This window comes from Lissotriton vulgaris, chromosome 3_1 (genome assembly GCF_964263255.1).
Source record: "Lissotriton vulgaris chromosome 3_1, aLisVul1.2, whole genome shotgun sequence".
NCBI classification, from domain to species: Eukaryota; Metazoa; Chordata; class Amphibia; order Caudata; family Salamandridae; genus Lissotriton; species Lissotriton vulgaris.
The window spans coordinates 193,521,851-193,593,939 of NC_141689.1; positions in this window are offsets into that span (position 1 = coordinate 193,521,851).

Consider the following 72,089-nt stretch of genomic DNA (forward strand, 5'->3'; position numbering starts at 1 on the left):
GGAAGGGGCCTTGACCGCCTTTCCTTTACTTCCGGCGACCCATCCTTAGAAGGGACCGCCTCCCCATTGAGGGGCCAATGGCCACCTCTCCCGAGCGCTCCCATCCGTGTTGGGTGACGCCCACTCATAGGGATCTACTAATTAGTGCTCACCGATCATGACCTTACCGCCTACCAAAATAAATACGACAGTGCAAATTAACCTAAGAATACATTGGCCACTATGACTGAAAGAGCATACATCAAAATTCGACACTAACTGGATATCTTTAATGGCAAACATACTCAAAACGAACATTCTTTATTAACTCAAAATCAACATGGCACTACAACCTGGAAACGAAAACAAAACAAAATTAATCAACTTTATTATACACAACTGGCTGTCTTCAGGGGCTGGTGGGTGGGTCAAAATTGGCTCTTCGTTCTGTCCCGAGCTCACGTGCAGCGAGGAGGTGCAGCTTCAGAGCACAAGAACAAGAGGATGTCTTCTGGTCTTGCGCCCCTTTTTATCCGTCTTCAGGGCGGGCGTATACCCGCCCCTGCCTGCCCCTGAGGGCGTGGCTGGCTGCGTCGGTGTCTAGGCCAGCCCACTCTAGGGCGGGAACGAGCGCGCCCCAGCTACGCCGCTTCGGGCATACCAGCTGAGACGCGCCTCCCGCCCAAAATGGCTTCCCGGGGGGATCGAGGCACTCGGCCATAAGTTCGGGGGGACCGATTCGGTCGCCCCTTTCCATATAGCCGAGATACCCGCCACCCCCTCTCAACACAATCCCCAAAAGGAGTGAAACCGGAAACAGTTCTTGAAGTTTTTGGAAGTGGGATGGAGTGACCATCCCGGCCGTATTTATTAAAACAAAATTAAAACATTAAACGTTTCATGTTATGTACAATTTCATTACCATATTGCGATGTTTGGCTAACCTTAACAGATTCTCTAATACAGAGGTTCTCCTAGCCGAACTAGCAACCTACAAAACATTTCTTGACATATTGAAATTGTACAACCTAACGTTTAAGGGCCAACGGCAAGGTCATAACCGGTGTCAAGATCCCTAACCGGACTTACCCCTCCCACTTGGGATGGGCGACAGCACGGAGGCGTACCTCAAGTGCAACTACTACCAATTTCCCTTGACTTGACGGGGGCACCTAAAACTCGACGCCAGTTAAAGGTCGTTCGAATACTCGTGTGGGGTATCTAGAAGGTATCGTGGCCCTTATCCCAACCCCACACAACTTACCGCATCTGCCGTCGCAGATGTCACTGGCCCCGGGAAATTCCCCAGGAGGGGGCTGTAACCCCTCCTACAAAGGAAGGGGCCTTGACCGCCTTTCTTTCCTTTACTTCCGGCGACCCATCCTTAGAAGGGACCGCCTCCCCATTGAGGGGCCAATGGCCACCTCTCCCGAGCGCTCCCATCCGTGTTGGGTGACGCCCACTCATAGGGATCTACTAATTAGTGCTCACCGATCATGACCTTACCGCCACAGGCCCGGATAGTTGACCGGCTATCCGGGCCCCCCACCAAAACTCCTAGCTAAAGGTCATGTTCCAACGTTTTTAACCATGCTAAGAAGTCTCCTATGAGTAACTCATTTCCCACCCGAGACAAATGCACACCATCCCCCATATACATACTGTCATCATTAATACAACCGTGCGAGATAGAATGCAATGTCCTGGAACGGAACAACCTACTCATTTTGTTATTAAGTTTCCTAACAGAATGGTTCAAAGCAGGGATCGAAATAGCCCCCCGCCACACTTTCCGTGGGATCATATGAGACCACGCAATTATGCACCCCGGAACTTTCCTCGCCAACCAACTTACGGTGGAAAGCATTGCTTTCAGGAGAAGTCGTCTACCGGTGGTGACCAAATCATTGCCCCCTAAATGTACTATGACTATAGACGGCGGTGACCTCATCCGCCCTAACAAACCCTCAAAGTAAGCTTGAAACTGGTCAATACAGAGACCGCCCCTTCCGTAGAAGGACATCCTGTACCCGTATTCCCCAGCTACGTGAATCATGTCACCTGCTTTGAATACGTCTGCGGCACGCCTCACGTATGAGTGGCCCACGACCCACACCTCCTTTCTCACAGCCGGTGATGTCTGACCGCTGGCCCGGTGTTGGGTCGACTGCATAGTCCGCCCCGCCTCGAAGGCTTGCGTAACTGAAAACCAAACAAAAGACAAGAAGCGTGAGTACATTGTTACAGCTTCACAACATGTGCAACCGCACATACCTCTTATAACAATTGGAGGACCAACGCCCCACTCGTTTTACTTGTTCCACATTAAGACCCCTGGCTGCAGCTTCAGTGGCAGCCCCTATCCGAAAGGAATGGGTCCCAAACTCACCCGGGTCCAAGCCTGCTGCGGTAATTGACATCGCGAGCACCCGCTGAAACTGAAACTTTGTCAGTGGGGTGGCGTCCGCGTGTCTCAACATTGTCCCCCCCCATGATGCCACCCTTTGTGCTAGGTAATCCTCTAAACACCTCACCGGACACATGGAGGACCCTGGAATCCTGCGAATGACTATGCAGTCTCCCACCCCACTTTGATCGGTTTTTGACTTGACAAAGGATACCGTCATAGTCTCACCCCTGATCTGAACGTGGTCCCGGCACAAACCCCCCGCCACATCCCGCTTGCTCCTTGCCACCAGCTCACTTATCCTCATAGCCCCGTGAAATGCAAGCGTAAAAGCGGCTCGGAACAAACAGGCCTCGAACTGAGACGAGCATATGTCGGGGAGTGTGGCCAGCAACTGGGACAACCTATCCAGACCTATCGGGCGCCTCTCGTCTACTCTGCGACCCTCAAGGCGTTGCCACCCACGCAGCGCTTTCTGTACAGCAAAAGACGCTGTCGGGTCCTGGATATTATGAGCCCTGGCAACAAAGGAGATAGCAGCACGATGCCTCTGGGCTGTAGCCACCGACTTCCCAGCCTTACGCAAGGACATCAGAAAATGTACTACCCAATCCTCATGCCCCCAAAGTCCCCCTCTCTCAGTCCCCAAAAAGGCCAAATAAGCCCGAAACGCCCCTTCGTATGCCTTCCTCGTCCTTGGTGCTAGACTCTCTCCCACGAGGTAACGAAGTTCGGGGCACCGAGAGACCAGAGAGCTTCGGGAAAGGGTGCTGGCTCGGGGTCCGCTGATGGAAGGAAACCCGAGAAAGCCTGCATTTGAAAACGAGACAGTGCATCAGCAGCCTGATTCATCACCCCCGGGACATGTTTTGCTCTGAATACCACGTTCAGTTGCATACACAGTAAGACAATTTCTTTAAGCAGCCTCAAAATCATTTTACAACGTGCTGCCTGACTATTAATGCATTCTACAACGGTCATATTGTCAGACCAAAATATGACAGAATGATTTTTGAATCCATCGGGCCAGGATTTGAGGGCCACCAAAATAGGAAACAGCTCAAGGAAAGCAATATTACTCGTCAGCCCCTCATCGTGCCACCATGTTGGCCACTTTTGTGCCGACCATTTTGTGCCGAAGATGGCGCCGAAACCCATGCTTCCCGCTGAATCCGTCCATAGACCAAGCTCTTCAGAGGACAAGGCCGGTTTGTTCCAGACGACTCGACCATTGAAATCCGCCAAAAATGCTAACCAAATACGCATGTCTTGGCGGACCTCGGCCGATAACCTCGTGCGATGGTGACCCTCCTTTAGGCCGACCATCGCCTGTGCAATCGAACGGGAGAAGGGGCGGGCCATCGGGATCACCCTTAAGGCAAAATTCAACTTCCCCACCAATTGCTGCAATTGATGCAGCGTAACTTTAGATGCAGTGATACACATTTGCAGGGCTGTCTTGAATTTCGATACTTTGGAAGCTGGTAAACGAAAACAACCCTCACTAGAGTCCAACTCGATCCCGAGGAACTCGAGGCAAGTCGTGGGACCCACAGTTTTACCTGGTGCCAACGGCACGCCAAACACAAAATTCAGTCAAGGCCCGGGCACATTCATCATCCCCAGCGGCCCCAAGGAACAGAAAGTCGTCGAGGTAATGCATCACATTCCGAAAACCTGTTTTCTTCGTGTAAACCCATTGCAGAAAACTACTGAATTTCTCGAAATAAGCACAAGATATCGAGCACCCCATTGGCATACACCTGTCCATGTAAAACAAACCTTGAAACATGAATCCCAACAAACGTTGGTCATCCGGGTATACCGGGAGCAAACGGAACGCTGACTCGATATCTGATTTCGCCATCAGCGTCCCGGGCCCCAGGCGATTCAAAATGGCTACGGCCTCATCGAATGATGCGTACCGCACCAAACACATTTCTGGATTAATTGCATCGTTTACAGAAAGGCCATGAGGGGCTGATAAATTGTGAATCAATCGAAACTCACCCGGGTCCTTCTTGGGGACCACCCCTAAAGGAGAACAAACAAAGTTCCGTACCGGGGGGACAGGAAACGGGCCGGCAACCCGACCTCGGGTAACCTCTTTCCGGATCTTATCCTGTACTACAGTAGTATGCTGCAAGACGGAAAGTTGATTTTTGCACGTCCCGACACCCTGAAAGTTACCCACCGGGATGCGGAAACCATATGAAAAACCGTTTCGTAGCACCCCAGCAGAAGTACGATCTGGGTATTCGCTGAGCCAGGGAATCATCGCCAGGGTATCAATCGGGGTTGGTAAAGGCGCCCCTCGGACTATATTAGACCTGTTTAGCGCCTCCTCTGCCCCCATTTTCACCCGATTTGGCTCTGCACGAGGACTCAGGATGGGGTGCCCCACAACCACTGCATTCGTGTTTGAACTTACAAGATCCCGGGGGCCTAGTACATTTGCTTCTGTTGAAATTGAAACAGAACCCCCTCTTCCCTGTATTGCCGGCGGGTCTCGGGTAATCGTCTGTACCCGTACCCGACCGAAAGGGTGTCCCCCCATTTTGGCGGGAGGACTCACTAACAGCACTCCCCACCAATGGCACTTTCAACATTCCCGACTCTTTCATCTTATTCCATGTTAAAGAATCGTAACAGTCCCAGGTTAAACTTTTGTTATGCTCCATCGCTTTCCTGAAAAGGTTATCATAACAGAACCATTGGTTACCTTGGTGTGATGTCGAGTACCCCATAATTCGTGACTGATATACTGGAAATTCCGGGAGCAAATCAGGCCTACGTTCCCCCAAAATTGCCGTGAAAATTCCCCAAGCATTCCCCCAGTTACCAATATTTTCATTCACTTTAAAGGCGGCCATTTTTGCGCGCCAAACACTCGGATGCATCAGATCCTTTTGACCCTTAACAGTTTCGACCTCATAGTGATCGACGAGCAGGGAGAAAATGTTAACGTATTCCCCCGCCCAAATCTTTTCCTTTATTGGCAAAGGAACATGTTGCCCCAATCTTTCTCTACGAGAGGGTGTTGACTCATCCCTTGCAAACGGCAATGGCCGCTTACCTGCACCGGACGCTGCTTCCGTCCCTCGTGGCTTGTCTATCGCCGCATCCGGCGCGGGCACCTTGGCTGCATCACGTTTCTCGCGCAACTGCTTTATGAGTGCTTGCGCTTCGGTAGCCATGGCGCCCCCATTACTGTCCCCCAACCATGCTGCTAACTGTGCCGCCAATTCGGGAGGCATATCTTCGGCAGACGTCGGGGTGACTATCACGGGAATCGGATTCCCCTCAACCGGTACCGGGGTCGGTACCGGGGCTGGCGCCTCGAGCGGAGAACAGGGAACCGGGACGTCTCCCCCGACCGGCCCCCTTCTCGGCCTCTTTGGCTTCCCACCGGCCGGTGGACGCCCCGATCCCTCCTCGCCGTCTTGCTCCGCCAACCGCTTCTTAATTTCGGACATGTCCTTCATGAGTGCCCGAACCAACTGGTCAGTCGACATTCCCTTTGCTCCTTTCTTGGGCATCCTTTCGACGAAGTATCTAAAAGACAAAGAGAGAGATTAAAACGCTCAAAATTGGCTCTTCGTTCTGTCCCGAGCTCACGTGCAGCGAGGAGGTGCAGCTTCAGAGCACAAGAACAAGAGGATGTCTTCTGGTCTTGCGCCCCTTTTTATCCGTCTTCAGGGCGGGCGTATACCCGCCCCTGCCTGCCCCTGAGGGCGTGGCTGGCTGCGTCGGTGTCTAGGCCAGCCCACTCTAGGGCGGGAACGAGCGCGCCCCAGCTACGCCGCTTCGGGCATACCAGCTGAGACGCGCCTCCCGCCCAAAATGGCTTCCCGGGGGGATCGAGGCACTCGGCCATAAGTTCGGGGGGACCGATTCGGTCGCCCCTTTCCATATCTTAAGGAATCCGTTTTTGGAAGGAACGCCCTACACACCACTTGCAAATATTGCTTCTTAGTGCTTTCGTAAACCCATTTAAGGATTCCGTAAGCCTTTTCTAAATCCTTAAATGGGCGTTGTACATTTTATAAAGGGTGTTAGCATTTGCAAATCTTCTGTTTGACCAAATCTTAGGGTCTACAAAAGCTGAAACTAATAGCACAGGAGGCCTAGGATTATAATAACTTCGGAATTTGAAGATCTAGGTCAGTATCTTGGTTTTCGTCATGACATTCTGAGTAAATCACGTCATCTCCCTGTGCTTCAAATAATATATATATGTTATGTGACAAAATACTGCTCCAGGATGGGGAACCGGGTTAAAGTCTCGGCAGAGGATCAACATCCTGTGATTCTGGGCAAATCACAATCTCCCTGCGCCTAACAAATTATTGCGTCCGACTACAATGCAACTGGTGCTCATGTAAAGCTCTCTGATACCTTCGGGCTGAGTTTGCGCTATATATAATTTAAAAAAATAAAGAAGTCCATAGACTAATCAACCCAAAGGGTCAAGACAAGACCAGACAAGCACAAAAAGAGTTCACTGTTTAGTCGGTCTGTGTGTAATTTTTTTTAAATGCTAGTGTCATTGAACTCAGATGCAACCCTCCTTCTCCTGCTTCAAAAGGGACTTGAAACTCCATCTCCTCGACAAATACTTCACCGACAAAGCCAACTGAGCCAGGCTGTGATAACCCAGTCGACTCTCCTTACTATCTGGATCATCAAGGATTGGTGGTCTTTTGACTGTTTCAACTACCCAAGCTATGATTTGACTCACCCCTCTAATACATTCTGTCTTAAAATGTTTCTTGTTATTCATATCTCCTCATGTATCCATATACCATGTTTTTCACCACTATTTAATTCATGTAGTAAAGCGCTCTGATACCCTCGGGTATAGCTAGTGCTAAATAAAACGTATCAATAATAAATAATAATAGTCTCATGTAGAAACTGACTATTTGGCTTTTCATAGTATGCTTAATTTCATGTTTTCCTGCTGTGCCAACTGTAACTTTCTCTTATGTAACGTTCTCTTGTGTAACTTTCTCTTGTGCAAGACTTGGTTCAAACAGAAAACGCCTTGTGAAAAGTGTGAAACCTGATGTGCGATGCGGCCCTCTGCACTGCACTGCACTAGCAACCGTGTGAATTACATAAAGGGGGTGGACATACCATCACCCCACAAGCCTCATGCATATGGGCGCATACCTGGCACATGTTTGTCACACAACTGACTGGGCAGTCGTCAGAAGTGAGAGAAAGCTTCCTGAGGAAATTTACTTGTGAGCAGATGATGAAAGTGTGGATCTTGTAATAAAAAACAGTTTGAAAGAGATTCAGACACCTTTCAATAATATACCTAAATCCCACACATACAATGGGATTTCACCAACCCCTGTGGTCGGAAAATGATTGATTGGAGTGCTCCCTAAATGGACGAGTTGTTATCCTTTTTAAAAATGGCACAGATCCAGTACTTCTCTAGGGTATCCAAGTAGTGTTATAATTCTGCCTCATAATCTTTCTTGAACTTAGTCACTTAGGATATATGAGAGGCAACTGAACGTAAACAACAAACTTTGTAAGTCATTTAGGCACATAAGATCAGAAGAGTCGCTGGCCTCCGCTAAAGAGACTGTGGTCATTCAGTACATTTACCATAATGCAGCTGGGAGAATTGTGCGATGGTATGCCAAGTAGTGTGCTCCCCTGGACCCGTTTCGTATGATTGGCTGTTCCTTGGAGTTAATGAGCTGCCGAGCCTTGTGGGTGCATCTGCACTCTGGCATTGGTACTTAACATCGGAAGACTTTGAGCAGCATTTCTGAGCACCCCCAAAACTACATGTTAATTTCTGCTGATGAAAGACAATGTATTCACCCCAGGAGGCACTCAAATTAACACCACTACTTTTTACAAAATTCTACCATACAGGGATCTGACATTTTTACTTCCAAGATGGCGTCCAGGGAGCAGTGGTTCCACAGGATCCACTATGCCCCACTTTCTGCTGAGAGTGGAGCTCTTTGGTATTTAATGTGCAGTCTGCTGTTATGCCAATCACATAATTTGGGTGGATTATGGAATGGGCTCCTGCAGAATCTTGTTGAGGTCCAAGATATTTCCTCACTTCTTTATGTGATCAGTGAGATGGACTTTTGAATGGACAGAAACAATTTTGACAATGGAAATGGAATATTTGTATTTGATTTTCCGTTTAATTTAATTGTTAGCCAATTTATTCTGTTTTTCATTTCTTTTCTATCATCAGTCTATGGGTGGCTCCCTAAAAGACTGGGGTGAGTTTCACTCTCTTTTTGCCACACATTTCACTTCTGTTTTCACAACGAGCAAGTTGGCCTGGTTTGTCTATGACGGATAGCAATTATCTTCCAGAAATGTGTTTACATGGGTTGATTGTTTTGCTAATTCATCCACAGTGGAATTGGAAGACTGTATTTTCCGGTATTAGATATGTGAAATCGCTGTTGGGATTTCAATTAGTAAAGCCCTACATTGGGGTGCTATAATTCTTATTTATTTCAGTTAATTTTTATTCCTCTCACAAGAATTTTAGGTACACCCAACATTAATTGTTCTTTGCTGTTTTGCGGTCACCTCTGTCCCTCTGACATCTGCTATGAGTATATAGAGTCCTTAAGCTGTTGTCCTGATGAATGTATTGGAAGTACCTTTTTTCACCGAAACATGTTGACTAAATCTACTGTTGACACCAACATGTTATGTGGTGTTATTTTTTGTGTCTGCACACTTCCAATAAAGTTATTTGATTGATTGCCAGACACTGTGAGGATAACAGTATAAGGTGGCACATCACAGTCTGTTGAGGAATGGACAGAGCTAGGAGCCATCTTTATGGTAGAATAGGATACACTAATAGATTTGATCATTTTGGACGACTTTCCCATACGGAAAATATCATTGAGAAGTTCGACAGGCTGTATACTCCGTACAATCCTCCAATCGGAGGTGTTTTTTCTCTTTAAGAGGAAAATTCCTCCCTCTTTCCTGAATTTGATGGTGATACGAAGATGACCTACATTGTAGACCACTATTCAAAAAGACAGTAATTCCTGTGTTTGTTTACCTTACTATTTAAAATGATTGCATACATTTTCTTACTTTCAAGATATGTGCAATGCTTGATAGGACTTTTTGGTTTATTCGACGGTTTTGTTCGACAATACAGATGTCCTCTTTAAAGTTCTCTGCTGCTTCCAGGAATTTGGGGCCTAATGTACTAAACTCTGGTCCTAAAATACCACAATTTGCGAGCAGTATTTTTGCAGCTAGACTGCTAATTTGTGAACCAGCTCTTTTACTCATAGGTCGGTTCTCAAATTACCAATTCCTATAGGCTCGCATTTCAATCTACCTGATGAATATTAATGAGGTTGGTTGCAAATTGCGACCTGCTAGAAATTGCAGACATCATAGTAATGGTGACCTGCTGAAGTCAGCAGACCACCATGTCTGTGACTGCTTTGAAATAAATGTTTTTTTTTCTTTAAATGATACCCGTTTCTCTCAAGGGAAAATGGGATGCATTTAAACAAAAAAAATGAAAAGTATAATTTTCCTTTTTTGAGGGTAGGTCCATTTGACCTTTGCCTACTCTTAGAAATGTTTAATTCAAGATTCACAAAGGGGAAGGGGTGCCTTGGTTCTCTTCCTGTTTGCAAATGGCTTACAACCTCCTTTGAGAAGGTGGTGGAAGATTAATGTTTTACCACTGGAATTTGTTCATCAAGACACATCAACACATACCATATAAAATCAGTGTTTAGAATGAATGCCCTAAACATGCCCCTTCCAAATACCAAATCGGTATTTGGAGGCAAACCTAAATTGTGATTTGGTAATGTGTTACTGAATGTCAATTTGAGTTTGATGCATCAGAAAAAGCCTTTGGTGGTGACAAATGGCCTAATGATGCGACCACAAAATGGTTTCTTACATCTGGCTCCAGGTGTGGTCTGCTTATCTATTTGTTCGGTATAGCATGGGCCAGGCAGTCAAGGGTGTCAAAATACTGAACAGGAGATAGATCTGTAGTATTTTATACATAATGTACTGAAAAACAATAAACAAAGCCTAGCAGTAATGATTTTAACCCCTTCCCCGCTTGGCACATTTCGCTGCGGTGCCAGGGGGGGCGGGGCTGGGCATGGCGCTCGGGTACCCAAGACGGCTCCCGGCCGTCATAAATCACGGTGGGGGTGTGCTCATGAAGCACAAGCGGGGAATTAATTGTGCGTGGGCGGTGCAACATCGTTCGGACCACTCTCGGCCGTCATGAGCATGGATGTGGTTAAAGCACGACATACAAAGACCATCATGGATGCAAATAGTGTGACACATTGTTGTAACTGTTCAATAATGTGTTACAGGCATGGACGTCTAAACGTTAGGGATGTGTACCACCTAAAAACACAGGGTCTGAATCACAAAGGTAACTGACACATTTGAGTAATTTACATGTTTTAGCTATTCACAAAATGCAAGTGCAAATTTACTCCAAAAGTAAATGCCTCCACCAAATTGAAGCCACTGAGGGGACTAAACACTTTTGAGTAATTTACACTTTGAGTAAGTTTGCTACTTTTTAGCTATTCACAATATCAGATCAGACTTTGAGCATAATTGAGTCTCTCGGTTTATGAAGAATATGGCCAGTCTTTCTGCTTTTTCAAAGGAACACTTTTTGGCTAATTTGTTTTTGCTTTTAGACAGAAAAATATATGTTCATAGCAGTATCATTAACGTTAGACGAATTGACACTTCAAGACAAAGCACCATGATATTCTGATGGGGTCAACATCAATTTTGTGTCACCCAGGTGAAGTTTCCGGGTAACATTATTTGGAGAATCAGAGGTAGAAATACTGATTTCCCCAGCAGCTCTTCAATTCTAAGGCGACCCTTAGGGCTTGACTTGCAACGTGTGGTCAATGTGCCTGTGCAGTGATACTAGTACCTTCAGTATCAGTAACTTGAGGGACAGAGTCAACGGTCACAAATCCAAGGGCTTTACAATAAGGCCTTTACACTTCTGAAACACTTCACTGACTGTTCTACCTTTTCCACACTTCAGATTCAAGTTGTATTTGGTGTGCTCTGGAGCAGGAAGGCACTTTATGGCATTGATAGTACCAACCCATCATCGATAGAACAATGAAGAACACATTGTGGCCTCAAATGTATAGGTTTCACAGAGAGAACTCTTTCACAAATATACCAATATGTCATGTTCTGCCACAGTATGCAGTCTCCACAAAACTAAATCATGTATATGCCAAGGAGAACATTTTTCTGCTGATAGACAACACTGCATGGTTAACAAAACACCTCAAGAGAAATGGACCAAAGCCAAGGAGCATTGAGCGGGAGTGACAGGAATGTCATCGACAAGCCACACATCATATGATAGTCTTAGCAGTAAAATACAAGACGAATAAGTCACTGGCTTCCATCCAGCTCAGCGAGGCAGCACTGATCAATCAGACGTGCCCGGGATACACCTTTACGCATAACCGGTAAGGCTAGTGCTGTTGATCCAGGGAGTAGTAAAATCCAGATGTCTTTCTGGTAAGAACAACAATGCAAAAGAAAACAGACACTCGGAAAAGCCCATAGAAGTCTGCCATTTTGTTTAATGTAAAAATATAACCAGCAGCAAAAATGTTCTAAGTGAGATTTGAAATGTCAGCAGAGACCTTAGTCTACATATTACCATAAATACATCCTAAAATCAATATTAATACCAGGTACCTAAAAAATCGCATCTCAATGTACTTACGGCATTTAAGAAGTGTCGAGTTAACAGTGAATCTCATACCACTCCCCTGGCCTCCTGCAGCTTTTACGGCAGCCCTTTCAAGGACTTAATATTATGTTTCAAAATGGCCCTATTGCACATACAACGTATTTATCAGCAGGCGTAGTGCTTGATCTCTGTAAGTAATCTTATAGGTAATAAAAACAGGCATTAAAAATATTTTCTGCACCTCTTCATATCTATATAACATGGATTCAACGCAATCCTAAGGTTTAGCACAGCATTCCTAATCTTAGGGCTTGGCAGGGCCTCAATATAAGGCAACCTTTCATCATCAAAAACTGGGTAGGCTGTATGCTCCTTGTGAGAAGGTGGCCTGATATGCAGTGCTCACTATTCTAGTGATCACTATGTATCAGTCCAGCAACCCTTATTGATGATTGGTTGTAAGTCAACCTTATAGACCAGCTATCCTAGTAGCGTGGATACGAGCAGTCTAAGGCTAAAGACTCGAGAGGGCGTGTTAAGCCAGCTGTTTACCACACCTATACCCCTTGAACACCAAGTGAAAGGACACCACACAAGTGTTATGAAAATAAACAGTGTATTTATTTAAATCACAACAGCCCTGTACTCTTTATGAGGACAGGGTACTTAGCACAAACCAAAACTCTTACAAAAATACTTAAGTTAGCACAGTATATACAAATGCCCGAGGGGCACGGAAAACCATATACTCTGAAAGTGGAATGCGAAATTACTAGCAGGTAAGTACAGTACTAATAGGCTTAGGAATCGCTAGGACTTGACTATAGAATCTTCAGATTACTTCTAGGAGGCCTAGGGGACTCGGGTGCAGAGTGTGCACTCTCACGCGTGATGCGGGACAAAGTCTATGGTAGCTAGGAATTGCAAAGTTAGTGTTCTCGGGCGAACCCGACCTGGTAGGATGAAAACGAAAGTGGATTCTTACGCTTGGATAGTGAGGCTATGCTGGGGCACCGAAATGCCGAAGTTACCTAGCCCAGGGGCTGCAGCTGCATAGGACTCAAAGGACGTCGGGAATCCTCGTTGACGGACCAGGAGCCTGGAAGAAAGAAGTTGCTGGCAGGCGACCAGTGAAGAAAGTTCGGTGGATCCAAGCCTGGATCGATGGAAGATGACACCTGAAAGCAGAGGGGACCAAGTTCGAGACTACTAGCCAGTAGTCAGGTGGCACCAGGAGGGCACCGGATGGTAGTCACCTCGACTAGGTGAGTGGGTGACGCTGTGCTCGCAGATCTCACGGACCAGGAGGCGTTGTCGGCGACCAGGATGGAGGAGCGAGCTGTCCCACGAAGATTGAAGCTGTCGGCGCCGCTGGACCCAGGATTGGGCAACAAAGCCTTGGCAAATTCAAGCCCACGCGGTGGACCTAAAATGGCGTCTGGAGTGGACCAGGAGGGTCCGGGGTGCCTCTCTTGAAGAAGGAAGCAAGGGCCAGTCTGGAGCAACCAGACCAGCAGCAGTGATGTCGTCGGGCGTCGTGAAGAAGGCCACCAGCCAGCCGGCTAGTAGCCACACAGCGCGGTGAGCACGCAAAAGCAGAAGGGCCCCACGCAGATCGTGGAGATGCTGGAGGGCTGATCTTCGGTGCTGGAGCTGCTCAGGGTTGGGGCTTCTCGGACCCCAAAGCACTCACCAGTGGAGCACACGGTGGGCTTGTAACAAAGAAGTCGTGCAGTCTTGGCGATCGTCGGTCCCTCGAGGTCTCGTTGCACTCACAGTTCTCAGCTTTGCTGTAGAGGTGAGTAGAGGTCAGAGGTGCCAGGGAAGCCGGGTCTCGTCGAGCTGGGTCGTCGGATTCGTGAAGAAGGACTTGCAGCAGACCGCAGTGTTCTTAGGATGGTGCCCGCTTGATGCAGGGTGACTACTCCTTAGCCACAAGGGAGAATCTTGAAGAAGAAATCTTGATGTCCTTTCGAAGAAAGTTGTGTCTTGATTCCAAAGATGATCTAATTTGAACAGGGGACCCGCTCCCATCTTTATACTAAAAAAGGGGGCTGACCCGGTGACTAGGTCCTGCCTATGGGTGGGACTAGGAGGGGGGTGGTTACACCCCTCTGCCATGCCGGACTTTCCCCAGGCCAGGGGCTGGTGTGCCCCTGGAACTGGTTCTGACCGGCCTATGCGTAGTGAGCACTGGGGTGCCACTCAGCAGTCACCTTCCTGAAAAGCCCTGCCTACCCAGGATACACAAAACCATGTCTGGGACGGTGCTAGCACCGCCCCGGACAGGAAACCCTTTGTCCAGGCCTCCTTCGCTGGAAGGACTCCCAGCAGCAGGAGGTCAGACTTGTGTCTGTGGTGGCAGCATCCAATTTGCGGAGCTGAGGCTTCAGTTAACTTTAACCGGGGTTCACAGTTACATACATGTTGTGTCCCTCTAGAAGGGTGGAATGCTAACCCCGTCACCAGAATTGGCGAGGGGTTAGTATTCCAATTCGTATGACACCTTACTCGACATGTTTTGATAAAGCAATACCAAAGATAGCATTTAACCGCGAGGATTATAATGCACTTAAGAGTATATGGTATGCGATATCATGGAACAGCTATTAGGACTTGATTCCGCAAGCTGCAGACAGGCTCAGCTCATGCCAGAGCACCATCTCACACGATTCCAAGCACTCTGCCTTCAGGATTGTCAAGGCCTGCCATAGGAGTGACTGATAGGAATCTGTGTGTCCATTCTAGGGTTAGGTATAGGTATACTACACCTACAGCAAAGGGTGATTACACGACTTTGCCCCAGCTGTCATGCAGCCAGTTGTGTCAAATTTAGAAGGCCAGCCAGGGGTGGCATAATACATGCTGCAGCCCCTGGCAGCCCTGGGTACACCTATGCCCTGAGTTACAGGGTCTGATAAGGTGGCCCAGTACCAATTGGTAAATGCACCTAGGGTACATGATGTAATTTAGAAAGAGAACAGCCAGGCTGTGGGTCTGATTGGCAGGCCCACAGCCAGAGAAAGTCGTAAACCAGTGAAACAAAAGCAAAAAATCTGGGTGATCATAGGATTGCAGACCCTACTCTCCTACATGACCCCCCCCCCCCCAAACTTTGGGACAATAAGCTAACCTTGACCAGGTGAGTCTTCTTGTTCTAAGTGGAAATATCTGGAGAGCCCATCGGCATTGCCATGATCAGTACCAGGTCTATGTTCCACTGTAAAGTCCATCCCCTGTAGGGAAATGGACCACCTAAGCAGTTTGGGGTTTTCACCCTTCATCTGATTTAGCCACAAGAGGGGCTTATGGTCGGTCTGAATCTTGAAGTGAGTGCCAAACAAGTATGGCCTCAGCTTCTTCAGGGCCCAAACCACAGCAAAGGCCTCCCTCTCAATAGCTGACCAATTCTTCTCTCTGGGGGTCAGCCTTCTGCTTATAAAAGCAATGGGCTGGTCTTGACCATCAAAAGTCAGTTGAGAAAGAACAGCTCCCACACCAAACTCAGAAGCATCTGTTTGGACAATGAATGGTTTGGAGTAGTCTGGACTCTTAAGGGTAGGTGCTGTGCACATGGCCTGCTTTAGGTCATCGAATGCTTTTTGACAGCCTGCTGTCCACTGAACCTTTTTTGGCATTTTCTTACTTGTCAGTTCATTTAATGGTGTCACAATGGAACCATAGTTCCTGACAAACTTTCTGTAGTATCCAGTCAGGCCCAAGAAAGCATAACCTGAGTCTGGGTGGTTGGAGGAGCCCAGTCCCTGATTGACTGTATTTTGCTCTCCAGTGGCTGAACCTGGCCTCCACCTACAAGGTGGCCCAGGTATACAACCTGTGTCTGCCCTATCTGGCACTTGGTGGCCTTGATAGTGAGGCCTGCTGCTTGCAGAGCCTCTAACACTTTCCTCAGGTGGACCAGGTGATCCTCCCAGGTGGAGCTAAAGACAGCAATATCATCTAGATATGCTGCACAGAAGTCCTCCAGCCCAGTAAGGACTTGATTCACCAACCTTTGGAAGGTGGCAGGGGCATTTTTCAGACCAAAGGGCATTACCACAAATTGATAATGCCCACCAGGGGTTGAAAATGCTGTCTTGGGCTTGGCATCCTCAGCTAACCTGATTTGCCAATACCCAGCTGTTAAGTCAAATGTACTTAAGTAGTTGGCAGAAGCCAATCTATCTATAAGTTCATCTGCCCTTGGTATTGGGTGGGCATCAGTCTTAGTGACTGCATTGAGACCCCTGTAGTCTACGCAAAACCTCATCTCTCTCTTACCATCTTGGGTGTGAGGCTTTGGCACTAGAACTACTGGACTAGCCCAAGGGCTATCTGAGGGTTCAATGACTCCCAACTCCAACATTTTCTGCACTTCAGTTTTTATGCAGTCTCTAACATGATCAGGCTGCCTGTAGATTTTACTCTTGACTGGCAGGCTGTCACCAGTGTCAACCTCATGGGTGCACCAATTGGTCTGACTGGGTGTCAGAGAGAACATATGTCTGAAAGACTGAAGAACCTGTTTACAGTCTTTCTGTTGATGTTCAGAGAGGCTGCCACAAAAGACAACACCATCTACTGACCCATCATCAGGATTCTGAGTGAGCAGGTCTGGGAGAGGGTCACTCTCTTCCTCCTGTCCCTCATCTATGGCCATGAGCAAGCTCACGTCCTTCCTGTCGACATATGCTTTGAGCCTGTTGACATGGAGTACCCTGTGGGGGCTCCTGGGAGTTCCAAGGTCCACCAGGTAGGTGACCTCTCCCTTTTGCTCAAGAATTGTGTGGGGCCCAGACCATTTGTCTTTGAGTGCTGCTGGGGCCACTGGCTCCAACACCCACACCTTCTGTCCAGGCTGGTAAACAGTCAGGACAGCCTTTTGGTCATGCCAAGCTTTTTGAAGTTCTTGACTGGCCTTAAGGTTTTCAGATGCCTTCTCCATATACTCAGCCATCCTGGAGCGGAGACCAAGTACATAGTCCACTATGTTGGTTGCAGGCTTTCTGAGAGGTCTCTCCCATCCTTCCTTCACCAAACACAGGGGGCCTCTCACAGGATGCCCATACAAAAGTTCAAAAGGGCTGTAGCCAACCCCCTTTTGTGGGACCTCTCTGTAAGCAAACAGAAGGCAGGGAATCAGGACATCCCATCTACGCCTGAGCTTTTCAGGTAGTCCATGAATCATCCCTTTTAGGGTCCTGTTGAACCTTTCAACAAGCCCATTGCATTGTGGATGATAGGGTGTAGTGAATTTGTAATTGACACCACATTCCTTCCACATAGCAGTTAAGTAGCTTGACATGAAGTTTGCACCTCTGTCAGAGACAACCTCCTTAGGGAAGCCCACTCTGGAGAACACTCCAACTAGGGCCCTTGCCACCACAGGTGCTGTGGTGGTCCTAAGTGGAATAGCTTCAGGAAACCTGGTGGCATGATCCACTACCACCAGTATAAACTTGTGCCCTGATGCTGTCTGGGGTTCCATTGGACCAACAATGTCAATCCCCACTCTTTCAAAGGGCACCCCCACCACAGGCATTGGTATAAGGGGGGCCTTTGTTGTGCCACCTGACTTACCACTGGCTTGGCAAGTGACACAGGAGCGACAAAACTCCTTGGTATCCTCATTCATGTGGGGCCAGTGAAAGTGTGAGACAAGCCTGTCCCAAGTCTTTGTCTGGCCTAAGTGACCTGCTAAGGGAATCTCATGGGCCAAGGTAAGTAGGAAACCTCTCTGAGACAAGGGTACAACCAGCCTCCTGGTCATGCCAGGCTTGGGGTCTCTTGACTCAGTGTACAGGAGTCCATCTTCCCAGTATACCTTGTGGGTACCTGTGGCGTTCCCAGCAGCCTCAGCAGCAGCCTGCTGTCTGAGGGGTTCAAGAGAAGGGCAGTCTAACTGGTCCTTCCCCAGGTCTTCCCTTGAGGGTCCCCCTGAACCCAAGAATTCAACTTGATCAAGTTCAAACTCTCTAGGCTCAGTTTCCCTCAATTCCTGTAGGTCAGCCTCCTCTGAGACTTGATCCACAACCTGGGGCAAGGGGGAAGGCACAGCCTTAACCCTACTGCTCTTTTTCTTGGAAGGTGTCTGGTCCATTGTTCCAGGATCCAGCACCTGTTCAGTGGGGCATTTCCTGACCTGTGACCTGGTCACAGCAAACACATGTGCTGGCAAGCCTAACATTTCCATGTGAGTCCTCTGCTCCACCTCTGCCCATTGTGATGACTCCAAATCATTGCCCAACAAACAATCCACTGGGAGGTCTGAACTAACTACAACCTTCTTTTGGCCAGTTACCCCTCCCCAGGAGAAAGCTACAATTGCCATACTGTGAGTGGTAGTGACATTGCTTGCATTGGTCACCAGGAATTCTGTACCTGGCATGATCTGTCCAGGGTCCACAAAGTTAGGTGTCACCATTGTGACACTGGCACAAGTGTCCCTATAGGCCTGAGCCATTTGTCCATTAATGAAAGGTGTCTGCCTGTATTTGCCCAAAGTATTGGGACTTATGTCAGGGGACATATCCATATCCCCTGTACTGACAAGGACAGCCTGAGTGAGTGTACCAACTAAGTTGTCACACCCCTCAGAACCCAGGGTTAACCCTACTAAACCCTTGGGAGGTGCACTACCACTGCTGACTGTACTAGGGGGCACAGGTGCCTTAGGGGCTGCAGTGGCAGGAGTCTGCCCTCCTCCTTTCTTGGTGCACTCACTAAACCAGTGAGTTTTACTTTTGCAGTATTGGCACCACCTTTTAGATTGGCCTTCTTTCTTCTTTTGGGGAGCCTGACCCCCACCCTCTTTGGGTTGTTGGGGACCTGTCGAAGACTTCTGGTCATTTTGTTCCCCCTTAGAATCTTTACCCTTCTGGTCTGCTTTCTTCTGACCACCTTGATTCTGGCCCTGGTTCTGCTTAACTCTTGTTCTAACCCATCTGTCTGCCTTCTTTCCCAATTCTTGGGGAGAGGTCAGATCTGAGTCAACAAGATGCTGATGCAACAACTGGTTCTGACAATTGTTTAAAATTTGTTCTCTCATCATCAAATTATACAATCCTTTATAATCAGTAACCTTACTGCCCAGCAACCAGCCCTCAAAAGCCTTAGTGGCACAATCTACAAAGTCAGACCAATCTTGAGACTGAGTTTTCTGGGTATCCCTGAACAGCACCCTGTACTGCTCAGTGGTTAGGCCAAACCCTTCAACCAGTGTGTTTTTCAAGACTTGGTAATTGTTAGCATCCTCCACCCTGGTGGTGAGGAGCTTATCTCTACCTTTGCCTTCAAAGGAGAGCCACAAGATAGCTGCCCACTGACTCTGGGGAACACCCTGCACAGTGCAGGCCCTCTCCAGAGCAGTAATCCATTTGTGGATGTCATCCCCTTGTTTAAAGGGGGGCACTATCTTACCAAGGTGTTTTGTATCAAAACTCCTTTCCCTATTGCTAGGTACAATGCCGCCACCAGTGGGGACTACCCCACTTAACTGTTGCTCTCTAGCAAAGGCAAGCCTCTCTTTGGCCAGGGCAAGTTCTTCCCTTTCAATCCTCAGAATAGCTGCCCTTTCTTTAGCTTCATACACTCTCCTCTGAGGAGATGTCATCCCCTTCTGAGAGGAGTGTTGAGAGCCATTGGTTTGAAGGGATCTGCCAGAGCCTCTGGATAGAGACCTAGCTCGTCCATTCCCAATGTTAAGCTGACCTGATAGTGGCCCCAGGGGTCCCCCAGTACCACTGTCATGTTTGCTTAAGTTGGACCTGGTTAGTCTGCTGACTTCTACCTGTCCCTTGTCTGCCTCATCCCCAGAGGGATCCTCATCCTCATCCTCCTCCCCATTTTCATTCTCAATGGAGAGGTGGATTAGGTCAGGGTCTCCTCTGGTTCCCTCAAGGGGAGGCATGCCTCCATCTGGATTAGAAGGGCTAAGAAGTCTCTCAGCCTTTCTGGCATCATAGGTCTCTAGGAGACCAATCAGAAAGGAGGTGGTGGGGTTAGACCCCTGCTTAATCTTCCTAGAGGTACACACTTGTCGTAACTCATGGAAGCTAAGCACAGTATATCTTGAAGGGATGACCTGTGGAGGGTCAACTGACACAAGGGGAGACTCAGAGTTTCCTCCTTTGTCCGACATACTGTTTCTAGTGTGGTGTAAGTGATGCACCTACCTACACTATGTGTTACCTACTGATCCCTTGCTAAGAGTTGCAGCCAAGGTGTGCTAGGCCTTGAGGAGCTGCAACAGCTGGTTCAGTAGAACTCAGAGTATTCTAAGCTTAGTTATATGTACTAACAGTACTTATGTGATCTTTCAACAAGATATTCTTAGGATACGTGTGGTAAAACAACAGCAAGCTCAAATCCCAACCGCTGCTCACCAATGTGAGAAGGTGGCCTGATATGCAGTGCTCACTATTCTAGTGATCACTATGTATCAGTCCAGCAACCCTTATTGATGATTGGTTGTAAGTCAACCTTATAGACCAGCTATCCTAGTAGCGTGGATACGAGCAGTCTAAGGCTAAAGACTCGAGAGGGCGTGTTAAGCCAGCTGTTTACCACACCTATACCCCTTGAACACCAAGTGAAAGGACACCACACAAGTGTTATGAAAATAAACAGTGTATTTATTTAAATCACAACAGCCCTGTACTCTTTATGAGGACAGGGTACTTAGCACAAACCAAAACTCTTACAAAAATACTTAAGTTAGCACAGTATATACAAATGCCCGAGGGGCACGAAAAACCATATACTCTGAAAGTGGAATGCGAAATTACTAGCAGGTAAGTACAGTACTAATAGGCTTAGGAATCGCTAGGACTTGACTATAGAATCTTCAGATTACTTCTAGGAGGCCTAGGGGACTCGGGTGCAGAGTGTGCACTCTCACGCGTGATGCGGGACAAAGTCTATGGTAGCTAGGAATTGCAAAGTTAGTGTTCTCGGGCGAACCCGACCTGGTAGGATGAAAACGAAAGTGGATTCTGACCCTTGGATAGTGAGGCTATGCTGGGGCACCGAAATGCCGAAGTTACCTAGCCCAGGGGCTGCAGCTGCATAGGACTCAAAGGACGCCGGGAATCCTCGTTGACGGACCAGGAGCCTGGAAGAAAGAAGTTGCTGGCAGGCGACCAGTGAAGAAAGTTCGGTGGATCCAAGCCTGGATCGATGGAAGATGACACCTGAAAGCAGAGGGGACCAAGTTCGAGACTACTAGCCAGTAGTCAGGTGGCACAAGGAGGGCACCGGATGGTAGTCACCTCGACTAGGTGAGTGGGTGACGCTGTGCTCGCAGATCTCACGGACCAGGAGGCGTTGTCGGCGACCAGGATGGAGGAGCGAGCTGTCCCACGAAGATTGAAGCTGTCGGCGTCGCTGGACCCAGGATTGGGCAACAAAGCCTTGGCAAATTCAAGCCCACGCGGTGGACCTAAAATGGCGTCTGGAGTGGACCAGGAGGGTCCAGGGGGCCAGTCTGGAGCAACCAGACCAGCAGCAGTGATGTCGTCGGGCGTCGTGAAGAAGGCCACCAGCCAGCCGGCTAGTAGCCACACAGTGCGGTGAGCACGCAAAAGCAGAAGGGCCCCACGCAGATCGTGGAGATGCTGGAGGGCTGATCTTCGGTGCTGGAGCTGCTCAGGGTTGGGGCTTCTCGGACCCCAAAGCACTCACCAGTGGAGCACACGGTGGGCTTGTTACAAAGAAGTCGTGCAGTCTTGGCGATCGTCGGTCCCTCGAGGTCTCGTCGCACTCACAGTTCTCAGCTTTGCTGTAGAGGTGAGTAGAGGTCAGAGGTGCCAGGGAAGCCGGGTCTCGTCGAGCTGGGTCGTCGGATTCGTGAAGAAGGACTTGCAGCAGACCGCAGTGTTCTTAGGATGGTGCCCGCTTGATGCAGGGTGACTACTCCTTAGCCACAAGGGAGAATCTTGAAGAAGAAATCTTGATGTCCTTTCGAAGAAAGTCGTGTCTTGATTCCAAAGATGATCTAATTTGAACAGGGGGCCCGCTCCCATCTTTATACTAAAAAAGGGGGCTGACCCGGTGACTAGGTCCTGCCTATGGGTGGGACTAGGAGGGGGGTGGTTACACCCCTCTGCCATGCTGGACTTTCCCCAGGCCAGGGGCTGGTGTGCCCCTGGAACTGGTTCTGACCGGCCTATGCGTAGTGAGCATCGGGGTGCCACTCAGCAGTCACCTTCCTGAAAAGCCCTGCCTACCCAGGATACACAAAACCATGTCTGGGACGGTGCTAGCACCGCCCCGGACAGGAAACCCTTTGTCCAGGCCTCCCTCGCTGGAAGGACTCCCAGCAGCAGGAGGTCAGACTTGTGTCTGTGGTGGCAGCATCCATTTTGCGGAGCTGAGGCTTCAGTTAACTTTAACCGGGGTTCACAGTTACATACATGTCGTGTCCCTCTAGAAGGGTGGAATGCTAACCCCGTCGCCAGAATTGGCGAGGGGTTAGTATTCCAATTCGTATGACACCTTACTCGACATGTTTTGATAAAGCAATACCAAAGATAGCATTTAACCGCGAGGATTATAATGCACTTAAGAGTATATGGTGTGCGATATCATGGAACAGCTATTAGGACTTGATTCCGCAAGCTGCAGACAGGCTCAGCTCATGCCAGAGCACCATCTCACACGATTCCAAGCACTCTGCCTTCAGGATTGTCAAGGCCTGCCATAGGAGTGACTGATAGGAATCTGTGTGTCCATTCTAGGGTTAGGTATAGGTATACTACACCTACAGCAAAGGGTGATTACACGACTTTGCCCCAGCTGTCATGCAGCCAGTTGTGTCAAATTTAGAAGGCCAGCCAGGGGTGGCATAATACATGCTGCAGCCCCTGGCAGCCCTGGGTACACCTATGCCCTGAGTTACAGGGTCTGATAAGGTGGCCCAGTACCAATTGGTAAATGCACCTAGGGTACATGATGTAATTTAGAAAGAGAACAGCCAGGCTGTGGGTCTGATTGGCAGGCCCACAGCCAGAGAAAGTTGTAAACCAGTGAAACAAAAGCAAAAAATCTGGGTGATCATAGGATTGCAGACCCTACTCTTCTACACTCCTCAAGTATAGCAGGTCCTCCTCTCTCGCACCTTTGCTTACATTAGCACAAAACTCCATCTTGGGGATAGATTGCCCTAGCATCCAATGGTCTAGGGATAATGACAATGTGCCACAAAGCTTTTCTAACATGCATTTAATTTGAAGGACCCACTTTAGTTCACTTTTTTCTATCTTCCTTTTACAGAGGTGTGCTATTTTGGGGTTACTCTCTTCGTTCAGCCAAAAAAACAGCGCAGCTTGAAAATCTTGATAACTCCAGGCTGTAAGATGGCAGAATGCCCTTATAGCTGTTGATGATGAGAGTGTAAGGAGCCTTTTCACACATCTACCCTTCTCAAGGTTCCAATCCATTTTGCCACCTAATGTTAGCACCACTTCACCCCGTACTGGAATTGTGGACTAAATCTTGCATTAAAAGCCGACAGAATAGGGTGTAGGTACAGTACTTCATATTGCCGACTGAACTGTTTTAGGCCCTATGCCAAGGATAGTGCAGTTGATTTTAATGCTTCTATGTGACCTTTCAATCAATCAATCATATCAATTGTAAAGCGCACTACTCACCTGTGAGGGTCTCTAGGCGCTGGGTTGGGGAATGCTGCTACTGCTCGAAAAGCCAGGTCTTGAGGAGTTTTCTGAAGGTCAGCAGGTCTTGGGTCTGCCGTAGTTGGATGGGGAGGGTGTTCCAGGTCTTGGCAGCGAGGTGAGAGAATGATCTGCTGCCGGAGGTCGCTCTTCGGAAGCAGGGGACTGTGGCGAGGGCGAGGTCGGCGGAGCGGAGCTGGCGGGTGGGGGTGTAGAAGCTGAGTCGTCTGTTGAGGTACGTTGGTCCGGTGTTGTGGAGTGCCTTGTGTGCATGGGTGAGGAGCTTGAAGGTTATCCTCTTGTTCACCGGAAACCAGTGCAGGTGTCTCAGATGGGGTGTGAGGTGGCTGCAGTGAGGGATGTCGAGGATCAGGCGTGCAGAGGCGTTCTGGATGCGTTGGAGCCGTCTCAGGAGTTTGGCCGAGGCTCCTGCGTAGAGGGTGTTATCGTAGTCCAACCTGCTGCTGACGAGGGCCTGGGTGACCGTTCTTCTTGTTTCAGTGGGGATCCACTGGTAGATCCTGTGGAGCATGCAGAGGGTGTTGAAGCAGGAGGAGGAGACGGTGTTGACCTGTTTAGTCATGGAGAGTGTGGAGTCGAGGATGACCCCTAGGTTGCATGCATGGTCGGTGGGTGTTGGAGTGGTTCCAAGTGTGGTCGGCCACCAGGAGTCATCCCAGGCCGAAGGGGTGGATCGAAGGATGAAGACCTCCATCTTGTATGAGTTCAGCTTCAGTCGGCTGTTCCTCATCCATTCAGCGACAGCCTTCATTCCTTCGTGAAGGTTGGTTTTGGCGGTGTAGGGGTCTTTGGTGAGGGAGAGGATCAGCTGGGTGTCATCGGCGTAGGAGATGATGTTGCGGTTGTGCCGATGGGCGACATGGGTAAGCGGTGCCATGTAGATGTTAAACCGAGTTGGGCTGAGGGATGAGCCCTGGGGTACGCCGCAGATGATCTCGGTGGCTTCGGAGCGGAAGGGGGAAGGCGGAGGCTCTGTGTTCTGCGTGAGAGGAAGGAGGTGGTCCAGTCCAGGGCCTTCTCTTGGATCCAGGCGTCGTGGAGGCGTGTTCATAGTGTGTGGTGGCAGACCGTGTTGAAGGCAGCTGACAGGTCCAGGAGGATGAGGGCCGCTATTTCTCTGTTGTCCAGCAGGGACTTGATGTCATCGGTGGCGGCGATGAGGGCAGTCTCGGTGCTGTGGTGGCTGTGGAACCCGGACTGGAAGGGTCCAGGATGTTGTTCTCCTCAAAGTAGCGGGTCAGTTGTTCGTTGACAGTCTTCTCAATGACCTTTGCCGGGAACGGGAGCAGGAAGATGGGCTGGAAGTTCTTGAGGTCCTTGGGATCTGCCTTCCGTTTCTTGAGTAAGGCGTTGATCTTGGCGTGCTTCCGGCTTTATTGGAAGGTTGCTGTCTCGAAGGAGGTGTTGATGACTTTCCGGAGATGGGGTGCGATGGATGTGCTGGCTTTGTGTGGGCATGGGTCTGACGGAGATCCGGAGTGGATGGTGTTCATGATCTTGATGGTGTTGTCATCGTTGATGTTGGTCGAGGAGAGCAGGTGGTTGGTGCGGATGGTGGACGTGGGGGCGGAGGTCTCAGTGGTTGTCAGGCGGTCATGGCGTTGTAGCTGTCGTGGATGTTTTCGATCTTGGGTGGAAGAAGGTGGCCAGCGAGTCGCACATGTCTTGCAAGGGTAAGACGTTGTTGTTGGAACTGGGGTTGAAGAGTTCCTTCACGATGTTGAAGAGCTATTTGCTGTTGTGCGTGTTGTTGTCTAGGCGGTATTTGAAGGAGGCCCTTTTGGCGGATCTGATGAGGTGATGGTGTCTGCGGGTAGAGTTCTTGTGGGCTGCGCGGCCGTCCGGTGTTCGTTCACGGATCCAGATCTTCTCCAGCTTTTGCCAGGTTTGCTAGGAGGCCCGGAGGTCTTCAGTGAACCAGCTGGCTTTCTTATTGGTGTGACTGTTGGAGGGTTGCTTGATCGGGGCGAGTGTGTTGGCACAGTCGTTGATCCACTGTCTGGGGTTGCAGGCGGGGGTGTCGGGGTCGGTGGGGTCAGTGGATGGGCTCTGGGCGAGGGTGCTGGTTAGCTGGTCTTCGGTGACTTTGCTCCAGCAGTGGCGAGGCATCTGTTGGGTACGGTGGTACGTGGTGGGTTTCTTGAAGGTGAAGTCTATGCAGCGTTGGTCGGTCCAGTAGAGTTCGGTGGTGTGGTTGAAGGAGACTTGGAGGCTTGCGGAGAAGATGGGTTCAAGCGTGTGACAGGCGGAGTGGGTGGGTGTTGTGACGAGTTGCCTGAGTCTGAGGTTGGCTAGGTTGTCGATCAGGGTGGTGGAGTTGGTATCGTTATTCTCGAGGTGGAAGTGGAGTGAAGTTAACTTGGTATCAAACCGCATACCCAGGTATTTATATTTGGCTAACACTTTGTCCCCTCACAAGCGCCAGTTAAAATCTCCCTTCCCTTTCCCCAGCAACAATATTTTGGTTTTCTCCAAATTTACCATAATTTTTTTCATTACACAATAGTTATGGAAGACATCCAGTTTCCTTTGGAGACCCAATTCCGTCATATCCACTATCACAAACGAATCAGCATAAAGTAATCAAGAAATGCGGGCACCCCATTTTGGGGCATAGGCTTTCAGCTTCATGTAATAGGTTTGGTAAATTGAAGAGAACAATAGGAGGGGGGGAGACCACAGCGCTTCCACAGGCCATTCTTCATCTGTATTCTCTTCAATAAAATCCCATGGGTATCTAATATCACTTGCGCCCAGTTCTGGCTATGCAATTCCCGAACAAGTGAAAGCAACACTTTGTTCATACCGAGCCGCCCTAGTACGTCCCATTGTAAAGTACAACCGACCAAGTCAAAGGTGGCCCGTAAACCAACAAAGATACAAAATAATCTTGCCTTCTTTGCCATTGTCAATAAACTAAGACAGTGATCAATTGTTGAATTGGCCTTCCTTAAAGCCACCTTGCTCAATCAGTATTAAATTATTTTGCTCTACCCAAGACTTCACTAAGCCTGACAATACTTTGGAGATGACTATCTGCCCCACGTCAAGCAAACTAATTAGGCAATAATTCTTGGGCTGTGTGGCATCGTCCTTTTTTTATATTGGTCCTTATGTTGGTCCTTTCCCACTCTTGGGGTGAGATTCAGAGGTCAGAACATTTGGGAAGGTGACATAAAAGAGGCTAGCCCACCAATCTACATTACTTGTTAATATAACTGCCGGTAGGTTGTCTGGGCCCTCTGCCACTGCTTTGGTCAACTTGAGGGAATTTGATGTTTTCTTTTATCTTCTGAAATTTAAAATGCACCTCAATACCCACATCAACCTTAATGGTGCTCTTAGGATTCTCGTATACATTATTGCTACCATATAGAATACTCAGGTGGTTAATCCAATCATCTTCAGCTACTAAGCATCTCATTGCCTCTTGCACATTACCTTGGTGTACCAGCTGCCAAAACCTTTTAATATTGTTTGTACCTATCACTTCAAGCATGGCTTACCAGTGGATAGTTTTGCTTAAATATTCCAGTTTCCTATCCCACAGTTTATTTTATACTCAAGTTTTGCCAGGCAGAGGCTCTCCATTGTTGCCCTATCATGACTTTTCTTAAGTAATCTAATCCATTTCTGTACCCTTAATGTTAGGCTCCTGTACTTTTATTAAACCACCCATCCCTCATTCACCCCTTCTCTTTTCCACATTCCTTAGTCACAGGCCCTACTTTCAGTTTTACCCTCAAACAATTTACCACCTGGTCATACCAAATTGCAAAGTGATGTGTAATCTACCATGAAGTAACTAAGCAGTTTTAAACTGTCTTTCGTTATATGGGTAGTTCTACGTCTGGGATACTCACCCTGCAGTAGAGTGACTATACCTCTTTGCCCCTCTTGCTCTACTCTTAGTGTTCGCTGCCCTCTATTTGCAGCACTTCAAACCCCTGCACCTTAGGAAAGTGCCAGGCATTTTTAAAAGCATAATCGAGTGGGCAGGTCCGATTTTCTGCTCGAAACATCTGTTTTGCAGGGCGGTCTGTATCTTCCCGACCATTAATACAGAAACAGACCTATAGACCTCAGATATTTTACAAGGTTTTCATCTCAAACGGAGCTGCCAGATCTAGGGAAAACAGCCAGAGGCACCTGTGCAATGGCTAACAAGTCCCCATACATCTTGACACTAGAGGATGGGCCAGGTTTATGGCTAAAATACCCTAATATCATTACCAACTGATTTGGCTTTGCAGTACAAATTGACCCAAATCTTGTTCTAACATTCCCATGTGAGCTTCGTAGTCTGTTATGGGCCCATATGTATGAAGGCAATTTTACGATCGCAAATCAGCAGTGTCCAATGTATGACACAAAACATCCCTCACAAAATAACGAATCGCAATTTTTGCAATTCCCTATTTTGCAATTGCATTTAAGGAATCACCAATTGGGATTCCTTAAATGCATGTAAGAAGCACAATAAAAGTGCGATTTGGTAGTAAGGAATCGCAAATTACTACCAACTTCAAGTTGGTGGTAATTTGCGATCTCTTTGAAAAAAGTACTTTTTTGCATTTTTCAAAGTGCCATGTGACTCACGTACATGACCCTAGGGCATGTATGTGTGCCACATGTGCGCACATGCACATTTCAGAAGTGCAACAGGGTGTCCTTTTGACACCCTGGCACCCTTGAAATTGCATTCTCAATTTGCGATTCTCTAATAGTGAATCGCAAATTGAGAATGTCTTCCCATTCATTCCTATGGGCCTCTAAGCCCATAGGAATGAATGGGGAGGTATTGCTTAATTGCGAATCACAATTTGCGATTCCCAATTAAGGAATATGCAGGATTCGCAAAATTCTTTGCAAATCCTACATACATAGCGTTTTGCGCTTCTCAAATAGCAATTCAAAAAAAATCACTATTTGAGAATCGCAAATGGACTTTTTCCATACATATATGGCCCGATGCTCCCTAACTGGATGTATATATTAACCACAATTATTTTTCTTTTTTGCCCAAGGGCCATTGTGGAGCTCTATCTGACTAGCCAATAGATATAGGCTTTAACTTTTAACAGGGTTACCCTATTGGCTACTCTGCTTGATAATAAGGTGACCAGTCCACCAGAAGGACCCAGCTGTAAGCCTCTTTGTAGAGCATTAAAAACCCACCTGCAGGAGTGGGTACTTTGCACAGCCAGGTCTCCTGAAAGCACCTCATTTCATTCCTTCCTAGGATCTCCTTAACATTGTTAGGGGTTAAATGTTCCTTATAGCCTCCTATGCTCCAAGTTGCACTGGCTGTGCAAGTGCTCTGATCCCTGATCTAGATCCCTCATGCTCTCCCAACTATTTTCTTTGCAACTTAACCTTGAGTCCAATAGAGGCCCAAATCGATTCCTTAATATAAATTCTGAGGCGGTCCTTGCCATAGTAAACCACCCTCACTTCTATCGGTAAAAGTTCTATATTGCACCCCTGGTGGGCTGTACTGTCATCAATAGAACAATCAACAACAAATAGTGGCCTCAAAGCTATAGGTTTTCCAGAGAGAACTCTTAAACAAATATACCAATATGTCATGTCCTGCCACAGTATGCAGTCAAAACCAAATCATTTATATGCCAAGGAGAAAGTGTTGCTGCTGATAGACAACACTGCATGATTAACAAACTACCACAAGAGATCTGGACCAAAGCCAAGGAGCATTGAGCAGCAGTGACAGAGTCATCAAGAAGCCACATATCATATATTTGTCTGAGAAGTAGAATAGAAGAGGAAGAAGGCTTGGATACGTCACTGGCTTCCATCCAGCACAGGGAGGCAGCACCGATCAATCAGACCTGCTTGGGATACACCTTCATGCATAACCGGTAAGGCTAGTGCTGTTGATCCAGTGAGTAGTAAAATCCGGGTGTCTTTCTGGTAAGACCAACAATGCAAAAGAAAACAGACACTCGGAAAAGCTCATATAAGCCTGACACATTTTGAATGTAGAATGCAGCAAAAATGTTCTAAGTGTGATTTCCAATGTCAACAGGGCAGCGCTTAGCCGTGTGAATCAGAGGGGCACATTATGCTAAATTCAGTACATTTTCGCTCTACTTTTATGCATTTTCTATAAAGCAGGAAATGAAGGGAAGAGCACCTGATCCTCCCGAAACTCAAGATAGACACTAGTGAGCAGGTGCCCTGCTCTTCTCTTAGGATGGATGCAAAAAGGCCCTCGGAAGGAGAGACAGTGGGGTCTGCAGTACTGGCTTGGCGACCCGACGTGGAAATCTGGCCCTGCTTACTGGGACAGTAAGGCTATGTGCAATGTGCAACACTGAAATACAAAATGCCTGTGCCATTAAAATGTGTGTTAATGTGCATTAATGCAAACGCTTTAGCAGTACTTTAAGCAGGTGTACAAACTATTTCACATGTGTTACTAGAAACAGATATCGGTTCTCACCTCAAAATATGCAAACTACCAGCACTGTAACTTTATCTGATATTTATTCATTGTGAATATCTTAAAAACACAGTAAAGTGTGGTTTAATATTGGATGGATTGAAGTACTCAGACTCACATCCTCTCGTTTCAGCCATGTGCTGTGCTCATGAAAGAGAAGGAAAGCTATCACTTGGCGATATTTATTCATGGAGCCACGTTTTCAGGGACCAGGAACACAATTTATGTCAGGATGGGGTCGAGCCCACACTTTGGTAAAATGCAGCAGTTATGTCGTCAGGAATTTGGAGACAAGGGTGCAACATGTATCAGCACTGATGGGCAGCCAGGAAGAGTACCAGGGTTTGGTTGTGAGCGAAAAGGCAGACGCAGGACACTAAGACACCAGGGGCCTTATTTATAAGGCCTTGCTACAGTTTTGCACTTCTGTTGCGTCACTTTTTGTGACATATCGGCAGCGTAAAACATGCCTCCTGTTGCGCCCTATTTACAAAGTGACTCATCTAAGCAGATGCGTCACTTTGTAATTCACCTGCGCTACATTATACCTGCATCAGGTATAATGTATGCAGGGTGGTTATTCCCACGTAAGTAAGCCTCGTACAAGTGATGCAGTGAAATCTATGAGGTTTCACTGCGCCACTTCTAGGGGGCAAATGCGTCACAATCTTACCCCATGTGAAAAGACACATTGCTGAAGTTGCGTCACTTTTGTGACATACTCCAGCAATGCGTCACTTTTGCGCCTACAGATATGTCAGAAATACTGACGTATCTGTAGCTCCTTGCGACATGATGCGTCATACAGTAAATATGATGCATCCATCATGTCGTAAGGAGGGCGCACTGAGAAGTGGCGCATCGCTGCTTTCACGCATCGACGCGTCACTTCTCATAAATGAGGCTCTGGGAGTGGTGCACGTCTGGCTGGGAGCAGACACCAGTAGCCATGTGGACACCTCCTTTGGGAATCTTGAAGTATGACTTTTCAGAGCAGGGTCAGTCAGAACTAGTGCTCCAGATATAGTGAAGACAAGCTTATGTATAGTAAGGGAGCAGTACCGTGGGAGTGGAACAGACGGGCATAAAAATATATTCGATCTGTCTCTTTTCTTGGCCAGTTGTTCTCATTGCATTAAAAAAGTCAAATCAAAATGCATGATGTATCTCAAGATTAACTTTGATTAAATATCAGGTCCCCAAGGTGGGGACAGGCGACTCAAAGGAGATGCTTAACAGGATAACAGGAATAATACCTCCCAGACTAAAGGGCCTATTTACGAAAAAGTCCCCTTGCTGCACTGCACAATGTGACAGAGAAAGTGCAGCAACTCACCATATTTAAGGCAATATTGCACATACCTGCCTTTTTCCCTGTGCCGGCTCCCTTTTGGCAGCCTAGTGACAGCAAGGGGCACATACCTGCACAAAAACAATCCTGAAAGGCATATTCCTCTTTCTTTGTATGCTGCAGTGTGCAATACTGTTAGAATTGGGGGTCCCTAGTTGGCACTGTTTTTCACCCTGTCTAAATAGGGACCCTTCCTTCTAGTCAGGGTAAGAGTGTTACACACGAAGATAACCCCTGCTCAGCCCCTTGGAAGCTTGGCATCAGCAGTCAGGCCTCTCTCAGAGACAATGTGTAAACCATTTGTACATAAAACACACATTAACATAGTGAAAACACCGCAAATGAACACCACATCAGTTTAGAAAAATAACCAATCTTTGCCTAAACCATACGAGACCAAAATAACAAAAAATCCAATATGCAGAAGTAGAGATATCACTCTTTGAAAGGTTTATACAAATTAGTTCATAGACTTGTATGAATGTGTTGATTTTAACGCAAAGTACCTTCGATGCGTCAAAATGCAAGACAAAAAACAGCCACAGAGGAAAGAAGCGCTAAAAGCAGACAAGATGCATCGGTTCTTGAGACCCAGGCGAATGAAGGTGTTAGTTCTGCTGCACGCAGGAGAAGTGTTTCACCGATTCCTTACTGTGAGGAGAAGCAATGCATCAAATTCCAAACATGGATCCTTACTACGGGGTGATGCTCTGGAAAATCCAAGAGCGCTGGGTAGATGCAGCAGATGCATTGATTCCTTCAGCTACACATCAGGGCCCGCAACAAAGTCAGAGCGGCTGTCTCAGACATCAGAGACATAGTGCTCTTAACTCAGGATGTGGCGGTTCTTCTAGCTGTGGACATGGGCTTCGTCTGTTTAACGGCCGCTGTGCGGCGATGCATTGCTTTTTGAATCATATATGGCAAGCTTGCAGTGGGAAAAATGGTGCTGAAGAAAAGATGCATGGATTTTCAGTCCTTGAAGCAGCCAAACCACATCCAAGGGCCCAGACCTAAAATTGGCAGCACTTGGCAGGTGAGAACTCCCAGCAGAGGCGTTTAGGGGGCTGCATATGAAGTCTTTGATGGCCCTGAGACTTCAAACAGGAGGTAAGCACACACAAGCCCTTGGAGAACTTAGGAAAGTAGGATTCCAGAAAGCAAAGTCCAGTTATTTCACTGCCCACAGACAGAAGCAGCAACTGTAGGCCAACCCAGCAAAGCAACACAGCAAAGGGGCAGTACTCCTCCTGACAGTTTCTCCAGCTCTTCTTCTTGGCAGAACCCTCAGTCCAGAAGTGTTCTAGAAATGTGGGGTTACAGGTCCGAAACCTATACCCTTTTTGGCCTTTGAAGTAGGCATACCTCAAAGGAAAGTCTTTGTAGCTCACACGATCCTGCCTTGGCTACAGACACACTACAAGGGGGTGGAGACAGCAGTGTGAGAGGACAGGCACAGCCATATTCAGGTGTCAGTGACAACTCCTCCCACCCCTCCAGCTCAGGAAGACCCATCAGCCTGGTGGTGGGCCATCAGGGTATGCAGGGCACACCTCAGCTCCCTTTGTGTGACTGTCTGGAGTGAATGCACCAACAGCCCCTGTCAGTCTAAATCAGACGTTGATTTCAAAGGCAGGCAGAGAAACAGAATGGTAAAGCAAGAAAAATGCCCACTTTCTAAAAGTTCAGGAAACCAAAACTCCAAATCTCTATCTCTTTCCAATTGAATGGTGGCATTCTTCATCATAGTGTCTGTTCTCAGTCAGGACAGATGTTGTGCATGAAGGGCCTAAAAATACATGGAATTATATGTTGTACATTTCAAAATGAGTAATGGGATCTAAACATAAGTTGCTTAAGATTGTCTAGTGGTAAAACACTCACATTTTAATAAGGTTGCTACTGATGAGACTAACAAGCAAAAGAAGATGTTAGGAATTCCTACTATTTCTACCAAACATTGGTCAGTGGCCTTCCTCAGGACCAAGGATCACTAATGCTCTCTCTGTCCTATTCACTTCTGTATGAAGATGTATGAAGTTGTGCTGAAGGCAAAGACATTTAAAAGTAATGCTTGGAGTTGTTGTTGGTACTCTGTGATTGGCACCCTATATAACTGGGCTCAGTACCCCACTAGGGATGCAGGAATTACCACAATATTATCAGACAAGCCTAAAGGCCTATGTGCCATTCCCCATTGAATGTTGAAATTGCTGCCTACTGTACTACTGTCAATGGTTGCGAATTTCAAAAAGTATAAAATCAGCACCCGTTATTAGGAATACTTTTAGAGATACAGATTTACTACTTGTTTTGTGTATCTGGTACATGATGTATTTGTATCTCAAACCTCTACTGGTGATATAATTGCACCTCCACTGATTTTTAGTGTAACATAAACTGACATATTCTGTTGTTTTCTAGTCTTGCGTTGTGTCTGCACTTAGTTAGAAAAGAGGGTATGCAGTTCCTCTTGATGGTCGAACAAAGGAGAGAGGTATGTCAGGAAGCCACACAGGGGGTGTGTTTATCCTGGATAAATCGAAAGGAGGGGAATTCCTCCTGTCTATGTCTCCTCTCTATGGGTCAACATTTTTTTCACACTGTTTGATGGTCACCTGTGTTTTTGGACATGGAGAGAGAGAGATGTCATTACCATGTCCTAACTACCATTTGATTTAGTTGTGGTTTTTGTTCTGTATCTTTCTCTTAGGTCGCTCCGTGATACAGTGGGTACTTCACCCACAGCGCTGATACATGGTAGGTAGATTTTACACCCACCAGTGTGTGTCGATAGTTTAACCACTAGGTCCTGATGAATTGCCACTGTCCTATATGTATATATATGCAGAGAGAGATAGATAGATTTATGTAAATATTTTGATCCTCCACATATCTAACCACTATGTGCGACTGCATACACTTGTTAGAGACAATCCTCTTATAGCACATAATGAGAGAATATCTGGCGCCACCCAAGGGCTCTTCTGAATGAATACTGTGAAATTGTTTGACTTAGTATTTGACAGTGACAGAATTTACATCGATTTGTGGAAGATCAGACAAAGTCAAAGGAATTCTGTCAAGATATTCTATGATATGGATACCTACGGTGGTAGATTTACCACCATAGCAGGATCCTCCAACAGACCTCTTAATTTAGAGAGTTTTATGTCTCGGCCAATATCTAAATTAGACCCAGAGTAGGTTGTTGTTTATCGCATTGGCTTGTTCGGTTGTTTGACACACACAACTGCTGACTCAAAACCACCAAACCACAGCTCGCTTCCTGTGAGCAGAGGTCATGATGTGATCACACCTACCTTGATACACAGCGATTTCACTTCCTGTACCACAAACTCTGATGGGTTCCTGGGGCTGTGTTTTCTGCATCATCGCCCACTTCTTCCTGGAAGCTAGGGGCATATTATCAAGGGGGTTTATCTCTGCTTTTTTGGCTTTAAAAGCCAAGAAAGCGGAGATAAAATTATCTCCCTATTACCTCGCTGTCGCTAACACCAGGTAGCGACAGCTAGTAGGAGATAGCAACCATCTTGGGCTCCACTTTGTATGTCAGTGATATTTATCACTAATGACATGCAAAGTGGGCGTGCCAAGATGTTAGTGACTGAAAACAGTCACTAACATCGCTATCTCCTATTACCAACTTTTGGAGATATTCGCGTTAAGCGCGAATATCTCCAAAAACTAACACCTGCCCTGAGCAGTTCTTAGCCATGTTATCCAATGGGAGGTGGATAACATGGCTAAGAGCATTAGCTCGCTAATGCATGAATATCGCTGACTTTTCAGCGATATTCATGCATTGCGGCGATTTTTATCGCATTTGCGATAAACCATGGTAATACTAAGGTTTATTTGCGGTAAAAATCGCCGCAGCTCAGCGGTAAATTTTTGTCTCTAAGCAAGCAATAGCGATAATTATCACTATTGCTTGGTAATATGCCCCCTAGTTCTTAGTAACATCTGCATTTTCCCATTTTTTAGAGCACAAGAGAGAGAGAGCCCAAAACTGTGATATAGAGGCCTCTGCAGATCTGGTTCTAATTCAAACAGTTATTCAATGTTTGAAGAAATCTGAAAGGAGGTTCTAACAGGCACCTGAGTGCACATGGCATAACCTAGGATGAGAACCTGTCGGGCAATAGTGGGGTTTACTCTCTACCACGGCACCTTACATTGATATCTTCTATGGAGGCTTTAGTTTCTTTGTACTCTTTGTATACAGCTCTTTCAAGTGGCTCCAAGTGGATCTCCCCTGCCAGTCAATCCTTTTACTATGTTGTGTACATAACTGGTGTAGTCTGCTGACAATGCTGCCCACTGGGCCACAGACCTCCTTCTGTTCTACTCCACTTGACCCAATGTTTCTGGAAGAAACAATTCACTTCAGCTCTTGTGACTCAGTTCATTTACTTCTAAAAGTAGAAACCATCTCACATCTAGTATTAAGTGCTGTATAAATAAACATTTGGCAAAGCCAGTAAGTTTGTGCTTTTAGAAAGTAAACCTCTATAAAGTCTGGTATTTACTTATCGAACGATTTGTGTGGTCTGTTTAATGCCTTTTCTGGTATCTCGATTTACAAAAGGGGGTGGTGATGAACAGAGTGTCTGAATTGAGCAGACCACTCTTACCCAGTCCAAAGATCAGGGCTTGATCCATCACCGTTATTTATCTCACTGCCCCATCCCAGCTCAGAACCCCCCCCCCCCCCTTTTTGTAAATATTTTTGTCCACCCTAAGCGTGGAAGGGTATACTCAGATGTGAGTCCCTTGCTCATTGCACCATCAGGATTCAAGCAAGCCGGGCCGAAGAGGCTGAAATGCCAGAAACCGGTCCCCGGTAGCTTGTTTCCTTCCCAGTGTAAGAATTGGCTTATGTAGTTTGGTTTGCCCTGTTCCCATCATGCACTGGGACAGGAACAGACTAATTTGCATACAGCCAGGTTCTGAAACTGGGATGGTGCAGTGAGCTAAAAAACGGTGTTGGATCTAGCCCTGATCTCTTGACTGGGTGAGAGTATTCTGTTTAATTCAGAGACTCTGTCCCTCACCACCCCTTTTTGTAAATATTTTCTGGTATCTCATCACACACTTTCATTGACACTGTGATCACTTTTATAAGGTCTTGTTTGGTGTTTATTTTTGGGGTAAACTGTGTGGTCACTTGGGCTGTATATCCTCTTTCGTGCTATATCATCACATACTTTACTTTCCGCTACAATCATATTATAGGTTTAAATACAGAGACACTTAAATTGTGATTAAAAGAAAAAACAACTATGTATCCTAATTAGCTGAGCTGCATCCATTTAATCTGTAACACTATAGACCATATTTAGGGACTCATTCAAAAGAAGGCAGTAATGGGAAACAGTCCTAGTGAAGCCAATGGTTTTTGCAGGAAAAGCTCAGACCAGAAAAATAAAAAATTTGCAGCCACAGAAATCCTCGCATTGGACAGATATTTTTTGTGCCTGCACTCTTTTAAGATTTCACTCTTAAGGCTTAGTCTTTTTAATGGAGCTCAACATCCTTGAGTGGGGCAAGTCTGGAGCTATATCTGCCTAAGCCCTCTTGAAATTGGTCACTGATACCGTGAAGTCCCAACTATTCACAGTTTCTGGAGTAGCTTCTCTTTGTCTTAGGGATAGCACTTAGGGGCCAGTACTCACTCCAGCAGAGGCCACGAGCAGGGTCTAATTCAGGTCCAGTTGCTACTAATCAGTTTGGCACTTCAGAAAAAGACCTCTTTCAGCTAGTTGTGCCCCTGTAGAAACAATGGAGATCAGCCAACTGACTCTTTGAGTCCACGTCTTAGAACTATGTACCACCTGGAGCAGGTCCGCCAATCGGGTCTCCACAAAGGTCTCATACCTTAGATTCCATTATCTTCTGTGCTTCCGAATGTCCGTAAAGTGGTCTTATGAACTGTAGGTGAAATGCCACTTTTGTACAAATTAGTCGCCAGTGGGAGTGGGTGACTCCTGGTCACTCCCTACCCAATAAGGAAAAAGTACAGGGACAAAACCTCCCACATTTGAAGCACATCTTGTTTGTCTTACTGTAAACTGTCCCACAGTGCACTATTGTGAGGAAATTCCAATATGGTGGAATCTTTCTGACCCTGGAGGGTGCTTGTGTGCCTGACATTGGTGTGGTTAGGGAAATGAGCTACCCTCTCCTACTCAGCTACAACAAACTGGTGTTGAGATCTGTTACCCTTTCCACTGGGCTGGTGCTAAACTGGCTACAGAGAACACTGGGGACGAAAGGTTTCTCTCCCCCAGGTATCTCTTTCCACTCAGCTATGAATTGGCAGGCCTCAACCATTTCCCTTTCACGATCTTGAAGTTCCTGAGCCCTTCCCAGCTGTCCTTCCTGAGCTGAAGTAGTCACATGCCTCACACCCAAGTCTTCCTGGCAAAAGGCCTAAGTCTTTGTTTCAGCTTTTGGAGCAGCATCTACATCTCATTACGGGGAAGCACTGACAGGGTCATCTGCCAGCAGGTTGATGGTAATTAGCCAACTGGAATTTTAGGCAGACTACGTCTTTAAAAGTAACTTTTCCACAATATTTATTAAAAATCTAACTTCACCACTGAATTGGATTTTTATTAACACTTTCGCTGCGGCGGCAATTCCGGCGCAGCGCTAGCGGGCGGGGGGGGGCGGCGCTCCCACGCTGGTGTCCGTTACGAGCCTCGGGTGGGCTGTGCTTGTGACGGAGCGGTTCCTTTACGGCCCCGCCGGCTCAATAGAACTCGCAGGTACGAAATCAGCGCCGCGCAGGCGCAGCGAGCGGGCCGTGACGGAACCGCTCCTTTACCAGCACAGCCCACCCGAGGCTGCTGATGGAGCGGTTCCGTCACCAGCGTGGGAGGGGTTAAACACTAAAAATAGTTTTTGACTTTTCTAGCAGCTTGTCCCAAACTAAGCTAGCAGAGTTATGCTTTTATTTTCAACTTTAGTTTTTCCCAGGGGACAGCTAGAGCCCTTTACTGTGACAACTAAAATGTTAGGGTCTAGTCACTATAGGTACATGGCAACATTGAATTCTTAGATATAACACTTTTAAGTACTAGGCGTACTATGTGGTGGGCTACAAGGCCTCCTTAGGGGGTTTGCATTTAATATTTAAAAGTAGTTTTCCTGTAAGTAGTACGTTTCCTGTCAAAAAGGGTTCTAACTTATTTTGACAGGTTCGTCTGCAGGTTTAAAAGCTGCAGGTGTCCGGCCACACAGATAGGCCTCCAGCCTGTTTTCTCGGTCAGCATAGAGGATGGTTCAAAATGCACTGCAGTCCACAGGTCACATTTAACTTTTCCATGCCACTGGTGTTTCCTGCACCATATGCTATGGCCTTACTGGGAAGTTAATTATGCCAATTACGAGTTAGGCAGTTTTGGCCTAGGTTTAGGTTATGGTTTAGGGGGTCAGAGCACACACACAGGGGACTGGACAGCAGTGACCAGTGGGCACACTCCTGGTTTCACTGGTGACAACCACAAAAGGGAAAAGCTCTTACTTCCAATGACGATGTCTACCGTGGGCACAGATCTTGGTTTTTAATGGAGATATTAACATGGCTCAGCGCTGGGTTTTGGTCCACCATAGGCAAATTGTGATGTCATGATCATTCTTCTTGCACTGTGGCAAAATCCACTGTTGATCCGCAATTCCTGCTCAGAATCTCACTCCTGGAGAGACTGCAAACATATTCCTAGGGTTCTATGATAGCTCTCCTCAGACTTCATTAGCCTGCTAGACCCACAGCACCATGATCTGGCTGCCCTTGGCACTCCATAGCCAGGCACATCTCCTACAGGGTTGACATACTCTTTTCCTCCCTCAGCAAGCAGATTGAATTCCTGGTGCTTTAGGCCAAAGTTACAGATTTTTAGCAAGGAATATACTCCAGGTGATGCTCCATCACCTCTGGGAAGTTAGCTGCTAGTTAGACAATAGCTGTAATTGCACAGCAGTCAGCAGAGTAATGTGTGGAGCATCACTTCCATTGTCAAAGAGTTTGGAAATGGAACAATATGTGGGTCAGTGGCTCCTACGATTATATAGTTAAAGCATACAGGTGCTATAGATTCTCTGTCCGTACTTTCAGAACCGGTTTCTGGTGGTTCTTTTTTCAAATGTTCTCTTCAGGGTGTTATCCTGACTTAGCCTTTGTGTAGAGTGATGTTTTTCACTGCAAGGTAGTCTCCAGCCTCGAATACCCACAACAGAGGCACAAATACTTTTGAGCTTTCTATACCTATCTTAACAACATCCACCCTGAACAGTGATCAGAGAAGAGACAAAGGTAGACCTCACTTAAGCAATTGCAGTGCAGACATAATCTATCAACAAGGGAATGGGGGACTATAGGGCATTTTTTCATGGAGGTCCAGTATATATATATATATATATATATATATATATATATATATATATATATATATATATATATATATATATATATATATATATATATATATATATATATATATATATATATATATATATATATATATACAGCACAAATAGCTCCGATGGATGAGCCACAAGCTCTGCAGGGCGGGTCAGTGAAACGGGACCGGAGCTCCCCGTTGAAACATCCACACATCACCCCACTCGTCCTTTTAAGTGAGGTACACCGACGCCGGCTGAAGGTTTGTAAAAACTGCTTTATTCTTGGTGAAAAGCTGCACAGATGAAAATAAAACCCAACGCGTTTCTCCTCATAAGAGGCTTGATCACGGGTAAAAGCTCTCTGCCTTTCAACTGTTCTCGTGCTTTCACACTGCAGTTCAGTAATTTCCCAGAGTGCACTTGCCCACAGGTGTGTCCTTTTATTTCTTTCACGCCGACAGCAGCATGCTGAAACTTTATTGATCCATTCTCACGGGCATGCCGCAATCCTGCCTGACGCTGAGGACTCAGAGTAAGTGCAAAGTTCATTTTTTCACCTGGCATTTCAAACTTTTTCCTCCACATCGCATTTTGTACTCCTTCAGCCAACAAGTGAAATACTTCATCTCGCTTTCCCTTACCCGCTTGTGGCTCATCCATCGGAGCTATTTGTGCTGTGTTTGAATTTCAGTGAGCCCTGCTCATCCAGCCTCCCAAGATCGAAAACGGAAAGAAATTCCATATGAAAATCAGCAAGAGTGCGGGTAAGGGAAAGCGAGATGAAGTATTTCACTTGTTGGCTGAAGGAGTACAAAATGCGATGTGGAGGAAAAAGTTTGAAATGCCAGGTGAAAAAATGAACTTTGCACTTACTCTGAGTCCTCAGCGTCAGGCAGGATTGCGGCATGCCCGTGAGAATGGATCAATAAAGTTTCAGCATGCTGCTGTCGGCGTGAAAGAAATAAAAGGACACACCTGTGGGCAAGTGCACTCTGGGAAATTACTGAACTGCAGTGTGAAAGCACGAGAACAGTTGAAAGGCAGAGAGCTTTTACCCGTGATCAAGCCTCTTATGAGGAGAAACGCGTTGGGTTTTATTTTCATCTGTGCAGCTTTTCACCAAGAATAAAGCAGTTTTTACAAACCTTCAGCCGGCGTCGGTGTACCTCACTTAAAAGGACGAGTGGGGTGATGTGTGGATATATATATATATATATATATATATCCTCCAAACCTTCCCCACACCCGGGAATATAAGTATATATATATATATATATATATATATATATATATATATATATATATATATATATATATATATGCATCAACAACAATTTCCCTCACCAAAAGGAAATAACGCGGGATACCTCTGGATGCTTGCAAAGATGTTTATTTCGGCAAAAGTGGCAACTGCCTACCGATGCGTTTCACCAGTTACGGCTTGTTACGGAACAATTGAACTCACAGTGTGATTGGTAGCCATATGAATGCCTCCGTGAAAACAACGGAAATAACAGCATGCAAATTGGACTACATAACCCAGAATTCTGAAGGGTGGGACTTGATGTAAAGACCATGTGATACTAACCACACCCACTTGGGCGGTAACTCTGTGTTTCAGGAAATGTGGTTTGTTTATATATCTGTGCCAATGCACTTTTCAAACTGACCGTGACCAAGACAGCGGAGGCTGTCGAAACGCGTTGGTTGTTGCCTTGGTTTTGTTTGACACCCCATGGATTGAAATAAATAACTTTGAAACCAACTTCCTTGTGAATTATATTGGGTAAATTGCGACTCCAGGATTTCCTCTCGAGGGAGGAATCATTGTTTTGGATAAATTAGCGGTTGGGCTCAACCGCAGGAGTAACGCGGCCACACCCAGCAGCGCCTACCGGGAAAGAAAGGGAGCCATACGGATTGATATATATATATATATATATATATATATGTACTTGAGTGCACGTGTCCTTTAAGATACGTGGGTAGCACCAAGTCACCAGCCAACATGAGGGTCTTACAGCACATGAGGGCCATCACCAACCATCACCCCACCTACCCCGTGGCCAGACATTTTCGTGAGGTCCACAATGACAACCTACAGGACCTCCGATACTATGTTATTGACACAGTCCCTAGAACCAAACAAGGCGGAGACAGGGAACATAAAATGCGTAAACTATAAACTCGCTACATCTTGAATTTCAATAGCAAAAACCCGGGAGGCCTCAACAACACTGAAGATCTACATACGTGCCTATAATGACACCATAACATCTCTGGCCTCATCTCTGCACAGGAGTCCATTCCACCACTTGAGCTTCACCCTTGTGTCCTTTTCTTCTAGGGTCCCCCCTCTGCATTTATCAGTTTATGCCAGGTCACCATCAGGTTGCCACTCCAACATTCCCCATTACCCTGTGGAGCTCTGACATTTCCTTTATGAAACTTTTTTCCTATTCCCAATAGCCGCCGACTACTTCCCCTACCATATTTACATTGGTTTTTAAGCTTCACTTTTTACCACAGTTAGCCCTTTCGAACTCTTGTTCCCAACTAAATATGCACTTTAGTTCCAGCACTCCACGGCACTTATTCCAAACAGGGGGCTCTCCATGAATTTTGTCATGTCTGGTCTGAGTTGGAAACCATCATATTACTTGGGTATTGCATTTAAGCATCAATTATGAAATGAAAATCCTTTTAAAAATTGATTTGTTTATAATTACAAATGTATATACATGAAATGATTTTAACATGGATATCATATATTTTTGTACAGAATCATATACATACACACACTTTGACAGCTGCATTTGTATATAATTTTATGATCATTGGTTTCCGGCTCCTTGGTCCTTCCAGAACACATGTATTTATACTGCTATTCTGAATGCCATGTTTTTCCCCCTCACAACTGCCTTCATTAATTTCACGAAACATACAATTACTTTTGTTTACATATTCAATGCATCCTACTTGCAATTTGGGAACGATAAAATCAAAAGATTTCTTTTATGTCTATTACCTACCTCACAGTCACGTGCTACAGTTGCAGCCTTTTAAATGGTCCGTGGAAATGTTAGCGTTGTCATGTGATCAAGCCACTCCGGTGGTGAAACGCGTTATGGCCATCAACAAATAAACGCACAAATTTTCGCACGCAGCCTGGGTTCGTGTCTGCTTGTTTCCTGCTTACTGGAGTTCCACGCGGGAAGCGGTCTTCTTGAGCAGTTATCCGTATATATATATATATATATATATATATATATATATATATATATATATATATATGATCAAGGTTCCAAACCAACAGCCAGGTCCGCAATCACCGGAACACCAACGCAGCAAAGAACACGAAGACCCAGGATTCAGGTGAGTGTGTTATTTTAATAGCACCTTCGCCAGCATAACGTTTCGGCCTACACAGAGGCCTTGGTCACATGACACCATGGAGAGCGTGGGCAGTATTTAAAGTGCAAGTGCCAACATTTTAAGACATTTAATTGGGCAACAGCGTGAAAAAGGAAACAACATAGAAGGCAAGTTTGTCAAGGCACATACAGGGATAATCCCGATAAGCAAACCCATCATTTCTAAAAATCATATGCCTAATAAAATGTATCCAAATTGACATGCATAATCGGCAATTTTAAATGTAAAAAGTTTTTAGCAATTTGAAAAATCATTTCATGATATTTACAAGATAAATCCAAGTAAAAATCTGCGGATAAAACAATCTACCACAGAAATACAATTAGCAGCCGCCCATTGAATCATTACTTCAGGCATATGTATGACATGCTAGAAAACGATGTGTAACATAAAGGGGTAGAAAAAACCCGAGGGGAAAAATAAAAAAATAATATTTTTCCTCTCCCTCCAATCTATACTACTATTATAAAGGAAGGACTTTGAACCTTTGAGGCGGGTAAACTCGGGAACCACAGCGCCAATCCACACACCCGATACATCATTGTAATCGTCAGGGTGTGCAGATGGACATAGGCTATATAAACGTAATAAATATACGTTATTTAAAAAATTTACCGAAAAAAAGTAGTCCCTTGGAAGAAGCGCCGGCCGCGACTTGCGTGCCCGACGTGAGGAGCGTGGGGAGGAGCAGCGTCCAGGAGCGCGAGGAGGACCGGCAGACATGGGGCGGGGAGGAGCGGTGAGGAGCGGTGGACAGGCGGTGAGGAGCGGCGGACAGGCAGGGAGGAGCAGTGAGCGGCAGATGAGGTAGGTTATTTATTTATTTATTTCGGTGCGGTGAGCGGTGGAAAAATTAAACAAAAATGAAAATCGTGAGCAAGTGGAAGCAAACGGAGCATTACAAAAGTGAGCCAAACGGTGCATTACTGGAGGAAAAAGTTACGTGTGCAGGTTACAAAAGCGTACATCGTGAGCAAGAGGAAGCAAACGGAGCATTACAAAAGTGAGCCAAACGGTGCATTACAGAAAGAAAAAGTTACATGTGCAGGTTACAAAAGCGTAGAAAGTAAACGTAGAGGTATAGGAGCAAAAAGTGACGTGTGCAGGTAGCAAGAGGAAGCAAACAGAGCATTAAAAAAGTGAGCCAAACAGTGCATTACAGGAGGAAAAAGTTACGTGTGCAGGTTACAAAAGCGTACAAAGTTAACATAGAGGTATAATACTGCAATATATGGAGGAAGGCTCGAGGGACCCACGGACAACGTCGGGGCGGGCAGGGGCCTTGAAGCCAAATTGTTCCCGGACAACGTCGGGACGGGCTGCTACAAAAGCGTACAAAGTAAACACAGAGGTATAATACTGCAATATATGGAGGAAGGCTCCGGGGGACCCACGGACAACGTCGGGGCGGGCGGGGGCCCTGAAGCCTAATTGCTCCAGGACAACGTCGGGACGGGCTGCTAGTACCTGTATAAATACAAACTATATTCTCATTTTTCCTAATGTGCCTATGTTTCCTAAATAAACCAATATACACGCTTAATGTGTCCAATTTCATGTGTAATCAGTGAATAAATAAAAATTCAAAATGTTCTTTTATAAAAAGAAACATTCAAATGATTTATGATCTTATTGTAGGCTGCTCCCAACCTACACAATTGATTTTTGGTCACATAGTGTCGTGCCTAGAACCGGACTGAAAAAGACAAACCATGACTCAACCTGCTGGAGATACTTTTTTAGTTGGTACGTATAGTTAACAAACGTCTTAGAAGCCCTTACATAGATTCAAGGAATAATATGATGAACTAACATTGCGCTATGTATTATAGGCCTGATAGACTATGTAGGAGGGATTTTCATAGATACGTATGGAGATCTTCCGTGGAATTCAGACCCCAGGGGGTCTTACTATTCAGCTCTAATATATATTTTGTCTCCAGAGCTCTAAGGATACCCTCCCTATTGCCGCCTCTCCTCAATGGACCCACTGTATCAATCGCATAATACCTGAGAAGTGCACTGTTGTTACCAAGACACTCTCTAAAATGCCTAGCAACTGGGTACGTGGCGTCGCTTGTATTGATGGCTCTTATGTGCTGGAGCACCCTCTTGTAGACCTGCAATTTGGTACTCACAACATATCGCAGGCCACACGGGCACTCCGGCACATACACCATGTACTCACTCTTGCAGGTCAGCTGTTTGGTAATTTTACGGGGCATAGGAGAGAATGGAGTAATATATTCGGTCTTACTAACTCCATGTAAACAGGCCTTACAGCTAGAGCACTTCCTGAAACCTTTACTCCCTGCCAACCAATTCTTTGGCACGATCACTTCAGAACTTGATTTTACTAATGCATCCTGCATAGAGTATGCTTTTCTGAATGTGATCGCAGGTTTCTTAGGCATCTGCTCGTCAATCACTGGATCAAATCTGACTAGATCCCAGTGTTTGTTCACAATTTTTCTCAATGCCCCATGCTGCCTGTTAAAGGTCCAGATTAATCTGGTTGGTTGCTTGTTCTCATTTTCAGTGGGTTTCAGCATCTTTTTGTGTACCAGGGCGGTCTCTCGGGACAGGGCATTTGCTTTCGCCATTGCCGCATCTAATATGCTCTCCCCATATCCTCTAGCTAGGAACCTTTGTTTACTGCCTTCCTGAGCTAGTTTACACTGGACTTCTGTGCTGCACACTCGCCTGATCCTGAGCATCTCCCCATAGGGGATACTCCTGATCAGGTGAGGCGGATGGTGGCTCGCAGCGTGAAGCACCGTGTTACCAGCCGTGATCTTCCTATACAAAGTTGTTTCTAAGTGTCCCTCATTGATCTCGATAAAAACATCCAAAAAATGAGCTTGACTCTGACTGATATCTGAGGTGAAATCTAGGTTGTAGTTGTTACAATTTAACCTCTCAATGAACTGGATAGCCTCTGCCTGTGTCCCCTGCCAGATTAAAAACACATCATCGATGTATCTATACCATCGTATGATGTGCTTCTTACAGATGTCATAGTGTTCACCAAAGAGGACCTGTCTCTCCCAGTAGCCCATATGCATACAGGCATAACTGGGAGAAAAACAGGCCCCCATGGCGACACCTCCAGTCTGCTGGTAGTATTGGTTGTGGAACATAAAATAGTTGTTGTACAGGCAGAAACTTATCATAGTAACCAACATTCTGTTATGTTCTAACAGTTCAATCGGTCTCTGTCCCAGATAAAACTGGATCGCACGTACCCCATCCGCATGTACTATACTGGTATACAGTGATGTAACGTCTAAAGTTATCAACCAGTATTCCGGATTCCACTCAATTTCCTAGATCTTTCTTAGAAAATCGCTGGAATCCTGGATATAGGATGGAAGTTCACAGACGTACTCTTGTAAAAATGAGTCCACATAGATTGTAGTCTTTTCTAGAAGCCCCCCGCATGCTGAGATAATAGGTCTCCCTGGGGGCTTTGTGGCGTCCTTGTGGATTTTAGGGATGAGGTATAGGACTAGGGTAATGGGATGATCATTCTTCAAAAACTTTAGTTCATCCATGCTGATAAGACCTGATGAACGCAAACCCATCAGCAAGGAGTAAAAGTCAGATTGAGCTTTTCTGACCACCCCTACGTCACAATGTTTGTAGCAGTTAGTATCATTTAGCTGATGGAGTGCTTCCTCCATATGCAGACTTCTTGGCCACAAAACAACGTTGCCGCCTTTGTCCGATTGATGTACAATCATGTTGCCATCTTTTTGGATTTTGTTAACAAGATCAATATATTTCTGGTTTTGCCTGTATTTGTGTTTTTTGATTTTGAGCGTCTTTATATTCAGGTCCTTTATCTCCTTAGTAGATGCCTCATGAAAAATGTCGATGTTATCATATATCATCAGTGGTGTAAAGGTGGAACGTGGTTTAAAGTTGGTTTGGCTGCTTAGATTGGTGATTGGTATTTCCGGCTCAATCTGTGAGACTGATTGTTCTAATCTCAATGCATCCATGTCCTGCATTAGTGATACATCATTTACTGCCAATCCCAACCTTGGTGTTGTGTTGTCAATTCTCTCAGACCCCCTACGTGACTTGCTATTGGAGAAATGTTTTCTTAACTTGAATTTGCGTGTAAATTTAAATAAATCTATTCACGTTCCAGTGTAATTGAAGTCACACGGCGGGCAAAAAGACAAGCCCATCGACAAAATATTCAATTCCAAATCCGATAGCTTTGTTGGGGTAAGATTTATAACTGAGAGACCAGAATTATAAGCTGTTGAGCAACCAATTACTTTTTGTTCCATTGCCTGTTTTGATTTTTCCACTTTCGTTTTCCGCCTTGCACTGGCTTGTCTCCGCTCTCTCCGCCTGATGTTGCGGCTTTTGCTTTTGGCTGCGGCTTTATCCTGGGACGTAGAGTGTCTCGCCTGTCCTGCCGTACACAGTCCAGTTCCTGTGCCAGGGTAAGCCGGGTAAACCCCAATCGTATTCCGCTTCTGCCTGCCCCTGAGTCTGAACCACTGTCCATGTTAGAACTCAGTTCCGCATTGGAGGAACTTTGTGATAATCTTGTTAGTGGTGCGTTTTGTACACTGGGAACCATTTGGGATGTACTGGGTTTTGCTGATTTAATGGCGTCGTATTTACGCGCAAAAGTAAATATGCGCCCCTCCAGGTAATCATTCTTATCCTTTTGGAACTTGTATTGTTTTCTCTTAGTGATGATATCTCCTTCTTTTGTACCCGCACCAACATCTCCTCTCTCAATTTGGTGCATTCTGTAATCAAATCTGCACCCAATTTATCTATTTCAATGTTCAGCTCTTCAATCTGACCTTGAATCTTTATGCGGTCAGACTCAGCATATCTAATTAAGATCTCTACCAGCCTTTGAGAGGAATCCAAATTGCACTCAGCCCATTCTCTGAGCATCTCAAGGTCAGGTTGTTCGTAGCTGGGGGCCAGCATGATCCTCAGCCCCGGGGAATGCGATTAACTTCCAGGTATCGGCTCAGGGAGCGATGCTCCCACCATGTAGACTGCTCACGTTTCGTGAATTTTTCCAACTGTTTAAATAAATCACGGGCACAGGAACCTGCATTTGAAACCGGTTCCGTGGCAACTGTCGCACCCAACCCCCCAGCCGGGGAGTAGTCAAACACATCGAGGGCTGTCACCTCCCTCCCTCTCCGAGCGCCTGCTGACATGGTACTGCAATATTATTTTACTAATGCAATCTTTGCGTACTCACTGTCCGACGAAATCCAGCACCAAATGTGAAGAATCGCCAAACACAGAAAAAACTCCTTCACCAGACTTTCCTTCCCCACGCAGAGCTGCAACGGGCGTCGGGCTCGGTCTGAGACAGCCGTCCCACCGTGCCTGGCCCGATTTCAGATGCCGGAGTGTTGCAAGGCGTCCAGGGGCTTGAACGGTCTCTCCCCAATGGGAGCAGTCAACGACCTCCGGGTCACCAGGGGTCACAGCTTCCTGCCGTTCAGCCGCTTGTGAAGGAGGGGTCTCGTAACGCCGGAGAAGCACTCAACGGGCTAACAAATGTTCAAGGTTTCAAACCAACAGCCAGGTCCGCAATCACCGGAACACCAATGCAGCAAAGAACACGAAGACCCAGGATTCAGGTGAGTGTGTTATTCTAATAGCACCTTCGCCAGCATAATGTTTCGGCCTACACAGAGGCCTTGGTCACATGACGCCATGGAGAGCGTGGGCAGTATTTAAAGTGCAAGTGCCAAAATTTTAAGACATTTGATTGGGCAACAGCGTGAAAAAGGAAACAACATACAAGACAAATTTGTCAAGGCACATATTGGGATAATCCTGATAAGCAAACCCATAATTTCAAAAAACTCACATGCCTAATAAAATGTATCCAAATTGACTTACATAATCGGCATTTTTAAATGTAAAAAGTTTTTTGCAATTTGAAAAATCATTTCATGATATTTACAAGATAAATCCAAGTAAAAATCCGCGGATAAAACAATCTACCACAGAAATACAATTAGCAGCCGCCCATTGAATCACTACTTCAGGCATATGTATGACACGCTAGAAAACAATGTGTAACATAAAGGGGTAGAAAAAAACCGGGGGGAAAAATAAAAAAATAATATTTTTCCTCTCCCTCCAATACATATATATATGCTGAGCGAGATTGAGCTTCAATAAAACACACTTGTTTGGCACCATCTCTGGGTTCCTCTCTTCGTTTTTCCAGGACTGCGCGAGATCTGGCAGTGTTGGAGATTGGGACGAGTCTTTCTTGGATATATATATCCAGGAAATACTCCTCCAGCAGAAGAAGAAGAGACCACAGGCGGGGACGTTCTGGAGGCCTTTATTCGGAACACAAAACCACGGCAAATGCATTTCGGCATACTATACAGCCTTCCTCAGTGCCTAGAAGTGTTCACAGGGTGCGCGATGCAAGTCACGGTATAAAATACCCAGCTGCGCCCTGTTTGTGAGTGATTGCTCCGCCCCCTTGATGATTCAATTTTGTGGCAAATGCAATATCGCCTACAAGTCCCAGAATGCCATCTTCAGGTAAGAAAATGTCCGGGAGGGAGGGGGACGGCATCACAAAGTTCACCACCCTAAAAGTTAATGTGCCTCCCAAAATAAATTCCTCCTTGGGTCCCCAATGCCGCATAAACCTCCAATCCTCCGGGCCAAGTGGAGGCAGGGGCATCGGGAAAGCATTCCACATAGCCCGCCGCCCAGTTTCTCCCGAGATCGGTGGTAGGTTGTGGTGAAAATCCAGTACCCTGGAACACAGCAGACCGTCGAAACAGAAGCCAACAACACCACAGCCACTTTGTAATGCGGGGGTCTCTGAGCGTGGATGTTGGCGTCCACGCGGAAATATCCAGGAAATACTCCTCCAGCAGAAGAAGAAGAGACCACAGGCGGGGACGTTCTGGAGGCCTTTATTCGGAACACAAAACCACGGCAAATGCATTTCGGCATACTATACAGCCTTCCTCAGTGCCTAGAAGTGTTCACAGGGTGCGCGATGCAAGTCACGGTATAAAATACCCAGCTGCGCCCTGTTTGTGAGTGATTGCTCCGCCCCCTTGATGATTCAATTTTGTGGCAAATGCAATATCGCCTACAAGTCCCAGAATGCCATCTTCAGGTAAGAAAATGTCCAGGATGGGAGGGGGACGGCATCACAAAGTTCACCACCCTAAAAGTTAATGTGCCTCCCAAAATAAATTCCTCCTTGGGTCCCCAATGCCGCATAAACCTCCAATCCTCCGGGCCAAGTGGAGGCAGGGGCATCGGGAAAGCATTCCACATAGCCCGCCGCCCAGTTTCTCCCGAGATCGGTGGTAGGTTGTGGTGAAAATCCAGTACCCTGGAACACAGCAGACCGTCGAAACAGAAGCCAACAACACCACAGCCACTTTGTAATGCGGGGGTCTCTGAGCGTGGATGTTGGCGTCCACGCGGAAATATCCAGGAAATACTCCTCCAGCAGAAGAAGAAGAGACCACAGGCGGGGACGTTCTGGAGGCCTTTATTCGGAACACAAAACCACGCAAATGCATTTCGGCATACTATACAGCCTTCCTCAGTGCCTAGAAGTGTTCACAGGGTGCGCGATGCAAGTCACGGTATAAAATACCCAGCTGCGCCCTGTTTGTGAGTGATTGCTCCGCCCCCTTGATGATTCAATTTTGTGGCAAATGCAATATCGCCTACAAGTCCCAGAATGCCATCTTCAGGTAAGAAAATGTCCGGGAGGGAGGGGGACGGCATCACAAAGTTCACCACCCTAAAAGTTAATGTGCCTCCCAAAATAAATTCCTCCTTGGGTCCCCAATGCCGCATAAACCTCCAATCCTCCGGGCCAAGTGGAGGCAGGGGCATCGGGAAAGCATTCCACATAGCCCGCCGCCCAGTTTCTCCCGAGATCGGTGGTAGGTTGTGGTGAAAATCCAGTACCCTGGAACACAGCATATATGAGAAGAGCTCCGTTTCACTCCTCCAGTTTTCCGCCGGTAAGAAACAGACACGGACCCAGTCAGGTACTTTGCATCAATGAATTCCGTGTACAACACAATTGCCGCCATGACGCGTTTCGGGCCCTTGAGCCCTTGATCACAATATATATATATATATATATATATATATATATATATATATATACATCAACACAAAAGCACCCCATTTGGAAGAGCCAGCTTGCAGGTAGGTAAACTTTCGTGTTTATTGGCAGGATAACAGCGCAGTGCAAGAAAACAATGTCCAGAATCATTTAAGCCTGACGCGTTTCATGCTATGCAGCATTTCCTCAGAGGCTTCATTAAACACTGCGTGGAGCACCGGCCTCATTAAATCCTTATCACCTGCCCCAGAGGGCGTGGGCTCACCCAGAGCCTGCTGGTAATAGTAGTGCCAAAGTATCACTACAGTTAGCTGCTCCTTCACAATGTCAGTTTTCAAAAAGTAAAATGCCCCAGTGGGTCCGTAAATTGTCATGCAAACACGGCGCTGAATATTTCAAACCTGCCACACTTCCTTCCTGCCCTTCACGCTGCTTGACAATGACTGCAGCCAGGTCCACCTCTCAGTAGCAGGGCTCCTCCACGACCGGGATCGGCCGTTTTTTATTATCAACACAAAAGCACCCCATTTGGAAGAGCCAGCTTGCAGGTAGGTAAACTTTCGTGTTTATTGGCAGGATAACAGCGCAGTGCAAGAAAACAATGTCCAGAATCATTTAAGCCTGACGCGTTTCATGCTATGCAGCATTTCCTCAGAGGCTTCATTAAACACTGCGTGGAGCACCGGCCTCATTAAATCCTTATCACCTGCCCCAGTGGGCGTGGGCTCACCCAGAGCCTGCTGGTAATAGTAGTGCCAAAGTATCACTACAGTTAGCTGCTCCTTCACAATGTCAGTTTTCAAAAAGTAAAATGCCCCAGTGGGTCCGTAAATTGTCATGCAAACACGGCGCTGAATATTTCAAACCTGCCACACTTCCTTCCTGCCCTTCACGCTGCTTGACAATGACTGCAGCCAGGTCCACCTCTCAGTAGCAGGGCTCCTCCACGACCGGGATCGGCCGTTTTTTATTATCAACACAAAAGCACCCCATTTGGAAGAGCCAGCTTGCAGGTAGGTAAACTTTCGTGTTTATTGGCAGGATAACAGCGCAGTGCAAGAAAACAATGTCCAGAATCATTTAAGCCTGACGCGTTTCATGCTATGCAGCATTTCCTCAGAGGCTTCATTAAACACTGCGTGGAGCACCGGCCTCATTAAATCCTTATCACCTGCCCCAGTGGGCGTGGGCTCACCCAGAGCCTGCTGGTAATAGTAGTGCCAAAGTATCACTACAGTTAGCTGCTCCTTCACAATGTCAGTTTTCAAAAAGTAAAATGCCCCAGTGGGTCCGTAAATTGTCATGCAAACACGGCGCTGAATATTTCAAACCTGCCACACTTCCTTCCTGCCCTTCACGCTGCTTGACAATGACTGCAGCCAGGTCCACCTCTCAGTAGCAGGGCTCCTCCACGACCGGGATCGGCCGTTTTTTATTATCAACACAAAAGCACCCCATTTGGAAGAGCCAGCTTGCAGGTAGGTAAACTTTCGTGTTTATTGGCAGGATAACAGCGCAGTGCAAGAAAACAATGTCCAGAATCATTTAAGCCTGACGCGTTTCATGCTATGCAGCATTTCCTCAGAGGCTTCATTAAACACTGCGTGGAGCACCGGCCTCATTAAATCCTTATCACCTGCCCCAGTGGGCGTGGGCTCACCCAGAGCCTGCTGGTAATAGTAGTGCCAAAGTATCACTACAGTTAGCTGCTCCTTCACAATGTCAGTTTTCAAAAAGTAAAATGCCCCAGTGGGTCCGTAAATTGTCATGCAAACACGGCGCTGAATATTTCAAACCTGCCACACTTCCTTCCTGCCCTTCACGCTGCTTGACAATGACTGCAGCCAGGTCCACCTCTCAGTAGCAGGGCTCCTCCACGACCGGGATCTTCCAAATGGGGTGCTTTTGTGTTGATAATATATATATACATATATATATATATATATATATATATATATATATTCGAAGAACTCCATTTCTTTTAGTTCTGTATTCTTCCAGCAAAAGGAACACGGACCCATGCAAGTAATTTTCAAAATCTTTATTATGCGTGCAACACAATTAATGCCATGACGCGTTTCGGGCCCTGTGAGCCTTTGATCACATAACGTTGTAATGGCAAGCCCCACTCCTATAAAGTGCAAGTACAGGTCATCTGACCACCGGGCCTAAGGACATAAACAACAGACTTCCGCATTATTTCGATTCAGAAAAGGGGGTGGTGATGGACAGAGTATCTGAATTAAACAGAACACTCGTACCCAGTCAACAGATCAGGGCTTGATCCATCACCATTTTTTAGCTCACAGCACCATCCCAGCTCAGAACCTGGCTACATGCAAATTAGTCTGTCCCTGGCCCAGTGCATCATGGGAACAGGGCAGACCAAACTACCAAGCCAATTCTTATACTGGAAAGGAAACAAGCTTCCGGGGACCGGTTTCTGGCATTACAGCCGTCTTCGGCCCGGCTTGCTTGAATCCTGATGGTACAGTGAGCAAGGGACTCACATCTGAGTATACCCTTCCACGCTTATGGTGGACAAAACGATTCAGAAAAGGGGGTGGTGATGGACAGAGTATCTGAATTAAACAGAACACTCGTACCCAGTCAACAGTTCAGGGCTTGATCCATCACCGTTTTTTAGCTCACTGCACCATCCCAGCTCAGAACCTGGCTACATACAAATTAGTCTGTCCCTGGCCCAGTGCATCATGGGAACAGGGCAGACCAAACTACCAAGCCAATTCTTATACTGGAAAGGAAAAAAGCTTCCGGGGACCGGTTTCTGGCATTACAGCTGTCTTCAGCCCGGCTTGCTTGAATCCTGATGGTACAGTGAGCAAGGGACTCACATCTGAGTATACCCTTCCACGCTTATGGATCGTTTTTGGCCACTAAGGTGTGGCAGGGTATACTCAGACATGAGTCCCTTGCTCACTGCACCATCAGGATTCAAGCAAGCCGGGCCGACGACGGCTGAAATGCCAGAAACCGGTCCCCGGAAGCTTGTCTCCTTTCCAGTGAAGAATTGGCTTGGTAGTCTGGTCTGCCCTGTTCCCATGATGCACTGGGCCAGGGACAGACTAATTTGCATGTAGCCAGGTTCTGAGCTGGGATGGTGCAGTGAGCTAAAAAACGGTGATGGATCAAGCCCTGATCTTTGGACTGGGTAAGAGTGGTCTGCTTAATTCAGACACTCTGTTCATCACCACCCCCTTTTCTGAATCGTTCTGCATTATTTCAGCATGATGTTTGGAAAGGTACTATACAATTTACATTTCTAAATACTTTAAAAAGAACCCTTCAATAAGCCACCATTTCAACCGGTTCACAAAATAATCAGCATAGGTAATGATGTGCAAAATTCTAGCATGTGCAACATTCCGCAAGTACACAAAAAAAACATATAAATAAATATATATATACATATATACAATTACATATACAAATATACAAATCTAAATAACTCCTTAATCTGTGCAAACCTGCTTATGAATGTGCAAAAATAGGCTACAATTGTGCAACATACACTGCGGTCCAAGCATCATCGACCTCAAGCTATTTGCTATCTGATCGGGGTATATTCAACCAATGCCTGGATCTTTGACATCTATCTCTAAAACTACTGAAAAAGGTGTCTTCCATTATTCATGCCATTTGGCTGCCCACAGTATACTGTTACCCTATTTTTTGACGCCTTTCAATTATAGTCTTTGTGACCTTGCGATTGAAATTTAGGTGTCATAATGAAGCCCCAGGGGGCTGATTATCTTTCCTGAAATTACTGCGTCCCAACTGCCCTTCTAAGTGGTTAATTAATGCTGTGCAACCCTCAGGATAAAAGGAAAAAACAAGCAATCAACGTGTAGGTCACATAGACCAACCCTTGTGTACCAACTCAAAAATTAAATAATAATGTGTATAGAATTCTTCTTGAATACAGTCTTATATTATTAGATTCATTTTTTATCAAATTAGGCATGCAACTAACTCAATCCCCTTCTCTACTCTTTTACTGTCAAGTGACATCATGGTATCCCGGGCCCCTAGAGACACGTATACATATCCTCATTTGCGTTCAACCCATTTGGTGTCTTAGAGTCCAACTCAAGGATGTACCGTGTCTCTAGTAGTCTTAATTGGGCCTCCCGGTCTCCTCCTCTGCGCATCTGTGGGACCATGTCTATAGCAAAATAGCTCAGAAAACCCAAATCATAGCCATGGCAGGAATTGATATGCCTTGCCACTGGATATGCCTCATCTCGATTGTTGATTGCCCGCATGTGCTGGAGTATGCGTTTGTGGACCTGCAACTTGGTACTACCCACATATTGCAGGCCACATGCACACTCCAGCACATACACAGCATAATCCGATTTGCAGGTTAACTTTTTAGAGATGGGCACTGGCACGTCACTGAAGGGAGTAGTGTAAAACATCCTATTTTTACCCAGTTTACACGCCTTACACGAGGCACATTTAATAAAACCTTTAGTGGTTTGTAGCCAGGAGCTACTACTAGATACTTCCGGACTGCTTTTCACGAGCATATAACTCATAGAGCGTGCTCGGATGAAAGTAATTGCCGGAGTTTTAGACAGGGTCCCACCAATAATGGGGGTCACCCTGAACGATCGACCAGTTTTTACGAATGATGGTACGTAATTGCTTATGCTGCCTGCTATGTGTAGTAATGAGCCTCGGTTGATCTGAAACTGGTTTATCAGTGATTGATGATGTCACCATGCCTTCCCTCTGGATCTGATGGTCTTGATTTTGATTGGCTTTCATAATGGCCTTGTCTATCACTGCCACTGAATAACCTCTGGATAAGAATCTGTCTCTACTTCTCTGTTGAGCCCGTCTGCACTCCATGTCTGTACTGCAAATTCGTATGATTCTCAGCATCTCCCCGTAGGGGATGCTGTGAACCAGATGAAAAGGGTGATGACTTGTGGCATGCAGGACTGTGTTCCCTGCTGTGTCTTTGCGTTTGATTGATTCAGATGCTCCGTCAATCACCACCCCCTTTTGTACCGCTTTTTGGCCGCCATAAGTGTGGCAGGGTATGCTCAGACGTGAGTCCCTTGCTCACTTTGCCACTGGATTCAACCAAGCCGGGCTGAAGAAACCGGTCCCGGAAGCTTGTTTCCGGTCCAGGGAAGACATGACTTGGCAGTTCGGGCTGGACTGTTCCCATGAGGCACAGGGTCAGACTGATTTGCATATAGCCATGTCTGAACTGGGGTGGCAGAGTGGGCTAAAGATAAGCATGAGCGAATTTTGCAGATCTCGCGTTCGCGAATTTTGCGGATTTGCGGATTCGCAATCCGCAAAATCCGCGAATTCCCGCGAATTTGCGGATTTTTTTTTTTTTGTGTTCGCCCGTGTTTCTGCCAGTTCGCGAGGGTTTTTACAATTTCGCAATTTGCAAACTTACCTGTCGGGTCGCAAGTTTTGCGAACTTGTTGTTTCTACGTGTCCAGCCTGTTTGGGACACTCTTCTTCATCACTGCCACTCTCTGTCACCACTGCCACTCTCTGACTACTCATGCCACCCTCTGGCCCACCCATGCCACCCTCTGTTTCATCACCACACCCTCTGGTTGTCCAGTGTACATTATTTTCGGCAAAGCAAAGCACACCTTCCCTGCCTCAAGTGACCTGAATTAATTTGGGGCTGATTAATGTGTCACAGAATATTTTTTTAGCTGGCACCTGCTTCCTTAGTGCGCCCTGATTAGTGATCTTTTGCACTTGCTAAGTGCTTTCATTGTTGCAAAATTAGTTACAACACCTGCCCTGCCCCAACTGACAATAATGAATTAGGGGCTGATTAATGGATTTTAACTTCCAGCCTGGCTCCTGCTTGTCTCCCTTAGCTGTAATTCAGGACCTTTGTGGCATATGTGTAACTATTCTGAGGTTCAGAGCAGGGTCACATAATAGTTTCAACTGGCAACTGAACTCTGGAGGGGCCCCTCAGGAAGCACTACAGGAAATGGCTACTAATGATGTGCCTGAACTTTTGAACCTGGTAAGTAGTTACTTTCAGTTTTGCTAAGATCGTATTTCTGCAATTTTGCACTTATTCGCGGGGCGCGAACTCACGCGAACAGTGCGAGCAGTGCGAGCAAAATCCGCTGCTCGCGGATTTGCGGATTTTGCGGGAAATTCGCAAATCTCGCGGATTGCGGATTTCCCGAAAATCCGCAAAATCCGCGAGCGGAACGGATTTTCCGCCCATGCCTAGCTAAAGAACGGTGATGGATTAAACCCAGATCTTTTGACTGGGTGTGAGTGTTTGATTGATTCAGATGCTCCGTCCATCACCACCCCCTTTTGTACCGCTTTTTGGCCGCCATAAGTGTGGCAGCGTAAGCTCAGACGTGAGTCCCTTGCTCACTTTGCCACTGGATTCAAGCAAGCCGGGCTGAAGATGGCTGGAATGCCAGAAACCGGTCCTCGGAAGCTTGTTTCCGGTCCAGGGAAGACATGGTTTGGCAGTTCGGGCTGGACTGTTCCCATGAGGCACAGGGTCAGACTGATTTGCATATAGCCATGTCTGAACTGGGGTGGCAGAGTGGGTTAAAGAACGGTGATGGTTTAAACCCAGATCTTGTGACTGGGTGTGAGTGTTTGATTGATTCAGATGCTCCGTCCATCACCACCCCCTTTTGTACCGCTTTTTGGCCGCCATAAGTGTGGCAGGGTATGCTCAGACATGAATCCCTTGCTCACTTTGTCACTGGATTCAAGCAAGCCGGGCTGAAGACGGCTGGAATGCCAGAAACTGGTCCTCGGAAGCTTGTTTCCGGTCCAGGGAAGACATGGGTTGGCAGTTCGGGCTGGACTGTTCCCATGAGGCACAGGGTCAGACTGATTTGCAAATAGCCATGTCTGAACTGGGGTGGCAGAGTGGGCAAAAGAACGGTGATGAATTAAACCCAGATCTTTTGACTGGGTGTGAGTGTTTGATTGTTTCAGATGCTCCGTCCATCACCACACCCTTTTGTACCGCTTTTCGGCTGCCATAAGTGTAGCAGGGTATGCTCAGACGTGAGTCCCTTGCTCTCTTTGCCACTGGATTCAAGCAAGGCGGGCTGAAGACGGCTGGAATGCCAGAAACCGGTCCTCGGAAGCTTGTTTCCGGTCCAGTGAAGACATGGCTTGGCAGTTCGGGCTGGACTGTTCCCATGAGGCACAGGGTCAGACTGATTTGCATATAGCCATGTCTGAGCTGGGGTGGCAGAGTGGGCTAAAGAACGGTGATGGATTAAACCCAGATCTTTTGACTGGGTGTGAGTGTTTGATTGGTTCAGATGCTCCGTCCATCACCACCCCCTTTTATACCGCTTTTTGGCTGCCATAAGTGTGGCAGGGTATGCTCAGACGTGAGTCCCTTGCTCACTTTGCCACTGGATTCAAGCAAGCCGGGCTGAAGTCGGCGGGAATGCCAGAAACCGGTCCTCAAAAGCTTGTTTGCGGTCCAGGGAAGACATGGCTTGGTAATTCGGGCTGGACTGTTCCCATGAGGCACAGGGTCAGACTGATTTGCATATAGCCATGTCTGAACTGTGGTGGCAGAGTGGGCTAAAGAACGGTGATGGATTAAACCCAGATCTTTTGACTAGGTGTGAGTGTTTGATTGATTCAGAAGCTCCGTCCATCACCACCCCCTTTTGTATCGCTTTTTGGCCGTCTTAAGTGTGGCAGGGTATGCTCAGATGTGAGTCCCTTGCTCTCTTTGCCACTGGATTAAAGCAAGGCGGGCTGAAGACGGCTGGAATGCCAGAAACCAGTCCTCGGAAGCTTGTTTCCGGTCCAGGGAAGACATGGCTTGGCAGTTCGGGCTGGACTGTTCCCATGAGGCACAGGGTCAGACTGATTTGCATATAGCCATGTCTGAACTGGGGTGGCAGAGTGGGCTAAAGAACGGTGATGGATTAAACCCAGATCTTTTGACTGGGTGTGAGTGTTTGATTGGTTCAGATGCTCCGTCTATCACCACCCCCTTTTGTACCGCTATTTGGCCGCCATAAGTGTGGCAGGGTATGCTCAGACCTGAGTACCTTGCTCTCTTTGCCACTGGATTCAAGCAAGGCGGGCTGAAGACGACTGGAATGCCAGAAACCGGTCCTCAGAAGCTTGTTTCCGGTCCAGGGAAGACATGGCATGGCAGTTCGGGCTGGACTGTTCCCATGAGGCACAGGGTCAGACTGATTTGCATATAGCCATGTCTGAACTGGGGTGGCAGAGTGGGCTAAAGAACGGTAATGGATTAAACCCAGATCTTTTGACTGGGTGTGAGTGTTTGATTGGTTCAGATGCTCCGTCCATCACCACCCCCTTTTGTACCGCTTTTTGGCCGCCATAAGTGTGGCAGGGTATGCTCAGACGTGAGTCACTTGCTCACTTTGCCACTGGATTCAAGCAAGCCGGGCTGAAGACGGCTGGAATGCCAGAAACCGGTCCTAGGAAGCTTGTTTCCGGTCCAGGGAAGACATGGCTTGGCAGTTCGGGCTGGACTGTTCCCATGAGGCACAGGGTCAGACTGATTTGCATATAGCCATGTCTGAACTGGTGTGGCAGAGTGGGCAAAAGAACGGTGATGGATTAAACCCAGATCTTTTGACTGGGTGTGAGTGTTTGATTGGTTCAGATGCTCCGTCCATCACCACCCCCTTTTGTACCGCTTTTTGGCCGCCATAAGTGTGGCAGGGTATGCTCAGACGTGAGTCCCTTGCTCACTTTGCCACTGGATTCAAGCAAGCTGGGCTGAAGACGGCTGGAATGCCAGAAACCGGTCCTCGGAAGCTTGTTTCCGGTCCAGGGAAGACATGGCTTGGCAGTTCGGGCTGGACTGTTCCCATGAGGCACAGGGTCAGACTGATTTGCATATAGCCATGTCTGAACTGGGGTGGCAGAGTGGGCTAAAGAACTGTGATGGATTAAACCCAGATCTTTTGACTGGGTGTGAGTGTTTGATTGGTTCAGATGCTCCGTCCATCACCACCCCCTTTTGTACCGCTTTTTGGCCGCCATAAGTGTGGCAGGGTATGCTCAGACGTGAGTCCCTTGCTCACTTTGCCACTGGATTCCAGCAAGCCGGGCTGAAGACGGCGGGAATGCCAGAAATCGGTCCTCGAAAGCTTGTTTCCGGTCCAGGGAAGACATGGCTTGGCAATTCGGGCTGGACTGTTCCCATGAGGCACAGGGTCAGACTGATTTGCATATAGCCATGTCTGAACTGTGGTAGCAGAGTGGTCTAAAGAACGGTGATGGATTAAACCCAGATCTTTTGACTAGGTGTGAGTGTTTGATTGATTCAGATGCTCCGTCCATCACCACCCCCTTTTGTATCACTTTTTGGCCGTCTTAAGTGTGGCAGGGTATGCTCAGATGTGACTCCCTTGCTCACTTTGCCACTGGATTCAAGCAAGCCGGGCTGAAGATGGCTGGAATGCCAGAAACCGGTCCTAGGAAGCTTGTTTCCGGTCCAGGGAAGACATGGCTTGGCAGTTCGGGATGGACTGTTCCCATGAGGCACAGGGTCAGACTGATTTGCATATAGCCATGTCTGAACTGGGGTGGCAGAGTGGGCAAAAGAACGGTGATGGATTAAACCCAGATCTTTTGACTGGGTGTGAGTGTTTGATTGTTTCAGATGCTCCGTCCATCACTACACCCTTTTGTACCGCTTTTCGGCAGCCATAAGTGTGGCAGGGTATGCTCAGACGTGAGTCCCTTGCTCTCTTTGCCACTGGATTCTAGCAAGGCGGGCTGAAGACGGCTGGAATGCCAGAAACCGGTCCTCAGAAGCTTGTTTCCGGTCCAGGGAAGACATGGCATGGCAGTTCGGGCTGGACTGTTCCCATGAGGCACAGGGTCAGACTGATTTGCATATAGCCATGTCTGAACTGGGGTGGCAGAGTGGGCTAAAGAACGGTAATGGATTAAACCCAGATCTTTTGACTGGGTGTGAGTGTTTGATTAGTTCAGATGCTCCGTCCATCACCACCCCCTTTTGTACCGCTTTTTGGCCACCATAAGTGTGGCAGGGTATGCTCAGACGTGAGTCACTTGCTCACCTTGCCACTGGATTCAAGCAAGCCGGGCTGAAGACGGCTGGAATGCCAGAAACCGGTCCTCGAAAGCTTGTTTCCGGTCCAGGGAAGACATGGCTTGGCAGTTCGGGCTGGACTGTTCCCATGAGGCACAGGGTCAGACTGATTTGCATATAGCCATGTCTGAACTGGTGTGGCAGAGTGGGCAAAAGAACGGTGATGGATTAAACCCAGATCTTTTGACTGGGTGTGAGTGTTTGATTGGTTCAGATGCTCCGTCCATCACCACCCCCTTTTGTACCGCTTTTTGGCCGCCATAAGTGTGGCAGGGTATGCTCAGACGTGAGTCCCTTGCTCACTTTGCCACTGGATTCAAGCAAGCTGGGCTGAAGACGGCTGGAATGCCAGAAACCGGTCCTCGGAAGCTTGTTTCCGGTCCAGGGAAGACATGGCTTGGCAGTTCGGGCTGGACTGTTCCCATGAGGCACAGGGTCAGACTGATTTGAATATAGCCATGTCTGAACTGGGGTGGCAGAGTGGGCTAAAGAACTGTGATGGATTAAACCCAGATCTTTTGACTGGGTGTGAGTGTTTGATTGGTTCAGATGCTCCGTCCATCACCACCCCCTTTTGTACCGCTTTTTGGCCGCCATAAGTGTGGCAGGGTATGCTCAGACGTGAGTCCCTTGCTCACTTTGCCACTGGATTCCAGCAAGCCGGGCTGAAGACGGCGGGAATGCCAGAAATCGGTCCTCGAAAGCTTGTTTCCGGTCCAGGGAAGACATGGCTTGGCAATTCGGGCTGGACTGTTCCCATGAGGCACAGGGTCAGACTGATTTGCATATAGCCATGTCTGAACTGTGGTAGCAGAGTGGTCTAAAGAACGGTGATGGATTAAACCCAGATCTTTTGACTAGGTGTGAGTGTTTGATTGATTCAGATGCTCCGTCCATCACCACCCCCTTTTGTATCACTTTTTGGCCGTCTTAAGTGTGGCAGGGTATGCTCAGATGTGACTCCCTTGCTCACTTTGCCACTGGATTCAAGCAAGCCGGGCTGAAGATGGCTGGAATGCCAGAAACCGGTCCTAGGAAGCTTGTTTCCGGTCCAGGGAAGACATGGCTTGGCAGTTCGGGCTGGACTGTTCCCATGAGGCACAGGGTCAGACTGATTTGCATATAGCCATGTCTGAACGGGGGTGGCAGAGTGGGCAAAAGAACGGTGATGGATTATACCCAGATCTTTTGACTGGGTGTGAGTGTTTGATTGTTTCAGATGCTCCATCCATCACTACACCCTTTTGTACCGCTTTTCGGCAGCCATAAGTGTGGCAGGGTATGCTCAGACGTGAGTCCCTTGCTCTCTTTGCCACTGGATTCTAGCAAGGCGGGCTGAAGACAGCTGGAATGCCAGAAACCGGTCCTCAGAAGCTTGTTTCCGGTCCAGGGAAGACATGGCATGGCAGTTCGGGCTGGACTGTTCCCATGAGGCACAGGGTCAGACTGATTTGCATATAGCCATGTCTGAACTGGGGTGGCAGAGTGGGCTAAAGAACGGTCATGGATTAAACCCAGATCTTTTGACTGGGTGTGAGTGTTTGATTAGTTCAGATGCTCCCTCCATCACCACCCCCTTTTGTACCGCTTTTTGGCCACCATAAGTGTGGCAGGGTATGCTCAGACGTGAGTCACTTGCTCACCTTGCCACTGGATTCAAGCAAGCCGGGCTGAAGACGGCTGGAATGCCAGAAACCGGTCCTCGAAAGCTTGTTTCCGGTCCAGGGAAGACATGGCATGGCAGTTCGGGCTGGACTGTTCCCATGAGGCACAGGGTCAGACTGATTTGCATATAGCCATGTCTGAACTGTGGTGGCAGAGTGGGCTAAAGAACGGTGATGGATTAAACCCAGATCTTTTGACTAGGTGTGAGTGTTTGATTGATTCAGATGCTCCGTCCATCACCACCCCCTTTTGTATCGCTTTTTGGCCGTCTTAAGTGTGGCAGGGTATGCTCAGATGTGAGTCCCTTGCTCACTTTGCCACTGGATTCAAGCAAGCCGGGCTGAAGATGGCTGGAATGCCAGAAACCGGTCCTAGGAAGCTTGTTTCCGGTCCAGGGAAGACATGGCTGGGCAGTTCGGGCTGGACTGTTCCCATGAGGCACAGGGTCAGACTGATTTGCATATAGCCATGTCTGAACTGGGGTGGCAGAGTGGGCAAAAGAACGGTGATGGATTAAACCCAGATCTTTTGACTGGGTGTGAGTGTTTGATTGTTTCAGATGCTCCGTCCATCACTACACCCTTTTGTACCGCTTTTCGGCAGCAATAAGTGTGGCAGGGTATGCTCAGACGTAAGTCCCTTGCTCTCTTTGCCACTGGATTCTAGCAAGGCGGGCTGAAGACGGCTGGAATGCCAGAAACCGGTCCTCAGAAGCTTGTTTCCGGTCCAGGGAAGACATGGCATGGCAGTTCGGGCTGGACTGTTCCCATGAGGCACAGGGTCAGACTGATTTGCATATAGCCATGTCTGAACTGGGGTGGCAGAGTGGGCTAAAGAACGGTAATGGATTAAACCCAGATCTTTTGACTGGGTGTGAGTGTTTGATTAGTTCAGATGCTCCGTCCATCACCACCCCTTTTTGTACCGCTTTTTGGCCGCCATAAGTGTGGCAGGGTATGCTCAGACGTGAGTCACTTGCTCACTTTGCCACTGGATTCAAGCAAGCCGGGCTGAAGACGGCTGGAATGCCAGAAACCGGTCCTCGAAAGCTTGTTTCCGGTCCAGGGAAGACATGGCTTGGCAGTTCGGGCTGGACTGTTCCCATGAGGCACAGGGTCAGACTGATTTGCATATAGCCATGTCTGAACTGTGGTGGCAGAGTGGGCTAAAGAACGGTGATGGATTAAACCCAGATGTTTTGACTGGGTGTGAGTGTTTGATTGATTCAGATACTCCGTCCATCACCACACCCTTTAGTATCGCTTTTTGGCCGCCTTAAGTGTGGCAGGGTATGCTCATATGTGATTCCCTTGCTCACTTTGCCACTGGATTCAAGCAAGCCGGGCTGAAGACGGCTGGAATGCCAGAAACCGGTCCTCGAAGCTTGTTTCCGGTCCAGGGAAGACATGGCTTGGCAGTTCGGGCTGGACTGTTCCCATGAGGCACAGGGTCAGACTGATTTGCATATAGCCATGTCTAAACTGGGGTGGCAGAGTGGGCTAAAGAACGGTGATGGATTAAACCCAGATCTTTTGACTGGGTGTGAGTGTTTGATTGATTCAGATGCTCCGTCCATCACCACCCCCTTTTGTACCGCTTTTTGGCCGCCATAAGTGTGGCAGGGTATGTTCAGACGTGAGTCCCTTGCTCACTTTGCCACTGGATTCAAGCAAGCTGGGCTGAAGATGGCTGGAATGCCAGAAACCGGTCCTCGGAAGCTTGTTTCCGGTCCAGGGAAGACATGGCTTGGCAGTTCGGGCTGGACTGTTCCCATGAGGCTCAGGGTCAGACTAATTTGCATATAGCCATGTCTGAACTGGGGTGGCAGAGTGGGCTAAAGAACGGTGATGGATTAAACCCAGATCTTTTGACTGGGTGTGAGTGTTTGATTGATTCAGATGCTCCGACCATCACCACCCCCTTTTGTACCGATTTTTGGCCGCCATAAGTGTGGCAGGGTATGCTCAGACGTGAGTCCCTTGCTCACTTTGCCACTGGATTCAAGCAAGCCGGGCTGAAGACGGCGGGAATGCCAGAAACCGGTCCTCGAAAGCTTGTTTCCGGTCCAGGGAAGACATGGCTTGGCAATTCGGGCTGGACTGTTCCCATGAGGCACAGGGTCAGACTGATTTGCATATAGCCATGTCTGAACTGTGGTGGCAGAGTGGGCTAAAGAACGGTGATGGATTAAACCCAGATCTTTTGACTAGGTGTGAGTGTTTGATTGATTCAGATGCTCCGTCCATCACCACCCCCTTTTGTATCGCTTTTTGGCCGTCTTAAGTGTGGCAGGGTATGCTCAGATTTGAGTCCTTTGCTCACTTTGCCACTGGATTCAAGCAAGCCGGGCTGAAGATGGCTGGAATGCCAGAAACCGGTCCTAGGAAGCTTGTTTCCGGTCCAGGGAAGACATGGCTTGGCAGTTCGGGCTGGACGGTTCCCATGAGGCACAGGGTCAGACTGATTTGCATATAGCCATGTCTGAACTGGGGTGGCAGAGTGGGCAAAAGAACGGTGATGGATTAAACCCAGATCTTTTGACTGGGTGTGAGTGTTTTGATTGTTTCAGATGCTCCGTCCATCACTACACCCTTTTGTACCGCTTTTCGGCAGCCATAAGTGTGGCAGGGTATGCTCAGACGTGAGTCCCTTACTCTCTTTGCCACTGGATTCAAGCAAGGCGGGCTGAAGACGGCTGGAATGCCAGAAACCGGTCCTCAGAAGCTTGTTTCCGGTCCAGGGAAGACATGGCATGGCAGTTCGGGCTGGACTGTTCCCATGAGGCACAGGGTCAGACTGATTTGCATATAGCCATGTCTGAACTGGGGTGGCGGAGTGGGCTAAAGAACGGTAATGGATTAAACCCAGATCTTTTGACTGGGTGTGAGTGTTTGATTGGTTCAGATGCTCCGTCCATCACCACCCCTTTTTGTACCGCTTTTTGGCCGCCATAAGTGTGGCAGGGTATGCTCAGACGTGAGTCACTTGCTCACTTTGCCACTGGATTCAAGCAAGCCGGGCTGAAGTCGGCTGGAATGCCAGAAACCGGTCCTCGGAAGCTTGTTTCTGGTCCAGGGAAGACATGGCTTGGCAATTCGGGCTGGACTGTTCCCATGAGGCACAGGGTCAGACTGATTTGCATATAGCCATGTCTAAACTGGGGTGGCAGAGTGGGCTAAAGAACGGTGATGGATTAAACCCAGATGTTTTGACTGGGTGTGAGTGTTTGATTGATTCAGATGCTCCGTCCATCACCACACCCTTTAGTATCGCTTTTTGGCCGCCTTAAGTGTGGCAGGGTATGCTCATATGTGATTCCCTTGCTCACTTTGCCACTGGATTCAAGCAAGCCGGGCTGAAGACGGCTGGAATGCCAGAAACCGGTCCTCGAAGCTTGTTTCCGGTCCAGGGAAGACATGGCTTGGCAGTTCGGGCTGGACTGTTCCCATGAGGCACAGGGTCAGACTGATTTGCATATAGCCATGTCTAAACTGGGGTGGCAGAGTGGGCTAAAGAACGGTGATGGATTAAACCCAGATCTTTTGACTGGGTGTGAGTGTTTGATTGATTCAGATGCTCCGTCCATCACCACCCCCTTTTGTACCGCTTTTTGGCCGCCATAAGTGTGGCAGGGTATGTTCAGACGTGAGTCCCTTGCTCACTTTGCCACTGGATTCAAGCAAGCTGGGCTGAAGATGGCTGGAATGCCAGAAACCGGTCCTCGGAAGCTTGTTTCCGGTCCAGGGAAGACATGGCTTGGCAGTTCGGGCTGGACTGTTCCCATGAGGCTCAGGGTCAGACTAATTTGCATATAGCCATGTCTGAACTGGGGTGGCAGAGTGGGCTAAAGAACGGTGATGGATTAAACCCAGATCTTTTGACTGGGTGTGAGTGTTTGATTGATTCAGATGCTCCGTCCATCACCACCCCCTTTTGTACCGCTTTTTGGCTGCCATAAGTGTGGCAGGGTATGTTCAGACGTGAGTCCCTTGCTCACTTTGCCACTGGATTCAAGCAAGCTGGGCTGAAGATGGCTGGAATGCCAGAAACCGGTCCTCGGAAGCTTGTTTCCGGTCCAGGGAAGACATGGCTTGGCAGTTCGGGCTGGACTGTTCCCATGAGGCTCAGGGTCAGACTGATTTGCATATAGCTATGTCTGAACTGGGCTGGCAGAGTGGGCCAAAGAACGGTGATGGATTAAACCCAGATCTCTTGACTGGGTGTGAGTGTTTGATTGATTCAGATGCTCCGTCCATCACCACCCCCTTCTGTACCGCGTGTCTTTGCGATGCAGCCTGGTCTCCATCCTGTCATTCTCAATGTAAACTTACACATCAAGGAAGTTTACTGAGGTCCTGCTCAGATGACCAGTGAACTTCAGATTTAAATTGTTCACGTTAATCCCTTCAATAAATGTCCCTGCACTTAATTCTGAACCCCTCCAGATTATAAAGAGGTCATCAATATACCTATGCCATGCTATGACATTATTAGACATGGTCTCCTCAAAGATGGTTCAGATGACCTGCTCCTCCCACAGCCCCAAGTGCAAGCACGCATAGATGGGGGAGAAGCAGGCCCCCATCGCCACTCCCCTTAATTGCTGGAAAACCTGATTCTGGAAGAGAAAGTAGTTGTTATTGAAACAAGTTTGAATCATATCACTTATCATTCTATTGTGATTCAACATGAGGGCAGGTTTGGTCTGCAGGAAATATTCCACTGCTCGTACACCATCCAGATGATTGATGCTGGTGTATAGTGCAGTCACATCAAGCGTGATCAGCTGCTGCCACACTATCGGTTGGATCTTCTTCAAAAAATCCCCAGTGTCCTGCAGGTATGAAGGCAGGCCCCTTACATGTTCTTGGAGGAAGTAGTTTATATACCAAGAGGTATTCTCAAAGATGCTTTGCTTGGCCAAAATGATCGGTCTCCCAATTAAAATTGTTCCAAGCTGATTTTACAATTGGCCAATCACTGCGTCTATAACATTGTCTGTCGCTAAGGTTTTTCATAGCCTCCTCCATGTACATACTTTTCGGCCACAGAACAATTTTACCACCTTTGTCAGACTGTCTTATTATTACATTGTTGTCACTCTGTAATTTCCGCATGAGGCCCCCAAATGCATTATTGTGTCTCCGTTTCCTGCTGTCGCTTGCCAATATGACCTTGTATAGGTTCTTAATTTGAGTGGTCACTAATTCATTAAAGACATCGATGTTTCCATGTATGAGAACAGGATTCAAGGTGGATTTCGGTTTGAAGTGAGTTAACCCTGGTGCATTGATTCTCAATTGCGATGTGATGTCCAAGCTATTCCCGTCCGTACTTCCCTCTCTGTGCAGCTCCTGCAGGTCACAATAAAGCTCATATTCACCTGCTGAAACACTGGGAGAACGTTGCTTTTCAGTAATTCTGGATTCCATTGTATTGCATGATCTATTCTTATTGAGCAGATGGAATTTTCTTAATTTGAACAGATCCATTCTTGTTCGGGCATATTTAAAGCTACTTGGAGGACAATATGTTAAGCCCAGAGATAGTGTTTTTATTTCTTTCGGGCTTAGGTGCACATTAGTTAGGTTGATTATTGACAGAGAATCACTTGATAGACTGCCTATCGGCGCTTCCACTTCTTCAGTGTCTTCTTTTTGGGCATTTGTTGTTCTGCGCTGTTTGATTTTGTGGCAATTCCTGTGCTCTCTGCTTTTGATGTTGTTTCTCTGTCTTGCTTTTGGTTGGTGATGTGTGATCTTAATTTCTGTCTGCGGTCCTTTCTCAGGCAGTCCACTTTCTGAGCCAGTGATCGCTTGGTAAACCCCAACCGCGCACTCACAGATGCCTGTTCACTATCTGAGTCGCTCCCAGGTACTGAGCTTAAATCCGACATTGAGGTAGAAGATTGGGCTGTTTCGTTTGTGCCTGTCGATGTGGGTTGGACACGAGGTGTGCATTTGTCCTGTTTGAAAGTATCAGACTTCTTCGCAAACGTGAAGATGCGCCCATTTTGATAATCTAGTTTATCTCATTGAAACTTACACGTTTTGCCCTTCTTAATCACATCCTCCTCCTTTGCTAGCCTGACAACCATTTCCTCTCGATATTTCTTCTCCAGGCTCACATCTCCCATTTCTGTAATTTGCCCGTTCAGTTCTGTTATTTTATTTTGCAGAGCAGTTCCATCACTCTCCGCATATTTTATTAGTATTCTTAACAAGCGGCTGGATGAATCCAGATTACATTCGGCCCATTCTAATAACATACTAGGGTTCGGATTCTCGTAGCTGGGGGCCACCATTATGCGCAAACCAAGTGGGATACGCCCCACCTCCAGGTAGCGAGAGAGGGACTTCTGCTCCAACCACTTGGCTTGTTCAGTGCGCATTGGCTTCTCCAGTTGTTTGAAAATGTCCTTCATTTTACAGCCCCCAACCTTAGCTTGCACGGGGATTCTTTGTAGTTGCGCCTCTGTTACTGGTGAATCATCAAACATGCCGACTGCAGCTTCCTCTCGGCTTTTAACAACGTCAGTGGCAGCCATAGTGTTGCAAGCGGTATTTTAATTCAGTTAAGCAAAAAGTAAAGCGAGCCAATTTCCCCAAATGGCAATGCCCACAACAAAGTCCTTACTCCTACACCGGCAAATAATTGTTTCCAATCGCGCAGGACCAGCACTTACTTTAGACTCAGACTCGATCACCACGTGCGAATCCTCCGTCCGTAGTTGCCGATTCCGCGTGGATATTGAAAGCCGGGGGCAGATGCGGCTGCTCCGTCACAGGAACTGTAGAGGCTTCCTGGTTGGCGGGAGCTAGCTTCCTGCCGATCCGCCCTGAACGTAGGAGGGGTCCGTTCAACACCAAGGAAGCAGGAACGATGTGAAAAATTCTAAGAACTCCGTTTCTTTTAGTTATGTATTCTTCCAGTAAAATGAACACGGACCCATGCAGGTCATTTTCAAAATCTTTATTATGCGTGCAACACAATTATTGCCATGACGCTTTTCGGGCCCTATATATATATATATTCAAACAAATAGGTTGCTGCTCTGGAGCATTTCCGCGACGTCGCCGCAATTGAATCCACACACAAGGCTGGAAACTCTACCTGTGTTGGCGTTTCCAAAATAAAGGACAGCCTTGTGTGTGGATTAAGTATGGGCGGAAAATCCGTTACGCTCGTGGATTTTGCGGATTTTCGGTAAATTCGCAATCCGCGAGATTCGTGAATTTCCCGCAAAATCCGCAAATTCGCACGCAGCGGATTTTTTTTCTTTGCGGTGTAAGTTCGCAATTGCGAACATGTAGGTGCGGTGGGCAGCAACAATCTCGCACTCGCGAAATTACAAAAATTGCAATTCCGCACAAGAAATCTACTAGCAAGCAGCATAGACCTTCTGAAAATGATTATTTTTATCAGAATAACTCTTCAGGTTGACATTTGCCTGCACTTTTTTAGATTTGAGGCCTTTTGATTTTCTTTGGATAACTTTTGGATTAGAAATCAACTTTCTCATATAAGCTTGGTGGGGCATTAAAGTTGCTGTAATGCTGCTCTGCAGAAAAACGAGTTTTGCAAAATTGAAAGCAGGTTCAAAAGTTCAAACTCATCATTAGTAACCGTTCCCTGTAGTGCTTCCTGACAAGGGCCCCTCCAAAGTTCAGTTGCTAGTTGCAACAATTGTTCAGTTGCTAGTTGCAACAATTGTATGACCCTGCTCTGACCCTCACAGCAGGCTCATAGAATAGCTACAAGTAGGCCACAAAGGTCCTGGAAAAAAAAATTGCACTGCAACAGAAAGCAAATTACAGATAAGGATGCAGGTGCCAGACTGGAATTTTAAAACAGTGACACATTAATAAATCAACCCCAAATTAATTCATGTCAGTTGAAGCAGGCAGGTGTGCTTGCTTTTTCCCCCCATAATCTACAGTGATGATGAACCAGAGGGTGGCATAAGGCATTGATGTACCAGAGGGTGGCATGGGTAAAACAGAGGGTGGCAGGGGTGAAACAGAGGGTGCTGGGAACCTATGATGATGAACCAGACGTAGAAACAACATAATCGTGACCGTTGCGAGCCTACATGTAAGTTCGCGATTGCGAACTGTTACAAAACCCTCGCGAACTGTCAGAAATCCTTGCGAACTGTCAGAAATCCTTGCGAACACAAAAAAACCCCACAAATTCGCGAGAATTCGGGGATTTTGCAGATTGCAAGTTCGCAAATTCGCAAAATTCGCGAACGCCAGATTCGCAAAATTCGCCCATGCTTAGTGTGGATTCAATGGCGGTGATGGCTTCGTCGTGGAAATGCCCCGCCGCAGAACCCGCAGACCACGGCTCTCAAGCTTGGGGGCCAGGTGGAGTTGGAGTCCCGATGTTGTGGGTGCGAACACTAGTGGGACATTGAGCTTTCCTCCATGTAACCCACTTGGGGATTACAGTTTCAATGTACACTGCAGCAACAGCTACTATTTTGGATATGCACGAACCACCTAACCCAGAATGCAACAGCAAGAGAAATCCCATTTTGGTGGGTAAAACAGGTATAAGTTCAGTGCAGCTGTGATGGCGTGTGTGGAAAGCCAGTGAACAAGGGCATGTTGCCCGAAATGCATATGTCAATTTTAATGGAGGAGTAAGTGT